This window comes from Dipodomys spectabilis, unplaced genomic scaffold, assembly GCF_019054845.1.
Source record: "Dipodomys spectabilis isolate Male_0828 unplaced genomic scaffold, ASM1905484v1 ptg000003l, whole genome shotgun sequence".
NCBI classification, from domain to species: domain Eukaryota; kingdom Metazoa; phylum Chordata; class Mammalia; order Rodentia; family Heteromyidae; genus Dipodomys; species Dipodomys spectabilis.
The window spans coordinates 14,467,284-14,539,131 of NW_024870680.1; the positions used below are offsets into that span (position 1 = coordinate 14,467,284).

Sequence of the window (71,848 nt, forward strand, 5' to 3'; positions counted from 1 at the left end):
TCACCTGATTAATGAAGCAGGTGCTTGCTTTGGGCAATTGGACTGGGACAGAAATTTTCCAAGGACATTTGAAAAACATGTCTCGAGTTCATACAAAAAGATGCCTAGGGCATCCCCTTGGGTTCAGATATAATGTCTGAGAATACTGTAGTCTTTTGCTGCAATAAGGACAAAAGTGACACCAACTTGCGAGCTATTGAATAAATCAGTTTTGGAGTGGCCTCAATGCAGAACTTCATGTTATTGGAAACAATGTTTTCCCATGGTGGCAATCAATTGAGTTAGGGTCTGCTATTATTTGCAAGCTAACTATCTTCATAAATTTTCTTACAAGTTTCTTACAGACAGATAAGGAGTGAAAACAAATGATTCTATCTGTTTTGTAACTGGTAGGAAAAATATCATAGTAAAACTAACAATGACTAAAATTGTACATGGTAAAATTTGTCGTTTTTGTAAAATGATATTTTTACTCTTTATTTATGTATCTTTTTTTTTTGGTTGTGGGGCTTTAACTCAGGGCCTGGTGATGTCCCTGAGCTTTTTCACAAAGCTAGCACCCTACCACTTTTAGCCACAGCTTCCCTTTGGGTTTTCTGGTGGTTTATTGGAGATAAGAGTCTCACTGACTTTCTTGCCCAGGCTGGCTTCAATCTGTGATCCTCAGCTCTTAGCCTCCTGAGTAGCTGGGATTATAGGCATGAGCCACCAGCGCTATGTATATATCATTTTACTTTGGAAAAGCTCAAAATAATCAAAAGTAGCAAAACATCTATATGATGCAGCCATGTAGCCTGTCCTGTATGGCTCAGCTTGCTGAGTTCCCTGAAAAGCAGCTGTGTGCAGCCATTAACCATTTTCCTGTAGCAGCTAGCAGCTAACCAGCTAGACAGTCCATTCTCAGAAATTCAGCCTGCAGAGACCCTACAAAGCAGACAGATGATTCCACCTACCCACTCACCCTTCCCCCAGTAAATAGTGGGGCAACCTTCTCTGACGTAAGGGGCCCCATGCCTATGCAACCTCACCAACACAAACACACCATTAGTCACTTACACTCATTATGCCCAGAGCTGCAAGCAAACTCATCCCACCAAAAAGAACTACATCCCAGATGGTAGCCAAATCACACAACCCCTGCAGCTTAGGCCAGGGGACAGACACTTCTTATGCTGACTACAGATGAAGAAGAGGCAGACCATCTGGGTGTTAGGAGTGTGGGGGAGGAGGTGCCTGCTCACCTCCTGGCAGCCAGTAGGAAGGGAGAGAGAGAGAGAGAGAGAGAGAGAGAGAGAGAGAGAGAGAGAGAGAGAGAGAAAGAGAGAGAGAGAGAGAGAAAAAGACAGAGCCAGACAGAGAGACAGAGAGACAGAGACAGAGAGAAGAGAGAGAGAGAGAAAAGAAAGAGAAAGAGAGAGAGAGGCAGGCAGACAAACAGATGGGGGGTGCAAGAGAGAGACACACAGGGACTGGGAAGGTGGCTCAGTGGTAGAGTGCTTGCCTTTCATTTATGAGGCCCTGGGTTCTATTCCTCAGCACCACATAAGCAGAAAAAGCCAGAAGAGGCACTGTGGCTCAAGTGATAGAGCACTAGCCTTGAGCTGAAGAGCTGAGGGACAGCGCCCTGGCCCAGAGTTCAGGCCCCATAATGGACAAATAAGAGAGACAGACAAAGACAACAGCACAGAAATAATGTCTGTCCATGCTGGGCCCTTGGCCTATTGGATCTTCCCATATTAAGGGAAGCTCTTTACCCCCTTATTTACTTGTCCCATGAAATACCTTCACAGATACCCCTGTGCTTTATTTAAAAAAAAAATCTCCACTGGGCACCAGTGGCTCATGCTTATAATCCTAGCTACTCAGGAGGCTGAGATCTGAGGATCGTAGCTCAAAGCCAGCTGGGGCAGGAAAGTCCGTGAGACGTCTATCTCCAATTAACCACCAGAATACCAGAAGTGGTGCTGTGGCTCAAGTGGTAGAGTGCTGGCCTTGAGCTGAAGAGCTGAGGGACAGGGGCCAAGCCCAGAGTTCAAGCCCCACTACCGACAAAAAGAAAAAAATCTCCTAGATGTCTCTATACCCAATCAAATTCACAATCAAGATTAACCACTACATATATGGAAACAAAAAGCTGATCTCACAGAAATTGAGAGTAGATTAGTGGTTACCAAAGCCGGAAAAGAATGTAAGGGAGGAGGTGGAGAAAGGATGCCTAATAGATACAGGGTGCAGTTGGACAGGAAGAATGACTTCTGATGTCCTATAACACTGTAAAATAACAGTGGCTGCCCTGGGTAAGGTGCTATATATCTGTAATTTCAGCATATTAGAGGCCAAAAAAAAGTTTGAGACCAGCCTGGACTACACAGAAAGCCTTGTTCCCCCCAAAAAATCAAGAGGGGCTGGGAAGGTGGCTTAGTAGTAGAGTGCTTGCCTTGCATGCATGAGGCCCTGAGTTCATTTCTCAGCACCACATAAGCAGAAAAAGATGGAAGTGGTGCTGTGGCTCAAGTGGTAGAGCGCTAGCCTTGAGCTGAAGAGCTGAGGGACAGCGCCAGGCCTAGAGCTCAGGCCTCACAACTGACGAGAAAAAAAAAAAATCAAAAAGAACAGTGGTTAACAATTGGTAATTTCAAAATAGCTAGTAGGGATATTTAATTATTTTAAATAAATAATTGATGTCTGGTGTGCTACATATATGCCAATTACCTTGATTTGACCAATATATATTGTATATACATACTGGCATGTCATGGTGTACCCCATAAATATGTACAACTACCACATTTCTATTAAAATAAAATACATTTTAAAAAAGAAAAATTGTTTGGAGTTGGGAATATGGCTTAGTAGCAGAGTGCTTGCCTAGCATGCATGAAGCCCTGAATTCAATTCCTCAGTGCCAGGAGTGGTGCTGTGGTTCAAGTGGTAGAGTACTACCTTGAGCTAAAGAAGCTCAGGAACAGTGCCCAGGCCCTGAGTTCAAGACCCAGTACTGGCACACACAAAAAAAAGAAAAAGAAAAAGAAAAGGAAAAATTGTGATAGCAGCTAAAATATATACAGGATAGTTGCTAAGTGTTAGGAAAAGAATATGCCTGTGTCAATGCACTTTATAATATATACTATTAGTAACCCATTTTATAGATGACAAAACCATAATATAGAAAGGCAATGCTCTCTCAAAGCTACGGAGTTAGAAAGTAGCAAAACAAGCCAGACACAGTGGTGGATACTTATAAACCCAGCTATCCAGGAGGGAGGGATCAGGACAGTAATTTGAGGCCAGCTTAGGCAAAAGGTTAGTGAGATCCCAGGTGGGAGTAGGGACTCATGTCTATAAGCCCAGCTGTGTAGGAGGCTATGTAGAGGTGAGGATTTTGATCCAAGCCAGCTCCAGGCAAAAATGTAAGACCCTACCTGAAAAATAACCTAAAGCAAAAAGGGAATGTGAAAGCACAAGGCCCTGAGTTCAAAGTGCAATAGCCCCCCCCCCCCCCCCCCCCCCCGCCAAAAAGGTAGTAGAACCAGAATTTGAACTCAAAGCCCAATTTTCTAACTCAAATGAGGAAGAATGTTTGGGGGACAAGACTTATAAAAGGAGTGTAGGCTCCACTCTGCTCTAGGCTGGACATGGCTTACCTTGGGGGAAAAAAAAGAGTACCAAACAAAGGTACTACAAATAAGAGCTCACATACACCCCAAAAGACACTATAAGACACTATAAATAATTGATGGATTAGAAGGAAAAGGCCCAAGTTATTTTTGGCCAGCTTTATAATAGTAAATCCTCAAGGGGAAATATATCAGCTTGTGGCTTTCAAAGGCCTGGCCCTCTTCTGGTTTGTTTCTTCTGAAGATTGCTCATACATGGGTCATATGTTTGGGGGTTTTTTGTTGTTTGTTTTTTTGTTTTGTCTGTTTTTGTTGGTCGTGGGGCTTGAACTCTGGGCTTGTATGCTGTCCCTGAGCTCTTCAGCTCAAAGCAAGCACTGCCACTTGAGCCACAGTGCCATGTGTTTTGTCCTCAGGTCATTAAGTTGAATTCTACATTCCCTATCATTTCATTTTCACTTTTATACCTCTGTTTCCAGATGTGAGAAGACCAAATTACTTGTACAGAATTGAAGTTTTACTCAACAGGTTTTTACTAGGAAGAAACCTTCTCTTCTCAGGGCCTTGAACTTGTTTGAATTCAGGGCCTTGTGCTTGTTTGCTAGGTAGGAGCTCTACCCCTTGAGCTATACGTCTAGCCCTCGTTTTTCTTTTCTAATGGATATTTAATTGCTTCAATAGAAAGAATAAACTGTAAATAACATAAAAACTTACACAATGAAGTTTCATGTTCCTGTCACTTACCTTTGCTTCATCTACACTACTCACTTTTCCTATCTCTAGTTCCTATCTTAAATGCTTTGGGGGAAAATCCAAGTTTTCATATTATTGTACTAGAAAATACTTTAGGAATTTTGCTTAGAGGTTTCCCTCCCATCCCTGCTCTTTCTTGGGTGCTTGAGGTCAAAGCTAGGATTTCCTAAATGCTGGACAAGAACTTTTAAGAGCTCTTATTTAAAAAAAATCTATAATGAACTGGGCACCAGTGGCTCACACCTATAATCCTAACTACTGAGGAGGTTGAGATCTGAGGATTGTGGTTTGAAGCTAGTCCTGGCATAAAAGTCTATGACACTTTTATCTCCAATTAAGCACCAAAAAAGCCGGAAGTGAAAGCTCAGGTGGTAGAGTGCTGAATGGAGCATGAAAACTCAGGGATAGTGCCCAGAACCAAATTCAAACCCCAGGACTGGTACAACAACAATAACAAATCTATAATGCTGTGGAACGTGCCTGTAATAATGGCTACTCAAGAGGTAGAGAAAAGCTAAACATACATACATACACACACATACACACATACATACACATATACATACATAGAGGCCAATTTGGGCAAAAGTTAGCAAGACCTTCTCTCTTAAACAAGGTAGACATAGTGGCACATGTCTGTGAACCCTAGCTACTCAGGAGGCAGAGGTATATGAATCTAGGTCTGCCAGTATAAAGTTGGTATGACTCTATATGAAAAACAAACTAAATTAAAAGGACTAGGGGCATGGTTTAAATAATAGAGTGTTTGACTATCAAGTGTGAAGCCTTGAATACTGATGCCCAGTCCTAAAAAAAACACAGAATGAAATACCATTATAACATTTAATAGTAATTCATTTATATCATTAAATATTCTGTCATTGTTCAAATTTTCCCAAATGCCTATTTCTTCACATGAGATCCTGATTGCATATGATTCACCTGTGCCAGTCCTGGGGCTTGAACTCAGGACTTGGGCTCTGTCCCTGAGCTTCTTTGGCTCAAAGCTAGTGCTCTACCACTTGAGCCATAGCTCCACTTCCCACCTTTTCTGAGTAGTTTATTGGAGATAAGAGTCTCCCGGACTTTCCTGCCTGGGCTAGCTTTAAACCATAATCCTCAGATCTCAATCTCCTGAGTAGCTATGATTACAGGTGTGAGCCATCAGTGCCCAGCTCTTAATTCTCTTTTTTTTTTGGTCCAGCCGTGGGGCCTGAACTCTGGGCCTGGGCGCTGTCCCTCAGCTCTTCAGCTCAAGGCTAGCGCTCTACCACTTGAGCCACAGCGCCACTTCCGGCTTTTTTTCTTTTTGTTTATGTGGTGCTGAGGAATTGAACCTAGGGCCTCATGCATGCAAGGCAAGCGCTCTACCACTGAGCCACCTTCCCAGCCCCTTAATTCTCTTTTAATCCATAGTTTTCTCTGTCCTTATTTCTTCCTGGTAATTTGATTCAAAAGACACTAAGATAAAAGAGGAGAAGAAAGGAAGGGAAGGGAAGGGACAGGACAGGAAGAGAAGGGAAAGGAAGGGAAGAGAAGGGAAGGGAAAGGAAGGGAAGGGAAGGGGAGAGGAGGAAAAGAAATTTAAAAACTTACATCAGAAAAAATTAGATTCTCAGAAATAATGGGCAACAAAGAAAATGAAAATAGTAGAAGCCATGGAAACTTTTGTTTATTTAGTATGAATAAAAACTGATCCATTGGGGCTGGGAAGGTGGCTCAGTGGTAGAGTGTTAGCCTAGCAGGCAGAGGCCCTGGGTTCGATTCCTCAGCACCACACAAACAAAAAAATAAAAGTAAAAACTGATCCATAAACTAAATCATTTTGTAAAACATAAGGACACTGAAACTTATTTCAGTAATAAATCAAGACAAATAAAAATAAGAAGGGAAATGGGCAGAAAGTAAAGTACAAAATTAATTATGACTCTAAATCAATTTGACAAAATTTACTCCATATTTTCCTTATGAAAATTCAGCATTGACTTAATTCTGGTGAAATTGTTTTCACTCAGCATGTCCTCGGGATTGAAAGAAACGTGTCAAAAATGTCAGCATTGAAATAATAGTCACAATTCCCAACATTTGTTTGTTAGATACCTAAGTGAACATATCCCCACAGGACTAGAGAATCTGAAGAGAAAGACTGGAGACATTTATTTGAAAAATCAAAATCAATTCAGCCATAATGGAAGCCACAGTAGTATATTAGATTACATTTGTTTTTTAGATACCTAAGTGAACATACCCCCACAGGATTAGAGAATCTGAAGACAAAGACTGGTGTCATTTATTTGAAAAATCAAAATCAATTCTGCCATAATGGAAGCCACAGTAGTATATTAGATCACTAGGACAAAAGTGAAGTTTAATAAAGGGGTTTCATGGTTAGAGGCATGGCTCACATAGTAGAGCATCAGCCATTGAGCAAAAGTAAGTGTCAGATAGTGAGTTCAAGTCCTGCTCTTGGAAAGGAAAGAAAGAAAGAGAGAAAGAGAGAGAGGAAGGAAGGAAGGAAAGGAACGAAGGATGGAAGGAAGGAACGAAGGAAGGAAGGAAGGAAGGAACAAAGGAAGGGGCTTCAAAGCTGAATATAATTCCAGCATATAATCCATCTATAATTCCAGCACTTTAAAGGCTGAGGCAGGAAGATTATGAGTTGAAGGATAACCAGGGCTACTGAGTTCCTGTATGAAAATGTAAAACTTTCAAAACATTCAAAATAAAGAAAAAAGAAAGGGCTTCAAAATGAATTAAAAATATGATTTAAATAATGTACAAATGAAAGAAATTCTAGCAATGAAGACGGAAAAGAGTGGCCCTAAGTGTAGGAAGCAATTTAGAGGATGCAGTATGTCCTATCAGCTTGAAAATACATCTTACAGGCTTTCAACTCAGGAAGGAAGACAACCAGGGCTCCCCTGTGAGACTGAAAGCCACTGCTGTGTGTGCCACTTAACCAGGCTAGGCCTTGATCTAGCTGATAGGATCATAAACTTTATAGGATCTATCTTATAGCTTCTAAGGCAGTTATTTTGCTAAACTCTTAATTACATGATATAGTTTGTAGACCATCCAGCACTGGAGCCATACCCTCTTTCTCCTATGACAGCTCTACTAATTATCTGCCAAATATCCCTTCTTCTTGCTCAAGGCAATAGCAGATCCTGCCAAAAATTTGATTTCTTAAGAGTAGCCACATGACCCAGAGTTGGTCAATGAGCTATATTAGACAATATACTGAGGACTTTATGGGAAAATAGTTAAAAGGAGGTTGGCAGGACAAATCTTTTGCCCTTCAACCTGTTCTTTACTAGAATACAGACATAATACTGTGGACATCCTGGTCATTTATTGACCATGAGAGTGGAGAGTAACATCAGGCAGAGCAGAGGATTAAGGCATTGATGACTTTTTTTTTTTTGTCTTTTCTTTTTTGGTACTGGGGATCGAACCCAGGACGTTGCACTTGCTAGGCAAGGGCTTTGCCACTGAGCTACATCCCAGCCCTGATGACTTTTTTTTTAACACTTGTATATGTGCCACTTTCCATAGCACTTCTTATTCAGAGAAGAAAAATGCAACTCTATTGGTTGAACCACTTGAGTTAGGTTTTAGTTACATGCAACTGAATGCAACCATAACTGATACATTTCAGTCCTCACTGGAAATTCTAACTAAAGGGTAAGTGGAAAAAGTGAAAATAAAGCTCATGTGTATACAACTATTATATTATATATACATAACTTACATGTGTATTATGTATATTATATGTGTATGATCACATATTCAAACTTATAATTATGTATCTATGTATAAAATAACTTATTCAACATGTTAAGTATATAATAATAAGTTGCTGGTTTATTATAATATATAGTAACTAATACAATAATTTATGGTTTACATATAAGTTTTGGGAAATAAAGTCTACAGAAAATAATACCTTTTAGTTCCCTCCCCCTTACCAATTAATGTGTAGTTATTTTTCCTCTGTTGCTTCTTCAGAATGAGTCATCTTCTTCTAATCTTAGGAAATTTCCAGGATATATCAGAGTTGAGAATATGTCATCATAAAATCATAGTCTCTCACCAAGAGCTGGCTCCAACAAATTCAATTTCCCTTGGATTATATTATTTGCATATGACATTAGAAAGGGCATCTTCAATTTCATCAGGAAATAAAACACTGTTGGGGATATGAAACTGACTACAGGCTACTGTTCTTTCACTGAATAAATAGAACAACATATATACAAAAGGATTATATAAAAACCAAGTACTGTATAAAATTACTATTTCCACTAACATCTAGCATCCACAAGCACACATATTTTCAAAAATAAATGCATCAAAATTAGCATCAGGCATACAATGCTGGGGAAATATAATATGAACTGGGGAAATGTAAGTTACTTCAGCTATGTGTTTTGTTTCATGCCTTTAATCCAAGCTACTTGGGAGGCAAAGACAAAAAGGTCAAGTTTGAAGACTAGCCTAGACAAAAAGTTAGCAAAATACTATCTCAAAACAAGCCAGAGGTGGCTGTTCACATCTGTAATACCAGCTACTCAGGAAACAGAGGTAAGAGGAAATTAGCAGGAGACCTTATTTAATAAACAAACTAAAGGCCAAGGAGCTGGGTCATGGCTCTAGTTATTTGTAAATACAAGGCCCAGAGTTCAATTTCCACTTCTAAGAATAATAGTATATATGTGCTATATGATATATAGTATATTACATGCATACACATGTATATGTAACTTCATGATTGGGGGAGGGTTGGTCATGGGGCTTGAACTCAGGGCCTGGACACTGTCCCTGAGCTTTTTCGCTCAAAACTAACACTCTACCACTTTGAGCTACAACGCCACTTACAACTTCATCATTTTTGAAATTGTAAATGACACATATATATTAAAGTGCTCAAGGAAAAGAATACTAGTTTACAGTTTAATACTAAACATTAGTTTAATACTAATTTAAAAATGCATGACGTAACAGTAAGTACACAATATAAAGTTGTTGGATAAATACATGAGAATGAGAATTAGGACTCTCTCTCTCTCTCTCTCTCTCTCTCTCTCTCTCTCTCTCTCTCTCCCCTCTCCCTTTCCTAACCCCCTTTCTCTTCTCCCCCCCCCCCCACTGCAATACTAGGTTTTGAACTCAGATCCTCTGGAGTAGCTAGGATTACAGGCATGAGCAACTGATGCCTGGCAGGAGGGTTCTTTAGAAAGAATTAATTGGTAGATAGTAAAGAATTTGTTTAAAGTTAAGGAAGAGAATGTTGAATTGACAACTTTTTGTACAACTATTTAGAGATTATTTTAAAAAGTAAAAATAAAAAGCAAAGTTAAGAGAAAAAAAAACCCAAATCAATATTGAAGGCATCTGTTTCTTGTTGGTTTAGCTTCCCCTTCTTCCAATAACAGAATCCCGTACTTCCTTTGGAAAACTGTTCCTCTTTCACTTTCCATGTTAAGTAACACTTTGTGGCATGATTCATCACATTATATCCTCCTCTCCATGGCCATAAGTACTGAGTTCAAGACCCAAGTTTGGTCAAGCCTGCTCTGAAATTTATGCCTTCCGAATAGACATAAATACAATCTTTTCTTTGGGGCTTGCTGGGTAGGATGATGTTTGCCTGGAGTTGTGTGTGTAGTCAAGACTGTCTTATTCCTAAATTAATTAGGAGAGATTGGAGAGAAATAGAAGTTGATCTGAAAGATGGAGACAGAGTCCTGTAAGGATCCAGCCATACTTGAAGCTAGATCTATCCTTGCCTTTCTCTAGTACTGAAGCAATTAAATTCAATTAAAAATTATTTTATTGTATGTGAGAATAGATATCTGAAAACATATTAGCATAAAATCAACCCTTTAACCATTTTAAGTGTATAGTTCAGTAACATTCAGTACATTTGTACTAATGCATTTTTCTACTTAAGCTAGGATAAGTTTGTTTTTTGTCATTTATAATCAGAAGATGTGGCAGGTTTGTTTTAGTCTTTTATTAGAAATTCTCATCAGGTACACATTTTGAAAATATTTTCTCATAATTTGTAGTTTACCAAATAATATTCTTTAGGCTGTTTTTTGATAAACAGAAGATTCTAATTTTAATGCCATACTTTGTTAATTTTATGTTTCCATGACTAATGGTTTCCTTATGCAAACAAACATTAACTTATTTCTACAAAATATTTTATTTTGTTTTCTTCTAGAAGCTTTACAGTGTTAGTTTTTGTTTAGTTCAATGATCAATCTAAAATTAATTTTATGTTTGTTGTGAGGTAGGGGTTGAGGTTGATTATTTTTCACCAGATGGGATATTCACTAGCACATGTTGAAGAAAATCTCCATTTGTCATTGACTTAGTTTGATGCTTTTGTTGAAAAATCAAGGGATATCCAGGTACCAGTGGCTCACACCTGTAATCCTATAGCTACTCAGGAGGCCTGAGATCTGAGGATGGTGGTTCGAAGCCAGCCCAGGCAGAAAGTCCCCTTGAGGCTCTTATCTCTAATTAAGCACTCCTAAACAAGAAGTAGTACTGTGGCTCAAGTAGTAGAGTAGCAGCCTTGAATACAAAGATGCTCAGGGACAGCACCCAGTCCCTGAGCTCAAGCCCTACAACTAACAGAAAAAGAAAAAGAAAAATCAAAGGACTGAGTTCCCATTCCTGGGTTCCTTAATCTGTTCCATTCATCTGTATCTGTCTCTTCTAATGCTGGTACCATTCACTCTTAACCATTGCAACTTTTGTTCTGTTTTGTTTTGCTGGTCCTCAGGCCTGTGTGCTGTCTCTGAGGTTTCTTGTGCAAGGCTTGCACTCTAGCACTTGAGCAATGGCTGCACTTCAGGCTTTTTTGAGTGCTTAATTGAAGATAAGAGCCTCACAGACTTTGCAGACCTGGCTGACTTCAAATCATGATCCTTAGACCTCAGCCTCTGTAGTAGCTAGATTACAGGTGTGAGCTGCTCACAGCAACTTTATCTTAAGTTTTACGATCAGGTAACATAAGTTCTCCAAAGTCATTCTTGTCTAAAAGAGTGGAAACTAACTCAGCATTTTTTAAAACTCAGCTATTATTGTTCTATTATTAGATAAGAATGTCTTCCTGATAGATATCATTAAAGTTTTCTGTATTATTAGGTATTTAGTTGTAGATTCTGGAATTCCAAAAGGAGAATGTGTATTCTTTGTTACTTTTACACACTCAGCAACATTTTTTCCATGTCAGCATGATAAAAGGGATTTGTGGGGCTGGAAGGTGGCTCAGTGGTAGAGTGCTTGCCTTGCATGCATGAGGCCCTGGGTTCAATTCCTCAGCACCACATAAGCAGAAAAAGCCGGAAGTGGTGCTGTGGCTCAAGCGGTAGAGTGCTAGCTTGAGCTGAAGAGCTGAGGGACAGCACCCAGGCCCAGAGTTTAGGCCCCACAACCAACAAAAACAAAAAACAAAAAAAAAAAACCCAAAACGGGATTTGTGTGGTATGTGTTTGCCATTTTGAGCTCTCAGCATCCAAATGTCCTTCTTATTTTGTTCTCATTGTCCAATGGCATATCCTCTTCTGTGAACTCCTATTTATCCTTCAGTTCCACTCTAGGCTACTAAACAAAACCACTTACATGTACATAAAAAGCATCAAAACTTTAGGAATACATTTAAGATCTTTATGACCTCTACCCTGAGATCTATATAACATTTCTGAGAGAAGGCAGGAAGAATATTTTTACATAGAAAGATAAAATATTTTTATGAATTGGGAAACTCAATATTTTTTAAAATGTTAATTATCTCTAAATAGATCTTGAGGATTTAACATAATACTAATAACAATCCCAACAATTTTACCCAGCTGATTCTAAAATTCACATGGAAATTTAAAAGACCCTGAAAACCCAAATATCCTTGAAAAAGAATGATAAAGTTGGAGAACTTAGGCTACCTGACTGCAAGACTTACCAGTTTAGCAATGCCCTTCTCTTGGACACCTTCCATGACCCTTACAGTTCCCATTAAGTGTTCCTCCTCTGTTTTCCCACAGGATGATTACAGTTGTCAAAGCACTTTATCACAGTGTACTTCAATAATATGTTGTCTGCTAAAAAGCTTCATGAAGGCAGAGACCAGGCTTTTCTAGTTCATTACTCTGAAATCCAAAACACCTAGCAAAGTGCTTATACTCTTTAGATCATGAAAGTACTCGCTGGATGGAAATAAATTTTTTGTAAAATAATATTTAAATGCAAATTCAGGAAGGCCCATCCTCTGCCTGGGAACTATTTATTCAGGCAACCAGTATTGATTTATTGTATTTATTTTTATTTATTTATTTTTGACAAGTCCTGGGGCTTGAACTTAGGCCTAGGAATTGTCCCTGAGCTTCTTTTGCTCAAGGCTAGTACTCTTGATCCACAGAGCCACTTCTGACCTTTTCTGTTTATGTGGTACTAAGGAATTGAATCTAGGACTTCACACATGCTAGGCAAGCACTCTACTGCTCAGCCACATTCCCAGCCCTGTATTTTTTTTTTCTTTTTGTCGGTCGTGGGGTTTGAACTCTTGGGCCTGAGCGCTGTCCCTCAGCTCTTCAGCTGAAGGCTAGCGCTCTACCACTTGAGCCACAGCGGCATCCAGTTTTCTGGTGGTTTATCGGAGATGAGAGTTTCATGGATTTTCCTGCCCAGGGTGGCTTTGAACTGCAATCCTCAGATCTCATCCTCTTGAGTAGGTAGGATTACAGGAGTGAGCCACCGGCATCCGGCTTTTTTTTTTTTTTTTTTTTTTTTAAGTAGTTGTACAAAGGAGTTTCAAATCAAAAGCCAGACTATGAGTACAATGCATCTCAATCAATATTATTCTCACCAATTCTTTTCCCACTTTCTCAAATCCATCTACACTTGATTTTAGAAGAAAAATAGTAACACTTTGAGAGTACTAAAAAGATTGTGTAATTTGATTCACAATGAATCAGTTCAATCTTTTGAAATCAAATCTCCTAAACAATTGCAGTATATTGCCTTGTAATTGTATTCTCAGAAATTGAAATGTATGGAATAATATAGAAGCAAAAACAGCTTTATGAGAACTATAGGCATGGCTCAAGTGGGAGAGCACCAACCCTGAGTGAAAATGTCAATTGAGTTCAAGCCCTAGTACTGGCACAAAAATAGCTTTATAAACAAAGGTATTCATTGTTGTCATTTGTTACAAAAGAAAATATAGACAAATTAGGAGTCTTACCAAATGAGGTTCATACAAAATACTACAGTAGATCTACTTTAATGTATTTCACAACCTATATTAGATGATTATCAGAATGTAGTAGTTCCTGAAATAAGTCTAGATTATTTGCAATAGCCATCTTGCTAAAAGTAAATAACAAAGCTCAATAAATTTTACACTTCTTTTAAGTTATATAAGATCAACAAAAAGCCAGTAAAAAATTTCCAGACTAAAGTGAAAAAGTTATCACAGAAAGGTAAAAAATTACAAATTGTGGCTTTTGCTCTGAAAGTATTTGTCAACCTCATCAAGTATGACAGAAAACAAAGCTCAGAGTTCTTGCAGTTTATCAGGAATATTTTCTCTTAGAATTCTTGGACCCCATGGAGTTGCACAGAACTTATCAGTGTGATCTAAAAGAGACTCCAGGGACTTCCAAGACTTAAATTAGTTGAAGTCCCAGGCATATGACAAATCTCCAGAGAAAATAACTTTCATTGCAGTTCTAAATTTATTCCCATAAATGATTTTTTCAAATATAATGTTCTACATATACATGAACACACTCATACACCAAATACAAGGCCAATAAGGAAATGAGATTTTCGTGAATAAGATCTAACAAAAGGCTGGGAATATGACTTAGTGGTAGAGTGCTTGCCTAGCATGCATGAAGCCCTGGGTTTGATTCCTCAGTACCACAAAAGCAGAAAAAGCCAGAGGTGATGCTGTGGCTCAAGTGGTAGAGGGCTAGCCCTGAACACAGAGAGGCTCAGGGACAGAGCCCAGGCCCTGAGTTCAAACCCAAGGACCAGCAAAAAAAAAAAACTAACAAAAAACAATAGATAAAATCAACCCAAACTGGTCTCAATGCCTCACACCTATAATCCTAGCAACGTGGGAGGCAGAAATCAGGAGGATCAAAGCTTGAGGCCAGCCCTAGCAAGAAGTAGTCAAGACCTCATCTTAGTCAATAAAAAACTTGGTACACTAGCATACATCTGTCTTCCAAGTGATATGGGATGGATAAATAAGAGGATCATGGTCCAAGCCAGTCTGGGCAAAAACTAAGACCTTATTTAAAAAACAAGAAAGCAAAATGAGCAGAGAGGCATCCATCAAATCTCTATTACCTACTAGGATGCACAAGGCCTTGAGTTCAAATCCCAGTAATACCAGAAAAGAAAAGTGAACCCATATTTTCTTCATAGAAACTGACAAGATAATTGCAAATTTCTATAGAATAGTAGAGCTGTAGGTATGGCTCAAGTCATGAGTAAGAAAGGTGAGCAAGAAAGTTGAGAACACAAAAGGTCCCTAGTTCAAGCCTTGATCCTTGCATGCTCACACACACATACAGTAAACCATGTGGGATATAAGACCGATTTAGCTTCCAAAATTAATTAATATTAATTGGAATATAATGAAAAACAAAATTCACATGATACTTCTCCACATACACAGAAAAGCACTAGTTAAATACAACACATGTTAATGATTAAGAAAAAAATCAACACTAAACAGACTAAGAACATCAAGACACTTCATCATTCTGATAAAGGGAATTTATTTTTTAAAAACCTACAGTTAACATTATAAAATCAAAACCACAATAAAGCCAGGAGATGGTGGCTCATGCTGTAATACTAGCTATTCAGGAGGCTGAGACCTGAGGATTGAGGGCCAAAGACAGCATGAGCAGGAGAAGTCTGTGAGCCTCTTATCTCCAATTAAACATCTCAAAAAAAAAAAGGAAGTGAAGTTGTGGCTAAAGTGGTAGGGTGCTAACTTTGAGCAAAGAGCTCAAGGATAGTGCCCAGGCCCCTGAGTTCAAGCTCTTGTACATACAACACACACACACACACACACACAATTAAATGCTACTTTATACTTGTTAAAATAGCTAGATGCAAAAAGTCAGAAATAATAGTGTTAGCCAATCTGTGGAAAAACTGGAACCTTTGTAAACTGCTGGTAGGATTGAAAATTGGTGCAGCTGCTTTGGGAAACAATCTGGCACCTCAAATGATTAAATATAGAATTACCATATGATACAGAAAAAAATCTCTGAATTATGTATTAAAGAGAAATAACATTCCACACAAAACTTTTATATGAGTATTTATAGGAACACTATTGATAACAGCGTAAGTCACAAATGTCCATTAACACAAACGAACCAACAAATATTGTATACTCATACATGAAAATGTTTTCCACCTGTAAAAGGAACTACCAATCCATGCTATGAAATGGATGAACCTTGAAACATTATGCTAATTAAAAGAAGCCACTCAAATCAGACATGGTGGCTCATGCCTATAATCCCAGGATCGCTGTTCAAGGCCAGCCCAAGCAAAGATAGCACAAGACCCTATCTGAAAACAACAACAACAACAACAAAAACCCAAAAAACTGGAAGCAAAAGGACTAGAGGCAAATAGAGCATTTTCTAAGCAAATCTGAGTTAAATCCTAAGGACCACAAAAAGAAAAATAAGAAAGACAAGAAGGAGGAAGAAAAGGAGGAGAAAAGAGGAAGAGGAAGACATTCACAAGAGACCATATATTGAATGATTCCATTTAGATGAAATGGTCTGAACAGGGCAATCTCTATTAATAGAGAAGAGGTAATCACTTAGCCCTGTGAGATGGTAGACTGAATAACAGACAGCTGATAGCTAAAGGGAATATGGTTTCTTTTGAAGTGATATATTCTAAAAGTTAACTCTGATAATTTTTTAAATTTTATTTTATTGTAAAGATGCTGTATAGAGGGCTTACAGTTACATGAGTAAGGTAAATGAGCACATTTCTTGTCTAGCATCTGATAATTTTATACATACATGAATATAAATTTTAAAGCCACTGCACTGTATACTTTAAATGGGTAAAAATATGATATGTGAATCATATCTAAATAAAACTATTGAAAATGCAATGATGTGCTCACTCTCAGGCACTGCCAACTGTCCACTTCCAGACCCGAAAGCATGTATTTCCTTACATTTAGCATTCTTCACCTTTCTTCACTGTAATCCCGATATGTTTTATATCCATTCCTCCTTATGCAAAGATAACCATCTTTTCCTTTGTCATTCCTTGTATGAGAGAAAGTTTTGTGTAATAAGGATAAAAGTAGTTATTTCCTTTCCTGATACTTCCTCTTTTTTTTAATACAGAGCTCACCAGAGTGTATGAGAAGATTCTTTGTGGCTAATAAGAAAATACTTCTCTGTTCAGAGAAATAACAGAACAGACCCACAGCATTTCTTCAAGATGTAAAGTCTTAAAATAAGAAGGCAATAGAGAAGAGTTTCTGAGCTCTACTTGGTGACAATACTTTTAAGAACTGGCACTATTTTAGAGAGGATGGCTATGTGGTAACCCCAGACAGAAGCTTTGTTTCTCTCCATGTACAAGCCATAAACAATCACCAAGTCCTAGACAATGCAGATGTTAGCAGAAATCTTGAACTACAGCTATAGACTCTGTTCTCTCCAGTACCACACAAAGTTGGAGGAAGATATTGATTAAAATTTTTTTTCTCTCTTTTTTTTTTTGCATTGGTGGGGATTGTGTCAAGGGTTTTACATGTGCTAAGCAAGTGTTCTACCATTGACCTACAACACACCTAGTCCCCAAATTTAATTTCTTGCTACCCTAACAGAATGAGGTTGTGTGTGTGTGTGTGTGTGTGTGTGTGTGTGTGTGTGTGTGTGTGTGTGTGTGTGTGTGTGTGTCCGTTGTGGGCTTGGACTCATGGCCTGGGCACTGTCATTGAGCTTTTTTGCTTTACCACTTTGAGCCACAGAGCTACTTCCAATTTTCTGGTGGTTAATTGGAGATAAGAGTCTCACAAATTTTCCTACCTGGGATGGCTTCTACCTGCAGTCCTCAAATCTCAGACTCCTGAGTGGCTGGTATTATAGGTATGAGCCACTGGCAACTAGCACTTCGAATGTTTTAATTACATATTTAAAAAAAAAACTAAAGAAACAGATCCACTCCCTACCTTTATGAGGTGGGGTTTAGTGTAAGGAAGTTAGGTGACATAGATGTACCCCTGCAAGGAATATTGAGATCCTGGCCCCTTCCTGTCTTTTGTTTTTTAGCTACCATAAAATGAGTAGGTTTGTTCTACCATGTGCTTCCAGACACGATGTACTGCTTTGTCACAGGCCCAAAGGCAATGAAGCAACTGACCATGAACTAAAACTCCTGAAACCTTTCTTCTAATCTCAGGTATTTTGTCATAGAAATGACAAAAAAGTTAACATAACACACTGCATCATAATTACATAATATATATTACATGCATATTAATTTTAATTACATTAAATATTTTTGTACAACATAATATTTGGGTTGAAGGCAGATTGCATATACAACAGTGGTCCCATAAGATTTTATCACGGCGGGTGGGGGGGGGGAGGCGGGGGAGGCTGGGAAGGGATGAGAAGTGTAAACAAAGGAGGAGGCTGCAATGCTTGATAAGAAATGTACTCATTATATTGCCCATGTAATTGTAACCCCTCTGTACAGTATGTTCACAAAAAATTAAAATTAAAATATAAAAAAAAGATTTTGGGCTGGGAAGGTGGCTCAGTGGTAGAGCGCTTGCCTTGCATGCTTGAGGCCCTGGGTTCGATTCCTCAGCACCACATAAGCAAAAAGAAAAACAAGCCGGAAGTGATGCTGTGGCTCAAGTGAAGAGCTGAGAGAGCTGAGGGACAGCGCCCCAGCCCAGAGTTCAGGCCCCACGACCGGACCCCCCCCCCCAAAAAAAAGATTTTATCACAGTGTTGTGGTAGCCACTCTTCAATATTCACAAAATGACAACATTGCTTAACAATACATGTCTCAGAATACATTTCTATTCTGAGCAGCAAATAAAAATACTGGAGTCTGTGGCAAGTTCTAATAGAGATGAAAGCTTCTGAGGTTTTCCTGACTAGGGAAATTACTACATTCCCCCAAATGGACACAAATAAGACACAATCCTTAGGTTTAATGAATTCTGGGTCTCCTTGGTTACTTTTCAATGCTTAAACAGTAAAATTAATCTGCTCTGCAAGATATCTGGTAACAGTTATCTGTCATGATCTTGCTCATAAAAGGAAGGGATGTGGGCTGGGAAGATGGCTCAGTGGTAGAGTGCTTGCCTTGCATGCATGAGGCCCTGGGTTCAATTCCTCAGCACCACATAAGCAGAAAAAGCTGGAAGTGGGGCCGAGGCTCAAGTAGTAGAGCGCTAGCCTTGAGCTGAAGGGACAGAGCGCAGGCCCAGAGTTCAGGCCCCATGACTGACCAAAAAAAAGGAAGGGATGGGTAGCTAAGGTTTGCATTCTCCCTGTCTTCTGTCCTTGCCTTATCCATTGCCCATCCATTGGAAGTGGGTAATCTGTCAAGATTAAATGAGAACTATCTTATGAAAGCCACTACTAATAAAATTCAAATTATTAGTGGATTTTGTTTGAATGTATGTTCTTACCCAGTAGAGCTGATTTTAGGGGTCTGAAATTTTTTATTTCTTAATAGGTTTTCACAGATACCAACACATTGGTCTTGCTAACGCACTCTGAGTCGCAGGATTATAGTCAATTTGGTTACAACCAGTAGGTTCAGGGCCCTATATCAATGTATTGATTCAGAATCTCTGGTGAAATACAGTATAGTAAAAAAAAAAAGTTTTTGGGGAAGTTTGAAAACTTGTCTATGGGGTTTAAAATGTTGTCTATATTTTCCTCTTCTTGATACTTTTTTGACCACCTTAGACTTAAATTCATTAACATTGTTTGCAGCAAGCATTCACTATTTGTCATGGGTTGTATTTTTATGTACTGTTTCTCCTTAACAGACTTCATTTCTTGAACATGCAATTATATTGTATGCTCTTGTAGCTTACACATAATATTTAGCATCCAGTAAATAACTAATATTTGTCATGGATAATAACCATGATGATAATAGAAGACAATTTCTCTTCTGGACACATAGCTGTTTGGTAGGCTTTCTGGGAACCTGCTGACTCCATAAAAGAAACATTAAATTTCTCAGCAAAAACTGAAACACCCAATTACACATGACACATTTTTATTTTTAGGAATCAGCACTACAATCCTTTTGAACCTTAGTAGCTTGGATTTTATTGTAGTAAGTTACACTTTGTTTTTTATTGGCTTATGTTAGCTGTATTGGGGAGGGATTTCACTGTTACATCTTCACACATGATTATATTGTATTACAATCAATGTAAATGATGCTTTAAAGAAAAGAAATGCTTTGACTTTATTATAGCTTTTGTCTGTGAACTTCATAACACTCAGACCATTTAAGTTATTCTACAGCCATGCTATCAATATTATTATGCTCTTACACACACACACAAAAAGCTGACTTAGGAGAGTTGTAAGATACTTGGCCAAAATTCTTGCCAAGATGGCCACAGTAAGAAAACTCAGAGGAGTAGCTGGATGGTAGACAGGTAGGCAACTAAGTTATTTCCCTGACTTCAAGTTGTGTGACTTGACATTCCATAGAAGAGAAAGGCTATGGTGAAGGGAAAATGAAGAGTATTTCTATGGAGAAGGAGGAGGAAGAGAAAGAATCTGGCTGTCTAAAATGAAAATAATCCTCGTTTTCCTCCCCCTCTCTTCTTCCTCCTCCCCCTCCTCTTCCTCTTTTTCCTCTTTTTCTTCCTCTTCCTCTTTTTCTTCCTCTTCTCCTTCGTCTTCTTCTACACTGTTTTATCTTAGGACGCTTGCATATTTTTCCATTAAACACTTTCCATTTTCAGCATCCTTATCTATTTTCCAGCAGTCTTGCTCCCCCTACTTTCTACTCCCCTGGCAACAGAGCAAAAGGAACTGCCAGCTGATTCCTGAAGGTGGACTAAAACACTAGGTCCGGGATTCATGAACTCGGCCTGCCTCCCAGAAAATTCGGTGCACATCTCGGTGGTCTCTTTGTATGCAAAATAGGAATGGAACACGCCCACCTACCTGACTGCAAGACTCGTTTACCACAGAGCCCTGGAAGGAATACCAGTTGTTTCCTCACTGTGTCAGACCTCGTCTATCTTAACCAACACCACAGAACGTAGCAGAACTGACACCAGGCGAGGAGGCAGGGAGCCGCCTCGGGGTAGAATTTCCCATCTGTGGCTAGGAAGCGCGAGGGGCTGCTGGGAGTAGTCCAGGCGGTCTCCGCTGGCCTTGCGGAACGGAAAGAACTACAACTCCCATGAGACAACGCGGCCCTCTCCCAGCCCGACACCAAACGCGAGGAGGTGGGGGCAGAGGATGCGCCCGCGGAGGACCCTCAAAGCGCGCCCGAGGCGCGCCACTTCGGGGTGGCCGTCATAGCAGCAGACCAAGGAAAAAGACCTATGAGAGTGTGAGGGACAGTAACAAAGGAAAGATGTCCGATGAAAGGCAAGTTAGGAAATAAAAAGAGCCTTGTACCATTCCCTCAGCACCCCGCCGGCTCGTAAGCTCGCGCAGCTGCAGAGCCGCGGGCGCGCGCCTGGTGCCGCGGGGACCGGAGCCGGCTGGGCGGGAAGGGGCGGGGCCGGAGCGCCGGGGGCGGGGTCTGAGCGGCGAGGGCGGCGGCGGCGGCGGCCGCGACCCAGACATCTGGGACTGTTGTTATTCTCCAGCCACACGCCCGCCCCAGGCAGTTGGCCGGGAGACCCGGACCTGGTCGGTTGGGGTGCGGCCGGCCTCATCAGCTTCTGGCTCCCGGTTCCCTGAAGTTGTCGCGGGAGCTGGCACTGCTACGCAGCCGCTGGACTCTGATGCCCTTCAGTGAGGAGGGGGCGCCCGGACCTAGGTGAACGCACCCAGGCCCCCCCTCCTCTCCCCGAACTCGATATCTTCGCCGGCCTCTCAGGTTCACGAACCCCCACTCTGACTGCCATGGCTGAAAACGCAGAGGGAGACCTGAACTCCAACCTGCTCCACGCCCCTTACCGCACCGGGGACCCTCAGCTGGACACGGCCGTCGGGCAGTGGCTCCGCTGGGACAAGGTGGGTACCTGGCCAACCCGCCACTGGCCCGGGCTTCCCGCACGCAGCCCACCCTTTCCGGTGCCCACCCGGGGCTGTGCAGGCTCCCGGGGGGAGACGGCTGGGATGGGGGGGGTGGCCTGCGGAGCCGGGCGTTGCCACCCACCTGAGCCTGGGCTGGGCAGGGCAGGGTCTAATGTAGTCGTTTCCTTTTGTATTTCGCCGAATTGCAACTCGTGTTCTTCCCCCTTCGTCTTATTCCCTTCTGGTGCGTGTCGTCTCATTCTCAAAAACAATTAATCGTCATCGCAAGTTATACATATGCTTTGCAGAGATATTTCCTTTCCCCTTTCTCCCTTGACTTCCTTCTCTGCAAACCCAAGCGTGGTTTTGGCACCCTTGGGACGTTTCTAACCGCTATGTGCTTTGGTGCTATTGCTGGTGTTTCCACCTTCGGTCGCTAGGTAGTCACCAGGCTTTATTTTCTAGTATTACCTTTTGCTCTTGAGAAAGGCAACGGTTTCCTTAACTCTTTATTTCGTTCCCTTGCTAATAGTTATCCTCTTTCTGCATGTATCCTGTTAAATAGTGTTTTCCACCTTTTATAGGATACCCTTAATTCAGAATTGTTTTTGCCTTGCCTCTTCCTCTTCTAGCATCCCTAGCCCTAGCACAGGCATATGGATGGATCTATGAACGCCAAAATTAACATGCAGCTTCTTCACTTGTAATAGAGACCCTTCCAGGCACCAACAGAAAACAAGACAGTAATCCAAGCTTGGGCTTTGTCGAGTGCATGAAATACATTTAAGTTCAAAAGGCAACACGTTTTAAAGGTGAATAGAGAATTGAAGGGTTAGTATTACAATCAGGTGAAATCGTGTGGTGCCAAAGAAGCTCCTAAATGATTAGATTTCTCAAGCAGTTCCATTTTTATTTTGTTCAGTCATCCATGCATGTAAAAGCTGAGTACTGGATAATGCTCTAGGCCCCTAGTTGGGATCAGGAAATACTAGTGTTGAGGAAGATAGAGGGTTCCTGTCCTTCACAAGCCTTCACATAAGCAGATAAGGAAAAACAAATAAGCAGTTACAATGAAGTATTTGGTGTGACTGAGTCATATGCATCTTGAATATTCTCAATTATGATTCTAGAGTTTAAATGAGCACTTCTCAAGCGTTAAAGTGCTTACAAGTTATCTGGGGATACTAAAATGCAAATTCTCTTGCAGGGGCCTGGGTGGAGCCTGGGAGTTTGTCTAAGAGTGAGCTTTCAGGTGATGCCAATATTGCTGGGTGTGGACCACACTCAGAGTAGTGTGGTTCTTTTTGTTCTCTTTTGGTGCCAAAAGCCAGTTTTGACTATATTTTTTCTAAGGAATGTCCTAATTTATTTTATTTTATTTTTTTGGTCCGTTGTGGATGCTGTCTCTCAGCTCTTCAGCTCAGCCACAGCGCCACTTCCGGCTTTTTCTGCTTATGTGGTGCTGAGGAATCGAACCCAGGGCCTCATGCATGCCAGGCAAGCACTCAACCACTAAGCCAACTTCCAGCCCCTTAATTTATTTTTTTAAAGGTTGGTAGAATGAATTGTCATTTAATAATTTTCCATGTTATGTGTAGGTAATAGTTGAGATACATTAAAAATATTTTGAAAAGTAAAATACACATAAAAAGATAAGTTGGAATAATTTTGTGGCAATAATAGCTTTTACAGGTAGTCAGTTGTTAGAGGAGTTAAAAAGTGAGAGTGAGCTGCAGACTGAGTTGGTTGAAGAAGACTTTATAAGAAGATGGACTATATGTAACAATCACATGGAGCACCTTCATTGAATATGGAAGAGAAATTCTTAGTATTTAAAGTGCCTTATAAGGCACTGCCTAAAATCCTGTGGGAGATTGAAAGATGAGACCTTCACAGAATATAGAAAGATAAAAGAAAGGCTCACAAATATTATATAGAGAACAAATATCCTTAACAGAGAAAAGATTTAATAATTGTAGTAATTATTTAATAAAAATGATTTTTTTCACTGATTCCTTTCTCAATAAGAGAATATTTTTAATTGGGAAACAAATGTGTAGCTAGTGTAAATTGATACTGTCCTTAAGCTAAGTCCCAAAGCCCTGAAATTTAGAGTGCAGAAATACAAAATAATAAATTAGACTACTAGCATTTATTCCATTATACACTGACAGCACAGTGTGTTTTAATAAAAAGAAACTGAATTTGACACCTGATTAATTCCTATTAAGAAATTTATGCTGATTCTGTGTGCATATGCTGGTCCTAGGTCTTGGACTCAGGGCCTGGACACTGTCTCTTAGCTTTTTTTGCTCAAAGCTAGCACTCTGTCACTTAAGCCACAGTTCTACTTCTGGCTTTCTGTTGGTTAACTGGAGATAAGAATCTCATGAATTTTTCTGCCAAGGCTGGCTTTGAACTGAGATTCTCAGACCTCAGCCTCCTGAGTAGTAAGGACTGCAGGCATAAGCAACTGGTGCCCAGCTGCTGGTAATTCTTAGTGACCTGTGAGGCATATAATAAGTTGTAACTTGATCTCATAGTAATCTGCTATTTGTTGTAGTCAGCAAAATTACTAACTTGAACCTTGGTGGCTTGTGTACAAATCTTCATAAACAAAAGTGTTCATTGAAGCTGGGTACTTGTGGCTCAGGCCTGTAATCCTTGCTACTCAGGAGGCTGATGTCTGAGGTTTGAAGCCAGCCTAGGCAGACAAATCCAAGAGAGCTGGAGGCCCTGAGTTCAAGTCCCTATTCCAAAAAAAAAAAAAGGTGTTGAACTTTCAGAATTTATTAAAATTTAGGTTTGTTATTGTTGAGAGGAGGATAGTGGCAAGCAGAAAGATTAAAACTTGCTTAAGTAGTTAACATGTCTGACCCTGCTGTAGTTTAGGGTACATAGAGAAGAATTTTTGGGCCTGGCCCCCGTGGCTCACACCTGTAATCCTAGCTACTCAGGAGGCTGGGATCTGAGGATCAGTTCAAAGCCAGCCCAGACAGGAAAGTCCCTGAGACTCTTTATCTCCAATAAACCACTAGAAAACTGGAAGTGGCGCTGTGGCTCAAGCAGTAGAGCGCTTCCCTTGAGCTGAAGAGCGCAGGGACAGAGCCCAAGCCCAGAGTTCAAGCCCCATGACCGACCAAAAAAAAAAAAAAAAGAATTTTTGGAAAGATAAGTGAAAATCACATCATGGAAAGGCTACAGTATGTCTTTAGTGGCTTTGAACAAGTAATAACGTAGGCAAGTGTTAATGCAAGATAATGAGGTTTACTGGGCAATCAGTATTACTCCACGTAGTGTCCATGAGATGGATTTCTGTTGGTAAATTTACCAGTCCAGGATCTGAGCTCCAAATTCTAGGTTTTTAGTCTAATATGTCTCAGAATGGACTTATTTACTCAAGGTCACAAAAATCACTGCCTCATTTAAAATGCTATTTTATTAATTTATGCTTTACATATAATAGATAAGTAGATTTGATTCTGGTCAAGACATTTTAGGTATGTATAATAAAAAGAAGTGAAAGGATTAGAAGATTTTTGATTATTGTAAAATCAAATCACAGAGGGTCACAAATATATAATATAAGCATTTAATAGCATTGGCCTGTTAACTAGGTGCCGGTGGCTCACACTTGAAATCTTAGGCTGAGGATCACAATTCAAAGCAAGCCTGGGCAGGAAAGCCCAACAGACTCCTATCTCCAATTAGCTGCCAAAAAAGAAAAAAGAAAGAAAGCCTGTAACTAGCAAATGAATCCATCTCTGTGAGGGTCTGTCCTACCAGTAGAACCTAGTAAGTCTATGGATCAAGGTATCCGTCATCATCCCCCCCACCCAGATTGTACACCATTGTACCCTAGGACTAAGACTCTTACCTCCTTTGCATTGTCAAATTAAAGGCAAATTTTGCTGGCCTAGAAGCAGGTTCTCTTAAACATTGACAGTTGTGTTCTGTTTCTGATACATTCTGATTTTTAATTTTGTGTAAGCACTTGTATATCGAAGATATTAAGCAGTGGCAAAGCTTGTATGGGTCAATGGGTGGGAAGTGGGACGTATACAGGACATAGCTGCTTAGCCAGCTAAAGCAACAATGAGGAGGCAGGAATTGATCCTGGCATTTTAAGAAATAATAGTAAAGCACACTCATCTCAAAATATAGGTCTGTTTTAGGAAAGAGTAGAATATGAAGTTGAAGACAGATTAGTTTTATGAGAAGCCTAAAAATTAAAAACAAAGCCTTTAATCTAAGCCAGTGGTTTTCAAACACCTAACAATAGAAGATTTTTTTTCAAACAAAATATAGTTCTGAACAAAAAGGTGATGAATGTTTTAAATTATAATATGATGGAAAATATACCCTTGAAATACCTCCACAAAGCTGATCTAGGGCTGGGAAGGTGGCTCAGTGGTAGAGCGCTTGCCTTGCATGCGTGAGGCCCTGGGTTCGATTCCTCAGCACCACATAAGCAGAAAAGAAAGCCGGAAGTGGTGCTGTGGCTCAAGTGGTAGAGTGCTAGCTTTGAGGTGAAGAGCTGAGGGACAGCGCCCAGGCCCAGAGTTTAGGCCCATGACCGGACCCCAAAAAAAAAAGCTGATCTAGTCCATCTTATTGTAGATACCCATAGAAGTTAGGCAAGTTACCCATTTGTAGAGCATTGGATCTTGGATCTGCCACCTAATTTTGTTTCTATAATATTAATTTGTGTAACATTATTTATTGACACTTTTCTAATACTTCATTAGAATACACAGTTCATATGGCTTTATTAATTTGGGAGGAAATGTTAGTTCTTATTCCTTGAACTTTTGTGGTATTTTAGTTTCTACTGAGATTAAATCTTGTAGGTAGACTAGTAGGAAGTAGTTATTCCCATTCTTACAAGTAAAGAAACTCAGGCTTAGGCAAGGAAAAGGGCAGGTGTTTTTTTTTTCAGTAAAAGATTCAAGACTAGAACATAGATCATATGACTCTTACTCCAGTCTTATCATTATAGTAGATTCTATAACAATATTTAGTAAATGTTAGTGATGTTACAAACCAACTTTCAAGGACCTCATTAAAGTCATTTTAGTGGCTTTTTTGAAGCTGGAGTAGGGTAAAATAGCCAGCAAAATAAATGGTCATGGATTTTTTTTTTTTTTTTTTACAGGAACTGAATTTGCTGGTGAATAGTTGCTTTGGTTTCCCTGGCAACCATATTATCTTTCTGTCCAAGAACTTTAGTACACATACATAAGTACCTAAATTTTATCCCTTTTTAAAATTAAATTTCTTTTCAAATTTCTTACATTTTCTTTTTGGTTTCTACCTATTTTGAATTTATCTTTATTTATTTTTAATAAATACAAGCTATGACTTTAAAGAGGTATAGCAGAAGGGATTATAATGGAAAACAATGATCCTAATTTCATCTTCTCTTCCTTGGTTTGCTCCTTATTGTGATTAAGTGATTACATAAATTTCACAGATTTCACAGTATTGTGAGATAGTGATACTTAGTTAAAGTCACAAACACATGGGGCAAATTGTCTTTATCGTGGTGTATAAAGTTTGTGAATTCTATGAGCTTTGACAAAAGTTATTTCTTCCAATCAGGTGATATATACATTTCTTTCCTTTTGCTTAGTGTGAGCTGTTCCCTCTTTCCCTCTCATTCCCTTCCTCCCATGGCTACCATGAGTTGCTTAGTTCGTTTTGATCAGTGTCCAGTGCAGCTGATGGGTCCCACTGTTGTATGTTTTCCCGTTTCCCTCTATTTCTGTGTTCTCCTCCTAGTTTCCCTCTGATGTTCACATATATACCATATATGTGGTCAGCAGCATGGGGTCATTTGGTAATGATAGGACCAGAAGAGTGGAGGTCCTTTGTTTCACGAGTCTTGTTTACTTCATCGTATCTCCTTATGTTTTGGATTTAACATCCACATATCAGGGAGACAATGTGCTGTTTGTCTCTTTGCTCTTGAGAAGCCATTTTTAATACTGTTTATTCATTTTTTTATAGTTACCATGAAAAGGTCAAGTAATATGCTAGTATCACTATTTTAAATTTATGACTTAGGTATTATCTGTCAAGTATAGATCTGTGCTATGAAAAGTGGGTGCTCATTTCCTCTGTGTCCCCTTTATTAGTCTGTTTTATGTTGCCTTAGTAAATATCTTGGAAAGAAAAAGAGTTTACTTAACTACAGTTTTGTAGGCTGCAAGTACAAGATCAGGTAGCCCCATTTATTTGGCCTTTACTAAGGGCCTCAAGGCTGTTGCTGACATGGAGGATAGCATCCAAGAAGCATCATGTAGTGTGACAGGGAGCCAGAGATCAGAGAGGGCAATGCTTTGCTTCTAAATATTTATTTATTTTAGTAATAACTCACTGTATGGGAACGCACTCCACAAAACCAACATTCCCTTCCCAGAGTAGTACCTCCACCAAGCCTATCTCTTTTTTTTGTTTGTTTGTTTGTTTGTTTCCTTGGTCAGTCATGGGGCTTGAACTCTGGGTCTGGGTGAGCTCTTCAGCTCAATGCTAGTGCTCTCTCACTTGAGCTACAGCACCGCTTTCAGTTTTCTAGTGGTTTATTGGAGATAAGAGTCTCAGGGTCTTTTCTGCCCAGGCTGGCTTTGAACTGGGATCCTCAGATCTCAGCCTCCTGAGTAGTTAGGATTACAGGTGTGAGCCACTGGTACCTAGTAAACCTACCTCTTAAAGGTCTTATCACTTCCACACCCCCACACCTCCACACCAAGGACCAGCCCTTCAGCATGAGCCCTTAGGGCATAAACCACATCTACTTTTAAAATTTCATAGTTAGATTACTAGTCTTTTAGTTAATTCTTTTGAAAGTTCAAATAATTGGTGATAGCAAAGTCTGCTGAACAATAACTCATAGGCACAGAACTACTCTCAGTTGGCATTCAGTTTAACAGACTGGCAGAAAAAAACCTATATGAAGCCAGAAAAAAAACCTAGTCTCCAGAAAAAGCTACAGATGTCAGTAATCAAGGATTGAATTATGTGAGGAAAACAATGTGCATAAAAAATAAAGATACAGGGCTGGGAATGTGGCTAAGTGGTAGAGGGCTTGCCTAGCATACAAAAAGCCCTAGGTTCTATTCCTCAGTACCACATAAACAGAAAAAAGCCAGAAGCGGCGCTGTGGCCCAAGTGGTAGAGTGCTAGCCTTGAGCAAAAAGAAGCTCAGGGATGGTGCTCAGGCCCTGAGTTCAAGCCCCAGACCTAGCAAAAAAAAAAAAAAAAAGAAGAAGAAGAAAAAGTAGTGGACACATGAGATAAATTAGGGAGCTTAAGACCTTGCAATTTTTATTTTTATTTTTTTTATTTTTTTTTTATTTTTTTTTGTTGGTCGTGGGGCTTGAACTCTGAGCCTGGGCGCTGTCCCTCAGCTCTTCAGCTTAAGGCGAGCGCTCTACCACTTAAGCTACAGCGCCACTCAAGACCTTGCAATTTTTAAATTAAAATGGAGAATTATTCTGTTGAGTAAGGAAAGATTCTGTGAAAAAGCAACAAAAAACAAGAATGAATTACCTCTAAGAAATTAAGGAACAAGAAATTAAGGAACAAAGTAATTACTCACCCCCTTTCCACTGGATTCAAGTTAAAGTTGAGCTGGGTGCTGGTGCCTCATGCCTGTAATCCTAGCTACTCAGGAGGCTGAGATCTGAGGATCTTGGTTTGAACCCAGCCCAGGCAGGAAAGTCCATGAGATTTTTTTTTTATTGTGAAAATACTGTATAGAGGGGTTACAATTACATGGGCAAAGTCCATGGACTTAATTCTGTGAACAACATGCCCAAGAAAGAGAGAGAAAGGAAAAGAGGAAGAAAGGAAAGAAGCAAGGAAGGGATGGGAGGGAGGAGAGGAGGGGAGGTATTTTTCCATGGTAGAAATCAGGGAAGGAATGAAAAGAGCCAGGGTAAGTGGGCTTAAATAAGCAAGAAGGAAAGAAAGGGGGCTGGGATACATGTCAGTGGTATATCACTTTTCTAGCATGGATGAGGCCCTGGGTTTGATCCCTAGTGCTAAAAGAGAAAAGGAAAGAAAAGGAAGGGAGAAGGAAAAGAAAGGAAAGGAAGAGGAGGAAGAGAAAAAGGAAAAGGACAGGCCTATAAGTAAGTCATGGTCCAGTAATGTAGCAAATTAAAACCAGGCATGATTTTAAGTAATTGATGAAGCTTAAGAAAATGTCTATTTGACTGGGCACCAGTGCTCACAGCTGTAATCCTAGATACTCAGGAGGCTGAGATCTGGAGATTGAGCTTCAAAGCCAGCTCAGGTAGGAAAGTCCAGGAGAGTCTCATCTTCAGTTAACCACCAAAAAAGTCTTTCCTTTACTGCCTGATAATTTTCAAAATAGGTAGAGTAGCTATTTTGGCTTATCATTTGGAGACCCTTGTTGCCTTTTTTGTTTTTCCTTTCAGAAGGGTTTTTTTTTCTTACTAGAGAGCCAGTTTGGAGGCATCTTTGATCTAGAGTTCTCTTCTGGTTTTTTTTTTTTAAATATTCAAAGGAATATGGATAGCCTAATAAAAAGAAATTTGTCATCAGTTTACTCTTCCAGACATTACTTGTATGATACACTGGACTAACAAAGCCAGGAGCCAGTGGCTTACGCCTATAATCCTAGCTACTCAGGAGGCTGATATCTGAGGATGACAGTTCAAAGCCAGCCCTGGCAGGAAAGACTGTGAGACTCTTATCTCCAATAAACCACTAGAAAACCAGAAGTGGTGCTGTGGCTCGAGCAGTAGAGCTCTCTCCTTGAGCTGAAGAGCTGAGGGATAGCGCCCAAGCCCAGAGTTCAAGTCCCACACTGACCAAAGAAAAAGATACACTGGACTAACAAAAGATTAATATAAATACTATAAGCCATTAGGTCAGATTTTCATGGTCCCTCCCTGGAATCAGTCCTTTTGGAGATATATTCTGATTGACTTCTTCATTGATCTTAATTTTATATCTATTTTTTTAAGCTACTTCTCCACAGTAGAAGGTTGATTAGTAATTGAGTGTTGATTTTACTAAAGCTGTATGTTTTCATTAGTCTGTTGCTCTTCAGGTTAGTGCTAATTACTACTGAGACTGCTGCCCTCTGGTGTTGAGAGTTAAATGATATGCTGATGAGAAACGCAGGGAAACAAGGAGCAGGAGTACTTCTAGGCCTACATAGGATATTTTACACTAAATAATTGAAAGTGAATTATATCTTATCAAAATTTGGAAATGGTCGTGTTTAGTGCCAAAAAGAGTATGATTATCTAATATTGTAAGTGAAAGATCCAGTCCCAGGTACAAAGACTTTTCAGTTTTCAGCTAACTAGAATTTAACCTTGTTAAAACAAAACAAAGCATCACAAAACAAAACTCTGGGGCTGGGAATGTGGCTTAGTGGTAGAATGCTTGCCTAGCATACATGAAACCCTAGGTTCCATTCCTCAGTACCACAGACACAGAAAAGGCCAAAAGTAGTGCTATGGATCAAATGGTAGAGAGCTAGCCTTGAGCAAAAAAATACTCAGGGCCAGTGTGCACGCCCTTAGTTCAAGCCTCAGGACTGGCCAAAAAAAAAAAAAATCTCTTTGATGTTAGTAGTTATTTTGTGTTTCTGCTTCAGAATTTTCTTGTGTTATTTTTGAGCTAAAATATTTCATTGTTTATGCAAGTGAAAATGAGAAAAAAATTCTGAATGTCCATAGTGGTAGTCAGCTTTCCATCACTATAATAAAATACCTGAGATACTATCCTACAAAGAAAAGAGATTAATTTGAGTTCACAGTGTTGGAAGTTCTGGTCTATGACTGGTTGTTTCTATTACTTTGGGCCTGCATGGCCCACACTCTTTAAAACTCTTTACCTCATGACTAAGAAGCAAAAGAAAATAAAGCTGTCTAGTTCCCACAGTCTCCTTCAAGGGCATCCTTTCAGTGATCTCAAAACCTATAAGAAGAAACAAAGGACTTCCACTCATCTGGTCGAATCACTACTAAATAACCCCATGCTGCTGATCACATATATAGTATATATGTGCACACTTGAGGGAAACCAGGAGGATGACACAGAACTAGAGGGAATCAGGGGAAAACATACAACAGTGGGACCCATCAGCTGCACTGGACATTGATCAAAATGAACTAAGCAACTCAATGGCAGCGATGGGAGGGAGGGAACAAGTGGGAAAGAGGGAACATCTGATGCTATGCAAACCAAAAGAAATGTACATATCACCCAATGTGGAAGAAATAACTGTATCCCAAAGCTCATAGAACTCATAAGTGTTATCGAACATGGCAGTCAATTTGCTCCATGAAAGTTAGAATGTGTTTGTGACGTTAACTAAGCATCACTATCCCACAATACTGTGAAATTTGAGAAATTATGTAACTACTTAATCACAATAAAAAAAATTGGAAACAAAAACAAAAAAAAACCCTACTAAGCCCTGCCTCTTAAAGTTTTCATAACCCTCACTCTCCAGTAGTGCCACCCTGGGAGCTGAGTTTTTTTGGGCATTTGAGGAGGCACTCAAGAAACAAACAGTATCACCCATCAGTAAGAGAACAGTTAAATTCTGAACTCCCAATAAAAAGGATTATATAAATCCGTACGTATTAAAAGGACTTCCAAATACAAAAACATAGGCACATGGAACTCTCTGTTTTTCTCATTTTACTTTGCTGTGGTAAGAATATTTAGCATGAGATCTTCTCTATTGATGTATTTTTTGAAATATTCAATCCTGGATTGCTAACTACAGGTGTCTTACAGTGTTGGTTATACAGCTTTACACATTTGTGAAAAAGTCAAATACTTAAAAAGGTAAAATTTACTGTTAATTATGTAAATATAAACTATATATCAATAAGCCTAAAGTTACAAAAAAGCATATACATATTATCTCTGTGTAAAACTGATTTTGGGCTGGGAAGTTGGCTCAGTGGTAGAGCGCTTGCCTTGCATGCCTGAGGTCCTGGGTTCGATTCCTCAGCACCACATAAGCAAAAAAAGAAAACTGATTTTGATATTTGGGGTGGGAGTTGTCGAAAAGTTTAAACAGTTAGGGCTGTACTGATGATAACTCAAGGGACAAGGAAAGGAACAGTGCTTCAAATAATTACTATTTGAACCATGCTTTTTAAATTGGCTATTTTTGACATAGGGTCTTGCTTTGTGCGTGGGCCAACCTCAAATCTTGATCCTCCTTCATTTCTCAAGTCGCTTTTATTACAAGCTCATTTAGTCACTGTGCATGGCCTATTTTAGCTTCTATTTAGACATAAATTTTAATTTCTTTTTCTCCAGTTATATTAAACTGATATATTTATTGCTTAAATGCAAGTATTTGACAGTATCATTTTACAATATTACTTGTATTTATGTTACTGAACAATTACTTTTGATGAATAGCAACAATATGTATTGTATTTTTTAGATATGTTCTGATTTTCTAAATAATGAAATTTATAGCTTGGATTGTTTTAAAGCTGTTAGGTTGTAGGAGTTGTTAAAAATATTAGGTTTATAAAATATGCAGGAAGAAATACTGGTAAAATCTTCATTAGCAAACTTGATTATTTTTATATATTTTTATATACATTTATATTTATTACACATAAATGATACAGAAGCCCTTATGAGCACAATATAGAAAAGCTTGCAAAAGTAAAAAAAAAAAAAAGTTCCTTCATAAGTAAATGCTGATACTTGTATTTGATGACAAGTAGTATTGATGTGATTTGAATCTGCAGTATCATTTTTTTTTCCACATGGACTAAAGTTTATAAGAAATTAACTTTGTTAAGAGAAACACTTGTATATATTTTTAAAGTGTCTTTTTTTTTTTTTTGACAGTAATTGGAATTGAACTAAGGGCTTTGAACTTGCTAAGCAAGCACTCAGCCAAGCCAAGTCTCCAACCACTTTTTTGCCGTGGTTATTTTTGACGTAGGGGCTTGCTTTATGCTGGGGCCAGTCTCAGTTGTGCTTTCCTCTGTCACTGAGGATGACAGGTGCGTGCTAACACATCCAATGAATGGTTGATATGGAATCTCACAATTTGAACCTCACAATTTTTATTTATTTATTTTTTGTCGGTAGTGGGGCCTGAACTCTGGGCCTGGGCACTGCCCCTCAGCTCTTCAGCTCAAGGCTAGTGCTCTACCACTTGAACCACAGTGCCACTTCCAGCCTTTTCTACTTATGTGGTACTAAGGAATCGAACCCAGGGCCTCATCCATGCAAGGCAAGCACTCTACCACTGAGCCACCTTCCCAGCCCAAACCTCACCTATTTTTTTTTTTTTTTTTTGCCTAGGCTGGTCTCAAACTGTGTATCTCTCCCCTCTCTCCCTCTTTCCTTCTCTTTCTCTCCCTCTCTCCCTCTCCCCCCCCCCCCTCTTTTGTGTCCTGGTGCTTGAACTCAGGGCCTGCACACTATCCATGAGCTTCATTTTTCTCTAAGGCTAGTGCTCTACCACTTGGAGCCACAGTGCCACTTCCAGCCTTTTCTGTTTATGTGGTACTGAGGAATCGAATTCAGGACTTCATGCATGCTAGGCAAGCACACTATCCCTAAGACACATTCCTGGCCCCCACTAAGCACATTCCCGGACCTCTCCCTCTCTTTTTCTCAAGTAGCTAGGATTACAAGCTTGAGCCACCATGTCCTGCACTTAAAGTATCTTTAAAAAAAAAAAATATTTTATAATCTCTTTGAATATTGACTTCATGGTTCTTCATATGGGAAAAAAAACTCCACGTGTATTATTTAAGAAGATACTTTCTTTTCTTCATTTCAGCCATATAAAGTTGCAGCACTCCGTAGGATTAGAACATAAGGGAAAATTTTTGTTATACAAGTAACATTTGAAAATGATGCATGGTTTTAGTTCTGTATTATTTAACTTACTGATTTCATACTAAAAATTAGGTTTATTACTGATCAAGTACAGAAAATGCTAGTAGTCACTAAGATCTCTTTAGATATTCTGTAGAATTTCTTTTGGGGGATACTAAAATTATTAAGATTCTAATAAATGCTAGTTAGAAGCAAACTTCAGATTGAAACTGTTTACAATTAATTTCATTTTGTGCAATAGGTCAGTAAGTATATTCCAAAAGTATGTAAATCAAATAGCTTTCCTACTAACCTTCATAATAATTTTAGAGGTGTTTTTTATTTCTCTATTGATATTACAAAGGTGAGGTACAGAGAGGTTACGATTATATCAGTCATGTAGAGAGTACATTTCTTTGTGGACAGTATCACCCTCTCCCTTGCTTTCTCTCAGTTTTTCCCTCCCATCCCACCCAAAAATTGTATAGTTCATTTTCAACAGATAGAAATACTTTTTAAAAGAATTGACATCTATTGAACAATTTTCTTCTATTTTTGTGCTGTTAATCTCCTTAAGTAATGAGTGAATTACAAATGAGAGCATGTTTAGAGAGTAAACAAGCATTTTTATGTAAGAAAGCTTCAATCTATTTTTTTTTAACTGTATTTTTTTTTGTCTTTTCTTTTTTGGTACTGGGGATCGAACCCAGGAAGTTGCACTTGCTAGGCAAGTGCTTTGCCACTGAGCTACATCCCAGCCCCTCAATCTATGTTTTTATAGCTTCAGGTCTTACTAATAGCTCTCTATGGGTATGAAAAGGGGGGCAATTTGTGAGATGTAAAGTACATATAGGCCCATGATACCATAGCTAACATAACAAATATAAAAAGCTACTTTAGGACCTCAGATCCTGTCCCTGATATCTCCTTTAGAGGTAATTGCTATTTTTAGTTTCTCTTTCCTTTTTTTAATATAGAATGTGTCTGGATGCTAAATAAATATACACATGCATCTTTTTATAGAAGTTAAAATATTCTGTATACTCTTTTGTTTTCCCTTTTATTTATTATCTTGGAGATTTGGCATAGAAATTGCAGTTTAAAATGATTTGCTTAGGGCTGGGAAGGTGGCTCAGTGGTAAAGTGCTTGCCTTGCATGCCTGAGGCCCTGGGTTCATCCCTCAGCACCACATAAGCAAAAAGAAAAAAGCCAGAAGTAGCGGTGTGGCTCAAGTGGTAGAGCGGTAGCCTTGAGCTGAAGAGCTGAGGGACAGCGCCCAGGCCCAAAGTTCAGGCCCCACGACTGGACTCAAAAAATAAATAAATAAAATAAAATAAAATGATTTGCTTATAGTTTCTTAGATCTTTACATCAATGTATTTAAATTATAGTGATCTCAAGATTTTAGCAATAAAATACAAATGTAATTTCATTTATTTGAATGGAAAATACAAAATATTTATGGCTATAGATAGCTTTGTTTGTTTTTGCAAGTACTGGGGATTAACACAGGGCCTTGTGTTGTGTTTGGTACTCCACCACTTGAACCACTCCTCCAGTCCTTTTTATCAGGCTGGGTGCTAGTGGCTTACATTTGTAATTCTAACTACGCAGGAGTCTGAGATCATACTTAGGATCTTGGTTCAAAGCCAGCCCAGGCAGGAAAGTCCATGAGATTCTTTGATTTTTTTTTTTTTTTTTTTTTGTCGGTCGTGGGGCTTGAACTCTGGGCCTGGGCACTGTCCCTCAGCTCTTCAGCTCAAGGCGAGCGCTCTACCACTTGAGCTACAGCACCACTTTGGTTTTCTGGTGGTTTATTGGAGATAGGAGTCTCACGGTCTCTCCTGTCTGGGCTGGCTTTGAACCGCGATCCTCAGATCTCAGCCTCCTGAGTAGCTAGGATTACAGGCGTGAGCTACCAGCGCCCGGCTTAAAATGACTAGTTATTAGATTCTTTTTTTTGCCCGTTGTGGACCTGAACTCTGGGCCTAGGCGCTGTCCCTCAGCTCTTCAGCTCAAGGCAAGCGCTCTAACGCTTGAGCCACAGAGCCACTTCCTTGAGCCACAGAGCCACTTCCGGCTTTTTCTGTTTATGTGGTGCTGAGGAATCAAACCCAGGGCCTCAGGCATGCAAGACAAGCACTCTACCACTGAGCCACCTTCCCAGCCCTCCATGAGATTCTTATCTCCAGTTAACTACCAAAAAACTGGAAGTGGTACTGTGGCTTAAAGTGGTAGAGCGCTAGCCTTGAGCAAAAAAGCTCAGGAACAGTGTCCAGGTCCCCCAAATTCAAGTGACCAACAACAACAGTAAAATATTTTTGTCAGATAGGGCCTCATGCTCTTTTTTTTTTTTTTTTAATTTTATTTTATTGTAAAGCTACTATACAGAGGGTTACAGTTACATGAGTGAGGTAATGAGTACACTTCCTCTTGAACATTGTTACCCCCTCCATTGTTTTCCCCTCATGCTCTTTTATGGGATAGCCTTGGGCCATTATCCTCCTACCTTAGCCACTGAGAAGCTGGTATTATGGTGTATGTCACCATACCCAGCTTGTTCTTGAGATAGACTCTTGCTAACTTTTGTCCTGGCTTGCCTTGAATGATGATTCTTCTGACTCTGCCTTCTGAGTAGCTAGGATTACAAGTATGTATTACCACACCCAATCACATATTTAAGTTATATTTTTAAGGTTTGTGAAAAACATGTAATTTAATACCTATCCGTTAAGTTCTGGGGAAGTCTGAATTTAAAATTGATTTTGAATGATTTTTATTATAGTTGTTTAGCTCTTTTTTTTTTTTTTTTTTTTTTTTGTCGGTCATGGGGCTTGAACTTTGGGCCTGGGCGCTGTCCCTCAGCTCTTCAGCTCAAGGCGAGCGCTCTACCACTTGAGCTACAGCGCCACTTCTGGTTTTCTGGTGGTTTATTGGAGGTAGGAGTCTCAGGGTCTCTCCTGCCCGGGCTGGCTTTGAACCGCGATCCTCAGATCTCAGCCTCCTGAGTAGCTAGGATTACAGGCGTGAGCCACCAGTGCCCGGCGTATAGTTGTTTAGCTCTTTTTATCATACAAGTTTACTTTTTGTGTAATGAGTCATGATTTTTCTATACATTTTTATTTCTCTCTCACCAGCTTTTAAGATAAGCAAAAATTAGGTTAGTATTGGCTGCTTAGATTCGTAATAGGGAATGGAATTCTTAGGCCCTGTTCTAGTATCTGCAATTATACATTAGGAAGTATATTCAATAAACTAATTGAATTTATGTCTGGCAGATCAATTTTCTGTTTACATAGCTCTAGTACAAACAAATATTGTTTTGCTTTAGTACAATTTGTTTTAAATTATTATTTGAAGCATTATTTAGGTGCTTGATAAAATTATTTTGTTAAGATGGTTTAGGCTATAGAGCCAGACTATCCTGGGTTTCAATCCTGTCTAAATCTCCAGTACTAGCTTCGTGCTACTAGGCTTTCTCTGTAAATCTTGGTTTCTTGATGCTCACATATGGACAAATGTTTGTTCATGTGAAGTGAAGTCATTGCTGTGGACAGAATAATCTGTGAGCCAAAAGCCATGTGCAGTTCAATACTTTGATGAAAAATCACTGACAGACCACCCCAGTTAAAGTGTCTCTAATTATATGACCAGATGATATATAATACCAGATGAACTGTCTACCTAACAAAACCCCATTCAGTTTTTGCTGTCCTGCCTATTTTTAAATAGCTTTCCTCAAATTTCTTTAATGTATCAATTCTGGTCATATAATAGACATGGGAATATGTTTGTAGCTCAGATAATTGTCATTGGTTAGAATTTTCTCTTAATGGCTGTTCATATTTTTATGTATGCTATAGTTGTTAGTGTGTGTGACATGTTTAAAATGTAAACTCTTTATCTGTAGATACCTATATGTAGATAGGTTTTTATCTATAGATTCTATATCTCTGTCTATATAGATATGTAAATATTCATCAATTTTGAGCAGATTAAAATTATAGTTAGTAGATTATCTGTGTGTCTTCTCATTAGTTTGATTGTGTACTCCAGTTATTTTAATTTCTACTATAACCAGAAAACTTCCATTTAGCTTATATATTAATACATTTTATGTCTTTACAAGTACAAACATACTCTAATATCTAGCACCTTTTAGGTACCTTGTTTTATAATTCTGAATATTCCCTTATCTTATTGAATATACAACATTGAGTCTACATTGGGTTCTCAGAGGGTTTGATATTAAAACCCTTGATCCTGATTATCTTTTTGTTTTGTTTTTTAATAGAATCCCAAAACAAAAGAGCAGATTGAGACTCTGTTACGGAATGGGATGAACAAGGAACTACGAGATCGTCTTTGTTGCCGGATGACTTTTGGAACTGCGGGGCTTCGATCTGCCATGGGGGCAGGCTTTTGTTATATTAATGACCTTACAGTAATACAATCAACACAGGTATGGTTTATAGCTATTATATATGTCCTTTTCTCACTTCATTATCTTGCTTTATAAATTATTATTTTTTTAAGTCCATAAAACTCTTCAATTAACTGCAAGAAAACTGGAAGTGGCGCTGTGGCTCAAAGTGGTAGAGTGCTAGCTCAGTAATAGCACCCAAGCCCTGAGTTCAAGCCACATAACTGGCAAACAAAAAACAAAAAACACCTGAGAACTGATAAGAAAGGTTTATTTTGGCTCATGGTTTCAAATATTTTAGCCCATAGTTTCTTAGGCTTGTTGCCTTTGGGCAAGAGTATGAAATGGAGGAAGCTATTCATCTCATGGCAGCTAAGAAGGCAAGAAGAAAGTTATGAAAGGTCTAATGTCCCATTCCTCTATTCAAGTGCATGCCTCCAATGATCAACTTCCTCAAATAGACACACCTCTTAAAGTTCCCTCCACCTTCCAGTAGAACCATAGGCTGGGACAAAGCCTGTATAAATTAGTGCTTTTCTTTGATAAAATTATAATTTGTGGAGGGGAAGGGAAAAAACAGGGATACAGGGATAAATAGGGATACAGGTGGACCCATTGCAACAATGAGATGTACAAGTCGTTATGTCGAAAACGAACTTTACAACTTTGGTGAGGGGAGAGGGGGATTGGGGGGGCGGGGGGGAGGATGGGGGAGGGGAAACAAAGGAGGAAGCTACAATGCTTGATAAGAAATGTACTCATTATCTTGCCCATGTAATTGTAACCCCTCTGTACAGTATTTTCACAATAAAAAAAGAAATAATTTTCAGTGGAGATAGAATCAGAAATAAAAATACTATTCATAACCACCCCCCCCCCCCAAAATAAATAAGAAATCATTTTGGGCTGGGAAGATGGCTCAGTGGTAGAGCGCTTGCCTTGCACGCATGAGGCCCTGGGTTCAATTCCTCAGCACCACATTAGCAAAAAAAAAAGAAAAAAGCTGGAAGTGGCACTGTGGCTCAAGTGGTAGAGTGCTACCTTTGAGCTGAAGAGCTGAGTGACAGCGCCCAGGCCCAGAGTTCAGGCCCACGACTGGACCAAAATAAATAAATAAATAGAAGAAATCATTTTGTCCAAAAAGGTATTCTCATGTAAGTAAAAAGTGTAGACCAAATTGTGACCTTTGGTCTTACTCAAGGCCTGTCTTAGAAGTAAATTATCTATCTTCAAGGCCATAAACTAACTTTATAATTGTTATTTCTGACAATGTCAACTTCTTGACAGTGTTACTTTGCATTTTAAACCAAGAAATGAATACTGACATATCTAATTAATCTAAAGAAACAGACCTAGGAAGATTATTACTTTTTTGGCATATGCTATTCGGGAAAGTTAACCAGAATATTTAGAAAATTGAGTTTAAAATATTCACTTAAACATGGTTTTTCACATCCATTTGAGAGTTCTTTTAAGACAGTTGTAATTTTTCTCCATCTTTATGCCTAGCATTTTGGAAACACATTTTTTTCTCTTCCCAGCAAATCATCTTTACCACTTTAAGAGTTATACTTTTGAGGCCAATAATACATTTAGTATACACTAAAAATAGTTCTGGGGGCTAGGAAGGTGGCTCAGTGGTAGAGCACTTGCCTTGCATGCATGAGGCCCTGGGTTCGATTCCTCAGCACTACATAAGCAAAAAGAAAAAAGCGGGAAGTGGCACTGTGGCTCAAGTGGTAGAGTGCTAGTCTTGAGCTGAAGAGCTGAGGGACAGCGCCCAGGCCCAGAGTTCAGGCCCCATGATCAGGCCCCCCCCCCAAAAAAAAATAGTTCTGGGTTATAAAGTATCTCAGTAGACACAATTGTAATCAGTATTACCAAGTGGTAAATCATATTTAGCCTTCCTCTGAAGAGAATTGAAGGTAAGTATAATGGATGGAGAAGAGATAATAAACAATAGGTAGGATATGTGCCTCTGTCTCTGCCCCATCCCTATCTCTTTTCTAGTCCTTGGTCAGAAATGCTTTTCATTCAGTTTATATATATATTGAATTTTCTCGTACTCAAAACCACATGGAATCTGTCTTAAGGCCTAACCCTTTTCAGACTCTAGATAGAAGAGGATAAAATAAAATTAATTATTACAGCAGAGAATAAGGCCCTTTACAGTTTTAAACAGTACTCTCATCAGAAATAAATTGGCAAAACTAACCCAATTGGCCTATTTAAAAAATCTATCTCTATTGGGAAAAATTATCATACTTGACTACTAAAAAGGCTGGAAATGGAGTTCTGACTCAGTAGTGTAGCACTAGCCTTGAGTAAAAGAAGCTCAAGGATAACACCCAGGCCCTGAGTTCAATCCCCAGGAATGGCTAAAAAAAAAAAAAGAAAGAAAAAAAAAAGAAAGAAATATTGGAGAACTATGGTGATGATGTAACATATTTGTCATAAATAGGTCAAATCTTTGAGTTAGTTTTGGTCTTATGATTTAGAAAGGATCTCTGATGGTCAAAATTTTGGACTCTTCTAATGTTTGTTGGGGTTTTTGGTTGTTGTTGATTTTTTTTTTTTTTTTTTGTGGTTTGAACTCTGCTATCCCTCAGCTCTTCAGCTCAAGGCTAGTGCTCTGCCACTTGAGCCACAGTGCCACTTCTGGTTTTCTAGTGGTTTATTGGAGATCAGAGTCTCACAGCCTTTCCTGCCCAGGCTGGCTTTGAACCGTGATCCTCAGATCTCAGCCTTCTGAGTAGCTAGGATTACAGGCTTGAGCCACCACACCCGGCAATTTTTTTTTTAACTTATTGATTTCATGTCCCATTTTTCCCCTCATGTTTTATGTTTAGGATTGGATTTAGTGAGTACTAAATTGATATTTCTTTAGTATTAAGTATGTCTGAAAATCCAAGAAATGTTTGTCATCTCCTCATTGTAGATGAAGCAAAAATGTTCCCACATTAGAGAGCCTGAGCATACAGGCAGAAGGCAGTTCCCTGGAGCCAATAAACAGTACAACAGCAAAAGCTATGAGATTTTAAAATCTTACGCAATGCCATCATTGGAGCTGGGATATAGCAATAGTAGAGTATTTGTCTAACATGCTTGAGGCCCTGGGTTTATCCCTAGTACTGGTAAAAAGATGGGGTAGGTAGGTAGGGATTATTAAAATGCAAGCATTTACCAGTAGCTAATCTTTTGCATATATTTGCTTCAGGGAATGTACAAATATCTAGAAAGATGTTTTTCAGACTTCAAGCAGAGAGGCTTTGTTGTTGGATATGACACTCGAGGTCAAGTAACTAGCAGCTGCAGCAGCCAAAGGTATGATGTTATTATTGTTTCAAAGATGAAGGAGGAGTGGAATAAAGCATTTGATTTTTCTTTCATTTGCTAATAGTAGTATTTCTGAAACAGGAGAATTTCAAATGGAAATATGATTACATGCTGTTTATTTAGAGCAAAAGAGTTTCAAAGATAAGCTTTAGATTTTACAAAAAGAAGACAGGTGAGGTGAGGACATAGCTCAAGTGGTACCTGCCTAGCAAGCATGAAGCCTCACTTCAAACCTCAGTACTGCAAAAAAAAAAAATTAAAGATTAGAAAAAAAGAAATATGAGAGTTCACATTTAAAATGATATCTTAGTGTATAGTATAATGTTAATTTTTAGTAAACTTATGAGTAGTTATGTAGCTTGTATTCATATAATCTTTTTTGCTTCATTTTAGAGCATTTTCATAACTTGATAATCTTGATACATTAATAATAAGGGAGTAATTGTTTTTCAGAGAGTAATTGTATATTTAGAATTTATTTTATTTCACTTGCTCCATTCTTATTACCTGTTAGGTTTTATTTTATAGTTCAAAAGCCATCAAAAATGAACAAGAGGAAAAGTATTATAGTGTCAGTTGTATTTTTCTTTTTCCTTTTTCCTGGTACCAGGCTTGAACTGAGGGCTTCATGTTCTCTCTCACTTGCTCACATTGGCACTCTGCCACTTGAGCCACACCTCCAGCCCTACTTTTTGATAATTAATTAAAGATGGAGTCTTTCAGACTTTTCTGCTCCAGTCCTCTTTCACCCTCTTGAGGAGTTAGGATTACAGAACTGGAGCCTGAGTTATAATGTTAATCCAGTTCATTGTTAAGCTCTTTTAAGTTTTTAAAGTTTTTTTTTGTTTTTATTTTGATATACATAGAGCTGGGGATAGATGGAAAACCCTGCATATATTAAGCAGGTGATCTATCATTGAGCTACATCCCTTTCATTAAAATCTTAATTAACATTTTCAAATGATGCGTACAGCATAAATAATCAGTGATTTTAAGAAGGATTGTCTAGATGTGGTGGTACATGCTTTTAATCCCAGCACAAAGGAGATTCAGCAGGAGAGTTGTAAGTTAGAAGCCAGCTTATCCTATTGCAAGATGTAAAGCTACCATATATTCAGATAACTTACATGAAACAATTACCATGTTTAAGATTATTTTTAAAAATTAAGCTAAAAACTAAGTGAAGTCTTCTCTTTTTTTCCCCTTAGGCTTGCTAAACTCACTGCTGCAGTCTTGCTGGCTAGAGATGTTCCTGTTTACCTTTTTTCAAGATATGTTCCTACACCTTTTGTAGTAAGTATTTTGTGCTAGTTTGCTGCCCTGAAAAAGATTTCTCAAATCAACTAAGATTCCAATTTTTGTCATGTGCATAGCTCTGTATTGAGTGACATGAGGAGCTAAAGGAAGGAAAACACATTCTGTTCTGAATTTATTTTCATTTCAACCATCTATGAATTGGATCTGGCTGGGTGCCAGTGGCTCACACCTATAATCCTAGCTACTCAGGAGGCTGAGATCTGAGGATTGCTATTCAAAGACGGCCTGGGCAGGAAAGTCCATAAGACTCTTATCTCTAATTAACTACAAAAAAAATGCCAAAAATGGCCCTGTGGTTCAAAGTGGTAGAACATTACCCTTGAGCACAAAAGCTAAGGGATAGCACCCAGGCCTTGAGTTCAAGCCCCAGACTAGCACCAAAAAAAATAAAATAACTGGATCTATAAAAGGTGACAAATTCAGACATGAGTGGACTTTCAGAAATTGATTTTGGGGGCTGACACAAACAATTATAGATAGATTTGTACATACCAAGAGCCAGTTTGAGCTGGGTTATATGTGTAAAAATCCTATTTTCAATGATGATAGCACGCACATCATTACTAGCCAAATCACAAAGGAAGTCTCAGCAAATATAAAAGACTTCTTTTCAAGCCATATACCTAGGCACTGATACAGTAAAATTAGAGGTAAAAAGTCCATAAAACCTCTTCTGTTTGGAATTTTTAAAATATACTTCATTAATAATTCATTATTGAAGGAAAATATAACAAAGATGAAGAACTGTAGACAATCCTTGTTTTAATACAGGTTCATTGTCATAAAGACAGCCATTATCAGTGTTTGTGAAAATCTTTGTGGTCCCTTTTGGGAATGAGGGATGATCCTTGGCCATTATTAATCCTTGGCCCTGGGTTTGATTCCTCAGCACCTCATAAACAGAAAAAGCTGGAAGTGGTGCTCTGGCTCAAGTGGTAGAGTGCTAGCCTTGAGCTGAAGAGCTGAAGGACATTGTCCAGGCCCAGAATTCAGGCCCCGCTACTGACAAAAAAAAAAAAAAGACTGATGATTAGTCATTGGCCATGATGGATATGTTCTATTCATAGTGTCAGCTGAAGTTTGAACATGTTAGGAGACTGGTATTATTTAACAAAAATGTGGTATTCAAAATTTGGACTATGCAAAGCATAGTCAACAAACAGAAAAAATTATGCAACAGAGTTAATCTCTCCTAAAATGTAAATTTATACTTTGGACACATTTATTAGGTAAAACAGAGTTTAAAATGAGCTAAACCTTTAATATGATTGTGTTAAAAACAGTAAATTTAAGTTAAGTAAAAGGAATAACATAGTGTAAGACATAAGAAGAAAATAAGTAAATAGAAAATAAAAAGCAAGAGATGTGGCTCAAATACTAAATTGCCTACCAAGCAAGTTTGAGGTCCTGAATTCAAACCCCAATATAAAAAAGAAAGGCAAGAGAGAAAGAAGGGATGGAGGAAGAAGGGACGAGAATAGAAAAGAAGTAAGGAGAAGATGGAATGGAGAAGGAAAGGAAGGGAAGATACTAATAGAGGCAAAATTTAGCTCTCTAGAGAAATAAAAAAAAAAAAAAAACAACTCATGCCTGTAATCCTAGCTACTCTGGAGGCTGAGATCTGAGGATCATGGTTCAAAGCCAGCTGGAGCAGGAAAGTCTGTTGAGACTCTTATCTCCAATAAAGCACACTCAAAAAACCAGAAGTGGTACTGTGGCTCAGAGGTAGAGCATTTGCCTTGAGCTAAAGAGCTCAAAACAGTGCCCAAGCCCAGAGTTTAACCCCCACAACTGACAAAAAAAAAGGCACAAATAAATTAAAAGGTATGCATAATAAATACAGTATAGGTTAAAAAAATTATAACTGTTAAGTGGATAAAAAGATAACAAATGTTTAAACTAAACCAAAGGAGATGGAGGAGAAAGGCCAGTCTAATAATTGAATGGTTCTTGAGTCACATTTTAGAACTGGACCCCACTCACAAATCTGGAGTTGATGAGGTGTTGTCATTTATACCATAATGCTTTCTTCAGTTAGTCAAAGGTACTCTCCTATCAAATGTGTGAATGGTTAGGAAGCATAGTGAATTGGTAATATTATTTTTCAGCCATATGCAGTCCAGGAGCTCAAAGCAGTTGCAGGCGTGATGATTACTGCATCTCACAATCGCAAGGAAGACAATGGATACAAGGTAAACCTGGGTAAAACCTTTTTTAAAGCTCTTATTTGATTGTTAAGTGTCTTTTCTACACTAGGGAGTAAAGACAGATATATGATAGAAAGATAAAAACAGTGAGGGGTCCATCTTCACACAATGTAGTAGTATTCCTAATGCCCATTTCTGCTTCTCAATATGTGTAATTATGAAGATCTCTTCATTGGTCTTTTTCCTTCTAATTTCCCCAAAATGATCCTCTCTAAAATTATGTTATCTCAAGAATGTGACAAATTAATGGGAGTTCTGAAGAAGAAAGTCAGAAAGCTCACTTTCCCCTCCCTCCGACCTTCTGTCCAGGCCCCCCAATATCCCAGGATTCATTTGCTTTGTCAGCCTCTGTGGCAGAAAGCAGAGTGGTAAGGGATGAAAAGTGGCTCTGGAAGGAAATAGATGTGTAGCACAGTATTGAGTCAGTGGTTCGGGACTTTTGGATAATGAGCTCATATTCTTATATTTGTGTGTGTGTGTGTGTGTAGGAGATTCCATATTCGTGTGTGTGTGTGTGTGTGTGTGTGTAGTGTGTGTGTGTGTGTGTGTGTGTGTGTGTGTGTGTGTGTGTGTGTGTGTGTGTAGGAGATTCCAGACATACTGAGCTCTATTTTAACTGGGAAAATTTTTTTAATACTAATCTAAGATGTAGGGCCTGTCCAGCTAAGTGCTAGTGTGACCATTCACAGACACAGGAAAGAAGTTTGGAGTATATTAAGTTTGAGATATTTGTGGCTCAACCAGACAGCAATGTCATGAAGAGTTAGATATGAGATCTGTAACTGAAAGAAGAAGTCTAGGCTGAAGTTACAGATTTTGGGGTAGCACACATATTACAGCATATAAAAGTATTTGGAAGCCAAGAAATAGGATAGGGTAGAAAGAAAATAAGTCAAAAATAGATCCCTGGGAATATTAACTTTAACAAAAAAGGGGGAAAAAAAGGGATCTGGAGATGAAATACTAGAATATCTTGGTGGTGTAAAAACCAATGAATAATAAATACGTTAATTGGCTGTTTTGTATATATTTTGTTTAATTTTAAATAAATCATAATAATGGAAAATTATTTCATTTTGTAACGTTTAGTATAATACTGCAAAGCTTTATAGGATATTTCATAACTTCTTACATTATACCTTAACATGTAGGAATAAATCCACTAAATCCACTATTGGTATTTGTCTATTCTAATATGATCAAATTATACCTGCTTATATTTACTTGTATTATTAGTAGAGTAAATTCTAAAAACAGAAATAATACATAATAATTTTTAGTGATTTCCTGTGTAATCATTACCATCAGTATCTTTTGGTGTATTACTAAATTAGTCCATGCTGATTTTTTTTAATTATTAAGAAATTGTTCCATGGGGTTATAATTCCATAAGTCAGAAAATAAGTACAATGCTTCTTGGACAGTGTCACCCATTTCCCCCTTCCTATACCTTCCCACAAGTTGCATAGTTTATTTTTTACATAGTATATATTAAATATGGTTTTTTACTTGATTAATATTATACTCTTCTTTATAAAGCAAAGATGACAAGCATTTTAAATAATTATAGCTATATTTACCTAATCATCTAGGTTTACTGGGAAAATGGTGCTCAAATAACATCACCTCATGATAAAGAAATTTTGAAGTGTATAGAAGAATGTGTGGAACCCTGGAATGGTTCATGGAATGATAATTTAGTGGACACCAGCCCATTGAAGAAGGACCCACTGCAGGACATTTGCAGGAGATATATGGAAGATCTGAAAAAGATCTGTTTTCACAGGTATACAAGTGAGAATGCAGGGCAGGATTACCTTAGGATAAGAATAACAAGTGAGGGAAGAATAAGTGAGAGAAATGTGTTAGCTGTTCATCATATTAAAATTATAGCTAGGGACTAGGAGGTTGCCTCAGTGGTAGAGTGCTTGCCTTGCATGCATGAGGCCCTGGGTTTGATTCCTCAGTACCACATACGCAGAAAAAAGCCAGAAGTGGCGCTGTGGTTCAAGTGATAGGGTACTAGCCTTGAGCTGAAGAGCTGAAGGATAGCTCCCAGGCCCAGAGTTCAGCCCCCACAACCGACAAATAAAATAAAATTATGGCTAAATAACAGTACTCACAATAACCCAAAGTAGAAGTAAACCAAATTATGGATAAATAATTATGGCCAAATAAAATGCAGTAGCCATACAATTACATAAAACCGAGCAGTAAACAGAAATGGAGTGCTGATAGATACTATAATAAAATAAAACCTTAAAACAAGTAAAAGAGACCAGTACAACCAAGCACTTGTGATTCATGCTTATAAACCTGTAATATCAGGAGATTGAGGATCTGAGGATTGTGGTTCAAAGCCAGCCTAGGCAGGAAAGGCTGTGAAACTTTTTTCTGGAATTAAGCACTCAAAAAAGCCAGGAGTGGAACTGTGGTTCAGGTGATAAAACACTAGCCTTGAGCAAAAAAAGCTCAGGGACAACACCTGGGCCCTAAGTTCAAGCCCCGGGACTAGCACCCAAAAAAAAAAAAAAAAAAAGCTAGTTACAAAGAGCCACATATTCCATTTCTGTGATACACCCAGAATAGACAAATCTGAGGAGCTAGAAATGGGGCTAAAAATAGATCAGCAGTTGCTAATAACTGGGAAAAAGCTACCACTGACCAGAGATTGAATAGTTGATCATCAAGTAGTTGATGCTAATTTTTTTTGTGCTAGTACTGGAACTTGAATTTTGAAAATAGGGTATTAGACAATATTAAGAACTTGTTTTATTTGATGTGGTTAATGGTATGATTATGTTTTTAAATACTAATTTTTTTTATTTTTTATTTTTTGCCAGTCCTGGGGTTTGAATTCAGGCCCTGGGCACTGTCCCTGAGCGTCTTTTGCTCAAGGCTAGTACTCTACTACTTGAGCCACAGCTCCACTTCCAGTTTTTCTGTTGATATAGTACTGAAGAATGGAACCCAGGGCTTCGTTCATGCTAGGCAAGCATTCTACTACTAAGCCACATTCCTACCTCCATTAAATACTAGTTCATTCTTATGTAAAATAACATGGTATCTTAAATAAATGAAACTAACCACAATGTTAAGAATGTTGAAGTAGGTATTAAATATATGGTTGCTGGGTATTCTTGTGACTATTTAAACTATTTTGAAAATTATCCTAACAATTTTTTTATCTATTTTATAATAAGATTTATTATTTTATTATTTGTGCTGTTCCTAGGCTTGAACAGGGCCTGGGTGTGTCCCTGAGAGTTTTCCACTCAAGGCTAGTGTTCTACTACTTGATCCCCAGCTCCACTTCTGGCTTTTTTGAATGCTTAATTGGAGACAAAAGTTTCACAGACTTTCCTCCTGGGTTGGCTTTGAACCATGATCCTCAGATCTCAACTACCTGAGTAGCTGTGATTATAGTTGTGAGCCACCAGCACCCAGATTTTACTTATTTTAATAAATTTTGTTATTATTGGGAGCAGTTAGTAAATAGTAAGTAAGGATAGAGAAAGCTTTGCTGTGGAAGAGACCAAAGAAATTGGACTGGATGCTAAAGGAAATGTAGAGGGTAGGAGAGAGAGAGAAAGAGAGGGGGAGAGTAACTGAAGTACTAATGTTCTTGGGAGGGTGTGGGGACCAGAGGGGACTCATTGTTGTCAGATGGACAAAGAAAGAGATATTGATAGATGGTATTGGTTGTGGATTTGGTGTGAGAAGACTGAGAGCTTCCCATCATTGGGTTTCTGTGTCTCAATGATGCATTACATGAAGAGAGAAGAAAGGAGGAAGAAGAGGAGATATTATATCATTTTGGCAAGCAAAATAGGAAACTTTTGGAGTAACAATTTAGGATTTCCTGATAGAGTTGAATGTCTGAGAGTGAAACTATTCAATCTTCTTTGTGAAGTTTACTGATGCAATAATTAGCTATTTACTGCAAGTCTGGAGAAGTACGCATTGAGATATTAGAGAGTCAAGGTAACCAAAATGACAAAAAATGATTAAAGTTAGGTTCAGTGGGATCTGAGCTGTACATGAAAGAAGACAGAAAGAGTCTTCTAGGGAATGAGAAAGACCGGTTGTAGTGGTTTTGGTAAGAGATACAATGGAGGCTTACTTAGGATAATGCCACTCCATATGGCAGGGAGAAACCCAAGTCAGAAAGTTGAACCACTAAAGGAGAATGCATTTGATTTAAGGTCTTTTGAATAGGACTAGGATGTTAGCCCAGTACCAGGATAGTTGCTTACCATGTATGGAACCCTAGCACACACACACAAATCTATCTTAGACCTCTGCTATAAGCTATAATTACTTTTTCTCAGAATTTAAGTGTTTTTAACTATGTCACAGGAAAAGCAAGTTTTATGATATTGACTCAATGGTAATTTTTTTACAGGGAATTAAATTCAAAGACCACCTTAAAATTTGTGCATACATCCTTTCATGGAGTTGGACATGATTATGTGCAACTGGCTTTTCAAGTGTTTGGTTTTAAGCCTCCAATTCCAGTACCAGAACAAAAAGATCCTGATCCAGACTTTTCTACTGTTAAATGCCCAAATCCTGAAGAAGGAGAATCTGTGCTGGTATTTTTAAAAATATTTAACTTATTTCATTTGTTAGCCAAAAATATAGATGAAGCTTACCAACAATTCGAAGATTACTTACATCCTTTGTATACTATATGCAAACTACTGTAGTTTGTATCTATTGAATTGTATTTGAGCCATAGGTTATGTTTTGTTTGAAATCTTTATGGTGGGTGTCCCTAGTTCTAGGCTTCTTATTCTAAATTTAGCCAAATCATCTGCCTTTTAAAATTTATATCATTAACATAGTGCCTATCTGAGGAATATTAATCTTAAGTTTAGGCTCTTCAGTATAATCTAACTTCTGGGTTCACTGTTTCAGGAACTTTCTCTGAGACTGGCAGAGAAAGAAAATGCCCAGATAGTGCTTGCCACAGATCCTGATGCTGACCGACTGGCAGTGGCAGAACTTCAGGAGAAGTAAGTAGCTTGAGTATAAAACTTGAGCTTGTAAATTTTTTATTTTAAGTCATAGGCTCATTGGAAATAGTGAAAATATTTTTTTTTAAAGGTATAAATTTAGCCAGGCGCCGGTGGCTCATGCCTGTAATCCTAGCTACTCAGGGGGCTGAGATCTGAGGATCACAGTTCAAAGCCAGCCTGGGCAGGAAAGTCCGTGTGACTCTTGTAAGGTATATTAAATAGGTTGTTCAGACCTTACAACTCTAGTAGTAAAAACTACTAGAAAACTGAAAGTGGCACTGTGGCTCAAGCGGTAGAGTGCAGGACAGCACCCAAGCCCAGAGTTCAAGCCCCATGACCGACAAAAAAAAAAAAAAAAAAAAAAGACATAAATGTTTTGTATGCAAAAGTTGATATTTTCACATTTTCTTCTTATCTTTTTTCTCCTTTTTGCCATATTGGGCTTGGACTCAGAGCCTCAGCTCTGAGCAAATTCAGCTCTACTGATAAGCCACACCTCCATCCTTTTAATATACTGATTATTTTTGAGAGGGCTGGTTTCTATGTGGGTGTGCCTGGATCACAATACACTTATTTTAGGCTTCCCTGTCAGAGGGACATGCCACTGCTCCCACCTGAGGGAGTTTATGAGAAGGGTCTCATAAATGTTTCTTCCTAGGATGGCCTCAAACTACAATCCTCTCAGTTGCAGCCTCTTAAGTAATCAGAATTATAGACATGAGCCACTAGCTTCTAACTCCTTCCTCTTTTTTCCTATCCAAATAAAGATGTATTTGTTTTTATAAAATTGTAAAGACATACTTTTATATCACTGCTACTTCAAATATATTGTGAACATTTTCTCTGTCCTTATACATTGTTTGAAAATATTAATTTTAAAAACAGTGCAGCATTACAAAAAGCTTTATAAGTTTAATCAATTCTTAATCTTATTTCTTTTTGTGCTGGTCCTGGGCCTTGAACTCAGGGCCAGGCACTGTCCCAGAGTTCTTTATGTTCAAGGCTAGCACTCTACACTTGAGCTATAACACCACTTCCAGCTTTTTTTGTGATTAATTGGAGATAATAGTATCACCGACTTTCCTGTCCAGACTGCCTTTGAACCACTATCCTTACAACTCAGCCTCCTGAGTAGCTAGGATTAAAGCCAGCAGCACCTGACTTCATTTTTTAATCTTATCCCCTTGGTTGCTATGTATTTTTATCATTATGAGGTGACAGTATCTTCACATAGACTTAAACATTTATCATAATTTTTTTATGAAATAGAATCAAAGTAACAATGTAATAATTTTCCAAAAGTTGTTGCAACCACTTCTCCTATAAAGGTCATGCTGGTCATTTATAAAGTCAGTGGCATTAAATATTTTCCCATATGAAGGATGGTGGTTTTAATAAGAAGCTAGAAAGGTCTTGGTTTTGAATTTTCATTCTCTCTACAGTGGTCATTGGAAAATTTTCACTGGGAATGAGTTGGCTGCTTTGTTTGGGTGGTGGATGTTTGACTGCTGGAAGAAGAATAGATCAACAAATGCTGATGTGAAGAACATTTATATGTTAGCCACCACTGTCTCTTCTAAAATTTTGAAGGCAATTGCCCTTAAGGAAGGATTTCATTTCGAAGTAAGAATGGATCATATGTATGTGCTATCTTACTAAGCCTATTTCTGTAAGGACATCTTTCTACCATAACTTTCATTGATTTATTTATAATTTGTCATTTTTCTAATTCTGTTTATATTATTTAGTACTTTTGATAATTTAAACACCCTGAGACAAGTTAATCGAATATATAACTTTTGACTAAGACAAAAAACATTCTTCAAAAATTATATTAACACTTAGTCGTACAGTAATACTTTATTTTCAGGTTGGGAAAATCTGTTTCCTGGGACCTCATCAGTAGCATATAGAGTTCACTCTGAAAACTTACAGGTATCATTGTCCCTTTGTAGTGTCCCTTTGTAGTACATGTGTTATGAACACTTAAGTAGATTTCTAAGTGACAAATTAAGATACAGTGATTCTACATCCAAAAAAAAAAAAAAAGTAAGTAGTGAGTTTCTCTCAGCCCTGATCATAGTCTTTGTGAAACCTCAGGCAGTTAGTGACCATTTTTTGCAGCTACTTAAGTTGTGTTTCCTCTGCTATCTTGCTAAACATTTGTAAAAAATGTCACCTCGAGCTGGGCACTGGTGGCTTATGCATATGCTACCTACTCAGGATGCTGAGATCTGAGGATCAAGGTTTGAAGCTAGCCCAAGCAGTAAAGTTTGTGAGACACCAAGACCCTGAGTCCAGGCCCCAGGACCAGCATTCAAAATAAAAAAGTGTTACCTCTGGGCATTTTTCTAGAGCCATAGTCAACCTGCAGATCATAATACTGATTACATGAGCAAAAGTACATTGTACTTGTCTTTATGAAATAGAATTTTCAATATTAGACTCTCAGAAACACAAATCGCAAACTGAAAGCTATTAAAATTTTTTCAAGCCTAAGATTCTGAGTTATAATGTTTTTCTTGTTTATAGCAAAAAAATATCATGAGCACAAAACTGAAGAAGAACATGATTCTAAAGACCAATATAACAAATTTGTTTTTATTGGGAGTACAATTGACTTTAATTTTTCCTGTTTGATGAGATGGTAAAAAAGTGAATCAAGAAAGTTAGATGTGTTAGTAAACTCTAGAATTAGTGTGTATCTTGAATTAGTGTTCTTTCTGTGAACTGTAGAATAAGACATGCCTTTGAAAGTAAGCGGTAGCTCATCAGAGGAAAAACCCTCAAATTTAATTATTAAAGAAGAACCCAATAACTGTCTTGGTGGCTTTATTTAGCCCATGATGTTAAGAAAAGGTACACTGGGTCCTATGTAGTGATAATGTTCCATCACTAAAAGCTTAATGGCTTTTGATGATTTTGGAGACTAAAACACAGCCTTCACAGGCACCATCTTAATGCTTAAAATGCAGCATAAAGGACAGTTTCAGAGAATCAGTGTAACTGAACCATCTTGGTCAAATTTACCTGAGCACTGAGGCTGTTGTGGTAACAGTGTTTATAAGCATTAGAAAAGATAATAGTGTAAATTACCTATTAGAGTAGTAAAATAGTAGATAATTCTAACATATATATTTATGTTATTTTGTAATTATATTCATTATCATTTATAAACCTTGGGTTGTATTTAATGTAAATCATTTATTGCTGTGCTGTATAAATGGTAGTCAGCAGGAGGGGCAATATGTGTAGTTATGGTACTATATGACTAGATGTCTACCACTGTATTTGTGAACTAAGGAGCTTAACAGAAGATGACAATATATGTTATGTGCATTTAGTGATGAGAGAAAAGCCATTTATTAATAGAGTGGCTTCCTCTGCATTTCAGGACACTTTACCGGGCTTTAAATGGATTGGAAGTAGGATAAAAAACCTCCTGGAAAATGGGAAAGAAGTCCTTTTTGCATTTGAAGAGTCTATTGGTATGTAGTAAATATTAACGTCTTTTCTGTTGATTGAGAGCATTTTAAAAAACACAATTCTCTAGAGAGGAACTTTTGCATTTGGTTTTAAATTTTGAGTTGTAAAAACTTCAGAGAGGACTGGGAATGTGGCTTGATGGTAGAGTGGTGCCTAGCATGCATGAAGCCCTGAGTTCAAGGCCTTAGTACTACATAAGCAGAAAAAGCTGAAAGTGGCACTGTGGCTCAAGTAGTAGAGTGCTATCCTTGACCAAAAGAAGTGCAGGGACAGTGCATAAACCCTGAGTTCAAGCCCCAAGACTGGCAAAAACAAACAAACAGACAAAAAAAAAAAACCTTCAAAGAATGGGAAAATATTTAGATGCATTTTTCCATAAGAAAACAGAACATACAGGTCTCCTGAGTACATTCAGTATTGAAGGGTTCCCTCTATTACTAAGCTTTTGTGGTATGGTGTGGTATGATACGTGGTTTTGTTTTGTTTTGTGACAAGGTCTTGCTGTATAGTCCATGTAGACCTGGAACCAGGTGCTGAGGATCGTGGTTCAAAGCTAGCCTAGGCAGCAAAGTCTGTGAGACTCTTCAATTACTCACCAATTATGTGCATTCTCATACCTGGCTTATTGCTAAGCTCTTAACTTTACTTGTGCTTCTGGAAAAAGAAAAAAATAAACTTACTGAAATTGTAGGCTTAAATTTTCTCCTTTTCTAAAGATGTTCTTTAATTTGTAGGTTTCCTGTGTGGAACCTCAGTTTTGGATAAAGATGGGGTAAGTGCAGCTGTTGTTGTTGCTGAGATGGCATCTTATCTGGAAACTAGGAATGTAACCTTGAAGGAGCAACTGAGAAAAATTTATGAGATGTAAGTTCTATTATGATTTTTTTACATGTGGGATCTTTCTTCCTTTTTCTTTACTTAAAATTTTTTATTTTTTTGGTCCTACATTTTTTAGTTTTCTAAATTTGTTTAGGAAGAGTAGTTCTTGTTTATTTAAGTATTAAAATTATCTGAAATAGGGTCTGCTGCTTTCTATGTAGTATTATAATAGGCTTACCTTTAATATGCTCATATCTAACAGTTACCTGAAATCTGATTTCAGTACTTTAAATCTTTGTACAGATATGGTTATCACCTGTCAAAAACTTCCTATTTCTTGTGTTATGATCCACCTACTATCAAAAGTATATTTGAAAGGCTTCGCAATTTTGAATCTCCAAAAGAATATCCAAAATTTTGTGGAACATTTGCAATATTGCATGTACGGGATATTACTACTGGATATGACAGCAGCCAGCCAAACAAGAAATCAGTAAGTATTTCTTATTTCAACAAGAAAGGAATTTTTTTTTTTTTGCCAGTCCTGGGGCTTGAACTCAGGGCCTGGTCTCTGTCCCTGGGCTTCTTTTGCACAAAGCTAGCACTCTACCACTTGAGCCATAGCTCCACTTCTGGCTTTTTTGGTAGTTTATTAGAGATAAGGGTCTCGTGGACTTTACTGCCTGAGTGGGCTTTGAACTATGATCCTCATATTTTAGCCTGCTGAGTAGCTAGGATTATAGGTATGAGCCACCAGCTTTTGGAAGCTTCTTTTGACAAGTTATCTAGTTACTTATTTTGCAGTACTGGAGATTGAACCCCAGGGCTTTGTGCTTCTTAGATAACATTCTTCCACTTGAGATATGTTCCTAGCCCTTTTGTTTTTGAGACAGTACTTTCTGGTTGATGGTCTGTGAGTAAAGAAGAAAAGGAAAGCAGGACACTGGTGGCTTATGCCTGTAATCCTACCTATCCTGGGAGGCTGATTTTGGAAAGATCATGTTTGGAGGCCAGCCTAGGCAAAAAAGGTCATGAAATGTCTCAGTGAAGAGCTAGATGTGGTGGTACATGCTTGTTTCCCTAGTTGATTATCTATTTCAAAATAATCAGCCAACCATGAAATCCTTCTGTGTATAACAATTATAAACTAATAAAAAATGCTTTAGAAAAAAACTCAACAGTAAGTTCACCTGTCTGGCAAGTATGAGGCCCTGAGTTCAAACCCTAGTATTGCCTAAAAAGAAAGAGAGAAAGAGGAAAAAGAAGACCTTTTTCAGATGACTAGTGTATAGTAATGGATTTATGGAGAAAGAACTCTCAGGGACAGGACTGTGGCTAGAACATCTGAGGGAAAGTACTATTGTAATTCCTCTATCCTCAAACAGACCCACGGTCTTTTCAAGACACCTCAACAGGTAGACTAGGAAAAGTACCCATGTTTGTCTGTTTATTCCATGCCAGTAAATCTTTATTTGTTTTTCAATTTTTTATTTAAAAATATAGGGTTTTAATCCTCAATAGGAAATATACTCATAATCTTACTCATGTAACTGTAACCCCTTTGTTCAGTATCTTTACAATAGAAATATATATTAATAAAAATTTTAAAATATAGGTTTTTTTCCCCCTGTACACAGTATTATCTTGCATATCTATTAGGATATGTGCACTCCTCTTTGGAGAATCACTTATAAACTGTTTGTGAATGTGCTTTGCAAATCTGGAGATACTTTAGACTGTCAAGCTTGCTTATTTCCTTATTTATTTAATTATATTAGAAATTGAACCTTAAGGTATCATGCTTGGTAAGCAAGCATTATTCTACTACTTGAATCACACACCCAGCCCTTTTGTTTTTGTTTTTTAGTTAGAATCTCACTTAACTTTGCCTGACCTACCCTCAAACTTGAAATCCTCCTGCCTGTGCAAGTTACTATCCAGTTAAACCTCTTTCATATTTTATAATTCTTTTTAATTTTAAGATTTTTTTTTTTTTTTTTTTTTTGGTCGTGGGGCTTGAACTCTGGGCCTGGGCGCTGTCCCTGAGCTCTTCAGCTCAAGGCTAGCATTCTACCATTTTGAGCCACGGCGTCACTTCCAGTTTTCTGGTGGTTAATTGGAGATAAAAATCTTACCAACTTTCCTGCTGGGGCTGGCTTTGAACCTCGATCCTCAGATCTCAGCCTCCTGAGTAGCTAGGATTATAGACGTTAGCCACTAGCACCCAGCTTGAAATTATTTTTTTGATGGTACTTGTGTTTGAACTCAGGGCCTAGCTCTTATTCAGCAGATGCTCTGCTACTTAACTCACACCTCTTTGCTTGAGGTTATTTTTTAGATAGAGCCTCACATTTTTTCCCTGGGGCTAGCCTTGAATTGTAATCCTCCTAGGGGCTGAGTGTAAGTCACTATGTTGATCCCTAAGAAAAAAATTTCTAAAAGTGGGACATGGTGGCACATGCCTGTAATCCCAGCATTCAGGAGGCCAAGTTAGGAGGATCACAAGTTTGAGGGCAACCTGGACTATATAGAAAGACCCTGTATCAAAATTTTTTGAAAAAAAATTCTAATTGTCAAGATATACAGCATACTATTTGCCATCTTAGCCATTTTCCCTCTCCATTTCTGTAGTGTTTCTATTCCTATGTACCAGATCTCTAGAACTTTCTCACCTCACTAAATTGACACTCTGTACAAACAACTGCTTCTCATCCCATGTCAGTCCCTGGCAACCACCATTCATTCTCCCTTTTTCTACTAATTATACTCCTTTAGATGCTTCATATAAGTGAAATGTATTTCATAATTCTTGAAAATGAAAATGACACAAGGTGTAATTAAACTGTTCTTGCATTTTGCATAGATACTGCCAGTGAGTAAAAACAGCCAAATGATTACATTTACTTTTCAAAATGGCTGTGTTGCCACTCTTCGGACAAGTGGGACAGAACCAAAGATAAAGTATTATGCAGAGATGTGTGCATCACCTGACCAGAGGTGAGAATTAATTTTTTAGATGTATTTGTTAAAGCTTTATTTAGATATGATTTATATACAATATAAGCCACCTATTTAGCATTCAGTGGTTTTTAATATATTCATAGCTATGCAAACATCACCAGTGCCCAGGCCCAGAGTTCAGGCCCCACAACCAACCAAAAGAAAAAAAAAATGAAGGAGAATTTTAAAGTATGAATAAATGATTTGTTGTGTGGTTTGTAAAATGACTGTGGGGGCAGTTTAAAGGAGACCATCCTAGGGATTTTTTTGAGTAATAGCAGCCCAGTGATGATTTTGAAGGGTATAAGTAAGTGTATAGTTAATTTTTTTTTTTTGGGGGGGGGGGGGGTCCGGTCGTGGGGCCTGAACTCTGGGCCTGGGCGCTATCTCTCAGCTCTTCAGCTCAAGGCTAGTGCTTTACCACTTGAGCCACAGCGCCACTTCTGGCTTTTTTCTTTTTGCTTATGTGGTGCTGAGGAATCGAACCCAGGGCCTCATGCATGCAAGGCAAGCGCTCTACCACTGAGCCACCTTCCCAGCCCCTATAGTTAATTTTTTAAACTAAGTGCCCTTCAGAGTATTTCTGAAATCCATTTTATTGTAATCCCAGTATTGTTTTTCAAAGTTGTGAAGTTGCCTACTTAGATTTCTTTAGATACATTTTCGATATCATCCTGTATCACATGTAAATGAATGTCTGTTAACACTGTTCAATTTCAGTTTATGACTAATATTTTCTTTATGCATGATTTTTTAGATAATCTTACTTTGTTTTAACTGAGTGAATTTCTCTTTTGGTTACCAATTAATTAATGACCCCACTAGGTGTATAAAAATAATGTTTAAAATGTGAAGACTATGAAGATAAAGAATTTCATAACTCTTAAATCTCTTTCCAGTGACACGGCCTTACTGGAAGAGGAGTTGAAGAAACTCATTGACGCTCTGGTAGAAAATTTTCTGGAGCCCAATAAGAATGGCCTGATCTGGCGCTCCGTGTAGGCGCTGCAGCTTGTCTTGACTTTGCACTGGTGTGTGGAAAGAACCTCCAGGAACTCCATGCATTCAGCCTGTGTTAGCATTCTTGCACTGTCTCATCTGGCCAAGTATCCTGTTTCTTTCCTATGTTTTTTTGTTTTGTTTTGTTCAGGTGGCTAAACAAACTGTATAGCATTGAAATGAAAATGTCTGGAAGGGTATGATTCAAATCTTTTCATGAAGTCCATTACATTAAAAGTGTTACAGTGAGACATTGTTCTTCCTTTAACAAAGACAATACAAAAGTGAGTTTTCATATTGAAGTGTAATTAGGCTTTGTTCTGTATCTTGTAATTGTGAATAGCATGGTTAAAAAAGGTAAATAAATGTTATATAATAATAGAGTTAGTTAAGGACATTAGTTCATGAAAGTTGAAAGAACAAAATGTTCCTACATCATTGCAGAAAAGTTTCATTGTTATTTCATAAATATTAATTTATGTATTAGAAACCAGGCATAGGAAGTGGTGCATGCCCGTAATCCCAGCACTTGGGAAGTTTAAGTTGCAACCAGGCAAGTTCAGAATCAGCCTGGAATACATAGCAAGATACTATCTTAAACAAACAAAAACAGTATTTAGCATTTCTAGTTTAAGATAGGTGTTACAATATGTGGTTTTGCACCTCTGTTTCAGGTGCTTTTGGTGCAGTGTATACTTACTGGATGTATTGAAGACTCCATTGTTTACTGAACATAAAACAATAGTGGCAACACCCTAGTGGGCTTTGTTTTTGTCAAGTTTCTCTGTGCCTTCTCAGGGTCTGGTTTGAAGTGAAACAGTGTTTTTGCATTGAATATAATTTATCAGTGAAGTTTCAGCTAGTTAAGGAAAAATTTTCAAACTACATAGGTGCTTCCTCTAATATCAAACGAATTTATTGACTTTAAAAATCCTGTGATTGTAAGGCCTGAATAAAAGTGGGCTTACTGTAACTGTAGTTAAGTCTTTGTGTTAGAATTATGTCAGCTAAAAGAAAACAATCTGAACTGAGAAATGAGCTCTAACTTTTCAATTACATTTTGTAAGTAAATTCATTGTTTTATCCAGTGAAATAAGCTCATTTTTACTAGGAAAAAGAACATCAAAATATGAAATATTTTCTGCAGCTATGCCATCCAGTAAGTATTTAGTACAATCATAATCTCCTAAGCTAAGCAGCATCAGACCTATTTAACATAGATGGGAGAATTTAAATATTTTTAAACACTGAAACTGCTGTTTAAAACTAATGCCCAAGTCTGGGAAGGTGGCTCAGTGGTAGAGTGCTTGCCTTGCATGCACCCTGGCTTTGATTCCTCAGCACCACATAAGCAGAAAAGCCAGAAGTGGCGCTGTGGCTCAAGTGGTAGAGCACTCACCTTGAGCTGAAAAGCTGAGGGACAGTACCCAGGCCCAGAGTTCAGGCCCCACGACTGACAAAAAATAAATTAATTAAAATAAAACTAATGTCCAATATACTTTAAGATCTTGTTAGTTTCTGTAGAATTTCTGATCCCATGAGTACTACCTTTTTTTAATATAGAAAAAATTTTAAGGGAAGTTCCTGCTGGTTGGTTCTTTAGTCTTCTGAAAAGACTTAGTAGACAAGAGCTGTTTAATCTTATTTTTTCATGTATAGTTTTCAGAATACTTGTGGGTAGTATATAAGGTAACAAAACAATGCCTATAGGAGAAAGCACTGGCAGTAGATAGTCTTATTTCCTAGACATAAAACTATAAAGTCTGAACCAATTAGAATACTAATTGAATTGTGGTTTAGTTTGTTGAGCTATCTAACTTTCATTGAGCTCATATAATTCAAACATAAGTTTTGATTATTGTTTTGCCACTATTGTTACTTGTTCCTTTCTTGTAGCTGGATTTTGTATGACTGTAGGTCATAGTTAGCTAACCTTAGAACACCATTTTTCTATATGAGTTGTTTATTTTCAAAGCTTTTGCACTGAAAAAGAAATATGTAGAATTTTTTGTTTTATTCAAAAATGTGTAAAATGTTTTGGTTGTTATTTTATTGTCTCTTAGGCATCTAGATTGTAATTTAGGAAATGGTTTATATTCTACAAAGTGGTATGAACATATATATATATATATGTATATATATGTATATATATACATATATATATAATTGTGTATTTGGTTTTAGTATCTTTGTTTCAGTGACTGAAGAACAAAATGAAGCTGAATGCTAGGATAGCCCATCATAATCACTAACACCATGTCATCACTGTCATTCTTTTATGAAGACAACAGTTATGTTTGTGGGCTTTAATATAATACAACATGTGAGTTATCTTAATGAAGATTAAAAGTTTCTGAAGTTTGGGTTCTTATCTCAAAAAGTTCAAAATCCAAAGTTAAAGCTACCAAAAATTTTAAAGGTTCCCAAAGTGTATAGCTTTGATTCTTTCCAAACTCACGGGTCTGAGCATATTTAACATGACTTAAGTGCCCACTGCCTAACAGGATAGATTCAATGACCGCCCAAGAGGCAGGGGGTGCTGGCCTATGGCTCTCAGCCTTGGACACTACATTATCTATCTATCTCTTTCAGTAACATGGAACTGAGTGTATCCTTCTTAAACATGTAAATTAAACTGACATTTTCTGGACCTCTGAGGAAAAGAAAAGAATTAGACAAGAGATGTGGTTCAGTGGTAGAGTGGTTGTCTAGCATGTACAAGGACCTGAGTTCAATCTCCAGTACTACAAAAGGAGGGAGAAAAGGAGGGAGGGTGGGAGGGCAGGAAGGAAGGAAAAGAAGGAAGGAAGGAAGGAAGATAGGCAGGCAGGCTGGATTAGTAGAGCAACATCAAAGCTTAAGCAAAGTAAACAATATAAATAAATAAAATCAGCGCTGGGAATGCTTTTTTTGAAGGACAGACCTAATACCATAAAGATAAGGAATAGCTGGATGTCTGTAGTTTATGCATGTAATTCCTAGCTACTCAAGAGGCTGAGATCTAAGATCAAAGTTCAAAGCCAGCCCAGGCAGGAAGGTCCATCAACTCTTACTGCCACTAAACTACAAAAAAGAAAAACTAGAAGTGGGGCTGTGGCTCAAGTAGTAGAGCACTAGTCTTGAGCAAAAAAGGTCAGGGACAGAGCCCTAACCCTGAGTTGAAGCACCAGGACCAGCAAAACTTAAAAAAGTAAATAAATAAAAGGGATATGTGTATAACATTGTTTACCTGAGTTTATTTGTTGTTATGATAAACCTATTGCTTTTTTTCTTTAGTGATTCCTAAGAAGAAGCCAGGTTTTAGGAGGTAAGGAAAAATATTTCTGCTATCAATTCAATTCTTGTTGGGTTAACAGAATTGTGCAAGAACCTGAGAGGAGATAAGAGCAGAAAAAAAAACAAACTATGAAAAAGTTCAAGGAAGTAAGGCCATTTAACTCTGAAAGAGGAGGAAGCTATTGAGATGGATTACTAAGTCATATTAATGCAGACTTCTATGGAAGGGTTCAGAATAAGAAGTATTGATGCTATGCTGTTCCCAGTCTCCACTGAGGACTGACCAGAGGGAAGATATATTTAAAAAATAATAATAGTAAGACAGGCCTAAGCCTGTAATCCTAGCACTGGACCCTGAGGCAGGAGGATCATGAATTCAAAGCCAACCTGGGCTACATAGTGAGACCCTGTCTCAAAAAAATAGAATAAATTTTTTTTAAAGCAGGGTGAAGAATTTCTTGGGAAGAAATTGTCATAAAAATCTCCTGTTTGAAAGCTTCTTTTCTTTTAACTGTTGAGGGAAATTTTTAGATATTAAAGGATATACTAAAAGGCCTTTCAAAGGTTCCTTCCTTCTAAATTCAGGCTGGATCAAGAATGATGTTATGAAGAGCGCTCTTTGTGACTTTGGGGTTTCACTCCACATCCCGAAGAATTTATTTAGCTCACAAAATAATTTTTGTATATTTTGAACAGTAGATACATGAGTGCAATGAATAAAGATCTGCTTGGAGAGAGAGAGAGAGAGAGAGAGAGAGAGGGAGAGAGTGTGTGTGTGTGTGTGTAAGAGATATATGAGTACAATGAATAAAGCTGCTTGGTGTGTGTGTGTGTGTGTGTGTATATATATGTGTGTGTGCGTACCACGTTGTGTGCTTGTGTGCTTGTTACAGTACTGGAGCTTGAACTCAAGGCCTTAAGCTCTTGCTCAGCTTTTTCGTTTATGGCTGGTACTCTTGAGCCACACCCACACTTCCTTGTATGTTATTTATAATTTGACTGTACAGATTGAGACTTGAACACAATTGTGTTCATTTTGAAGAATGTATAACATTACAATGTAGTTGGGATTTTACTTTAAATATAAAACATTGTTATGTAGATACAATAACTTCAGAAGAGAGATCTGGGGAGACTAGGTAGTTTAGAATGTCTGCGTATAGGACATAGACCTCCTATTTCTTAAGCAAGATGCTTCTGGAACTGATAGATTGATGGTAGTTGGAATCTAATGGAGAAATTGTTCTATGAACTGCTGCTATTGATACTTTCCACTGATGTTTGTAATGCTTGAAAAATCCAAATTCTGCTTGGATACATTTAATCCTAAGCCTTCTTATCTCTACCTCCTTCTTCCCTCCACCCTCTTCCATGTTTTGTTACTGTGAAACTACTGCCCTGTTACCTCACTGATAAGAAATCTTAACTGTATTCATTAAGAATGCTTTACTTGTAAACTGTTTATGGACTTTTTGTTGTTTTTGTTATTGTCAGAATATTTAAGACATTGTAAAAAGTTATCTTAAAGCTATTTCATAATGGCTTATTTGGGGGTGTGTCTGGATACTACTGTGTTTGAATTTATTACAGCCTTTGAAAATTGACCTATTTTCTGAGCTCGCTCTAGAAACTGTTGAGGAAACAGTCATACTAGCCAAAATGATCAATTAATCTAAAATTTTATTTGGGGTTCCTTGTACTTTAGGAAATCAAAGCAGAAGATTTGAAGAAATGTTTTTCATATGTGTCCCTTTGAACATTATACCATAAGTCATAAAGAGCAAGATTCCCTGCCTGACTTTACAATTATGACTTTAGTTCCACTTGGAAATAAAATTATTTGTTTATTTGCAAATATACATCATACTGTTACACTCACCACTCCATCTTTCCTCTTTGCTAACCCAAGACTATGGACTTTAAAAAGAGAAAGCATACAAGAATGAGTTAAGTGACCAAGATAGGGGGAAAGTGACGTACTGATGTTTGCTTCTCAGATTTTTCTACCAACATAACCCTAAGGCAGAGAAGCATAAGAGGAAAGGAGCCTTACTGATGAGGAATATTCTGTTGTAGCTTTATTTGCAAATGAATTTTGCATTCATCTTAGTAAACCTTTTAATAGAAAAATGGCATTTAAATTTTCAGTAAAACAAGTCTGCCATAAAGGAGCATCGTGTTTATCACGTGTTCTCTCAGTTTCTCCCCTAACCCCCTCACCAGTGGCTGCATATTCCTGGAGCTACACACACTGACTCTAGTGTGAGAAATAGAACAGGTCTAGGGTGTTCCTCCCCTGTTACATTTACTGACCTGAAACAGTTATGTCACCGTTGGATTATAATACAGTCTTTCTACACTGGCTGTTGTTCAATTCAGTGAAGTTCCTTAACAAAGAAGGAGCCCTCTCCTGGGGACTCCCTGAAAGCTGGAATCATGGCGTATTTTCACATCACCACCTAGCAACACCTGGCTTACAGTGTTCATCTACTAACAATAGGGGTTAAAGAAGTTTAAAGAAGTAAGCAGGGCTGGGAAGGTGGCTCAGTGGTAGAGTGCTTGCCTTGCATGCATGAAGCCCTGGGTTCAATTCCTCAGCATCCCATAAGCAGGAAAAGCTGGAAGTGGCACAGTGGCTCAAGTGGTAGAGCGCTAGCCTTGAGCTGAAGAGCTGAGGGACAGTGCCAGGCCCAGAGTTCAGGCCCCATGACCAACCAAAAAGAAAAGTAGTTTTTTTTTTTTAATTCTCAAATTCAATTTTTTAAAAACTCCCATTACTGGAATTTACAAGTGATATTAAATTAGTATGCACACTTGAATATTGTTTTCTAGAGAGAGCTGAGATTGTATGCAATGCCAAGGATTTTACACCCAAAGCAAAATGTTGCCAGGAAGACTAAGAATGTGTCTATGTGGACTTAATATCACAGGTCTAAATGCCATTTTGAACCTACTAGTGCTTCCTTCCAAACGAGTCACTAATTTGATACTAGTTGGAATATTTTTATGTGGTGTTATGATTCATCTTTGTCTTCCAGGAGCTATCCTGGCAAGAGTCTGCATCTGTATCTAGTAGGACCTTGTTATAAGCTACAATAAATTCTTGGTATACATTATTGAATATGCTAGCTAAAATATATACAGTTGATAGTGAGTTATTTTTCTGATTCAGTGTGTAATAGAAGCTCAACTTTGTGCCCTTGTGTTAACGGTTTCTGTTAATATTTCATTTTTCTCTACAAAATACCAGGTTGTATTTATTATATGTACCGCCTGTGAGAATTTGCACCTTATGTACTTGTGTGTGGATTTCTTGTGGTTTCAGCCAAATGAAGTGTTATCAGTAATAAACAGGTCTTCATAGTCATGAGTTTCCATGTAATTTTTATTATCTTAAATACTGTGCAGTTCATAAAATTAACTATCCAAACTGAAATGTTCTTGAAATTTACACATGACATATCCTAGAATTTACTTTAAAAGAAACATTTTGACTCAAAACTCAGTAAATTACTACTTTTTAAATTTTATTTTATTTTTTTAATCATTAGGTAGTTGTACAAAAAAGTTTCCCTTCTGTGAATCAGGTTATGAATACAATGCATCTTGATTAGTGTCACCCATTCCATTGTTCTCCCCCACTTTTCCCCTCTCATCCTTACCCTCAAGTTATGTAGTTCAACTTTTACGTAATATGCATTGAATATAATGACTGTATTTGCTCATGGTAATTTATTTCCTGATTGGTTCATCAAAAGTCCCAGAAGTAAAGTTCTGTTTAACCTAAATTACCCATATTCATACTAGCTGAAACTCTAGGTGTGGAGTTCTATAGTGGTGATAGAGTGCTGTTAAGCCTACAGCTCTGCCCTTCATCACCTGCCTTGCCCCTGCTCAGGCTCAAAGGACAGATGAGTGACAGAAATGTTCTGCTCTCATCTAAACAATGTTCTGAAAGCCATTCTGACCCAACCCTTATCCCTGTTCCCTTCCTTATTCTTTAAAGCACATAAACAAGTGAACAAAAAAAGTATAGTCCTGGAGGGATCTGTTTTTATGACTATAGCTTTTTCATTACTTTATAATTGCCTAGATCATTGTTTGGCATGTAATACCAGGAGGTGATTATAACAGAATGTCTGGAAAATATTCCCAGGTTCTTTTATTCTGGAAAATGAAGACTAATTTCTGCTTCCCTGGGAGTGGCTCCCTAGTTTGTGGATTTCTGGGTCTTGTTCCCCTTCTGGAGCAACTTTCCTTGACTGTCAGTTTCCTTTGATACTTCTGAAGAAGTGGCCTATGCTAATAGCAGAGTGGCAATTTGAAGAATTTTCTTTCCCTTTGGTCAAGGCTAGTAGTACTCTTCCATATATCATCATTTTAAAAGGTGTGGGCTGGGCACCAGTGGCTCACATCTATAATCCTAGCTACTCAGGAGGCTGAGATATGAGGATGGTGGTTCAGAACCATCCCAGGCAGAAATGTCTGAGAGAGCCGGGCGCTGGTGGCTCACGCCTGTAATCCTAGCTACTCAGGAGGCTGAGATCTGAGGATCGTGGTTCAAAGCCAGCCCGGGCAGCAGAGACTGTGAGACTCCTATCTCCAATAAACCACCAGAAAACCGGAAGTAGCACTGTAGCTCAAGTGGTAGAGCACTCGCCTTGAGCTGAAGAGCTGAGGGACAGCGCCCAGGCCCAGAGTTCAAGCCCCACGACCGACCAAAAAAAAAAAAAGAAATGTCTGAGAGACTGTAATCTCCATGTAACCACCAAAATCTGGGAAGTGGAGCTGTGGCTTAAATGGTAGAGTGCTAGCCTTAGGTAAAAAAGCTCAGGAACAGTGCCCTAGGCCCTGAATTCAAGCACATACACACAAAAAAAGTATGGGCTTTATAATCCAAGTATCGTCTATTTCATACTCTAAGCTATTATCAGTCAGCTGAAAGTTCTTTTGCTCTTTGCAGATAGGAAATCATGAATAGACAGTACAGATCCCTTAGTGTCAGCAACTCTGAGCTTAGGGTTTTAGGACCCTCAGCACTTAAGTGTTACAGCTCTGGGATTTTAATACCAGTGGCCTAGCACCTAGTGTTGACAGCTCTGAGCTAAGGGTCTTACAGTTCCTTAGGGTCAGAGCTGGGAAACCACATCTCTCTGCAACTCCTGTAACAGCCAGGCCTTGCAGATCTCCAGTAGCCTGGACCCTTCACAGGCCTTAGCCTTCCTCATTCTTGGCTATCTGCTGTCTCTTGCCATCTTGGCACTTTCACAATCCTTCTTAGTCTCTGCCGCTCCCAGAGTCTCTCTGGAACCCCTTACCTGCTTTCTTGCTGTTGCTCCTGCTGCTGTTCCTCGGTGGACCTGGGGCTGGTAGCCCTTGGAGTTGTCTGCTCTTTTATGTTACCACCTCAGCCTGTTAAAGACCACAAGTAGACAACAAAAATATTTGGATGTTTTATCAGGACCTAGAGTTGCAGCACAGCAGAGTATGCACACTAAAGAAGTCCTCCCTGACTGACACGAGAGTGGAGGAGGGCTGCTGATACAGGTAGTCACACATACCTGCGTGAATACACACAATCACAATTGCTTAATAACCCAATCCACTCAGACCTAGTAGGCCTGTTGATCCAACTATTACAGGCAGAGGAGATACTCCTTACCAACCTGATTCAGGATCTCTGCAGGGACCTCCAGAATGGTTGTGAGGCAGGGAATGGTCATCTGAGAGCCATTTGAAGCTGCTGTGGCCCCACTGAAGCCTCTTGGAATTATTTCATGGTATCTGGAGCAGCCATGATGACTAAAAGTCTCCGGAAGCCAAAGAGCCCAGGTTAAAGCTGCAGCTACCACTATTGATTGTGGCAATTGCCATGCTGGAATGAAGACTCCTCCAGGAGCTGGGTACCAGTGGTTTACACCTGTAATCCTAGCTACTCAAGAGGCTCGGATCTGAGGACTGTGGTTCAAAGCCAGTCAGGCCAGACCCAGCTTTCCCAGCTATAGTTTTAGTGTAGTAAATCCAGCCTCCTCTGCTGCTCTAAGTTCTTTTGCAAAAAGTTATTTTCAGGGGAGAGGGAAAGTAGGAAAAAACAAGGGAGGGGGTAATAATATTTGGCAAGAAATGTACTCATTACCTTACTTATGTAACTGTAACTCCTCTGACTTCACCCTCAAAATAAAATAAAATAATTTTAAAGACTTTTCAATCTAGCTTGAACTAATATGCCTCTTTTATTATTTACAGGTAGAGGCACACAGCTGACATTTTCAACATTCCATCTAGAGATCTCCTTAAACCATTTTGAAATGCTCATGTTATAACAGGCCCTAGTTTTTCCTTTTGTTTTGCCACTATCCAAGACAGATTACAGTTTTTCTGTCCTCTTGTAATTACATCATCATTCTTCCAAATGTCATTCATTCTTGATATTCTCTACCTATTCCTGTTTCCAAAACCAGTGACATGAATTTTAGGGTTTTAGCAAAGGCAGCATCTCAAAGACATTGATGTAGCTGAAAAAAAAAAACTTTGATGGTTTTAAACAGCAACTGTTTGTATATCTCACAGTTGTATGGGTTGGCAGTTTTTGACTACGCCAGCTACAGGATTCTGGTATTGGCTTATAGTCCCCTTATTTGTCAGAGATCAACATGGAAGTGTAATTGAGGTCACTTTAGAATGGCTTCCACTGGGTTGGCTGAGTTCTATTCCATGTGTTTTCTTGCATTGCAGCAGGGTAGTTCTGGCCTGTTCACAAGAGTGCCCAAAGGAAGAGTCTCAACCCACATACATCCTCCCATATACTTGAAACCATCTCTAGATTAATTGCAATACAATGTAAATGCCATGTTCAGGAGATAATGATAAGAACACATCTGTACATGTTCAGTATAAATACAATTGTTTTTTTTTTTTTTTTGGGTGGGGGGTCCGATCGTGGGGCTTGAACTCTGGACCTGGGCGCTGTCCCTCAGCTCTTCAGCTCAAGGCTAGCGCTCTACCACTTGAGCCACGGCGCCACTTCCGGCTTTTTTTCTTTTTGCTTATGTGGTGCTGAGGAATCGAACCCAGAGCCTCATGCATGCAAGGCAAGTGCTCTACCACTGAGCCACCTTCCCAGCCCCAATACAATTGCTTTATGAATACGTTCAGCATAAAGTTGGTTAAAACCATGGATATGAACCTGTGAATATGGAGGCTGACTGTACATAAATAAATTAACCCATTTTTCTAAGCCATCAGCAAATGTTTAACAAGGAAGGTGGATATGAGTCAGCATCTGAGTCCCACCAGAGGGCACTGTGGGATTGCCTCAGATTCTCCTAGAATGAAAATACGGTTTTAGAAGTGTGTGTGTGTTGTTTGTATTTTGTTTTAGTAAGTTTTCTATTCAGTTGCTTGCAGGAGCAGTAACTGAGCAGCTCTGTCTTTCTGCACACAAGCCTAGGAAGTAAATAGCAGAGTAGGGTAATTAAGTCTTAAGTTTTTGCCTAGATGGTAAAACAAAACAAAACAACAACAAAAACAAATGGAGCCTCAAGGGACTAGAAAGAGATCACCACAGAGAGGGAAGGCCTCAAGAGAGTAACCTCATAATTACTGGGCTCAGCTCTGAGCTGTGCATGCATGGACTTGATGCCTAATAGCACAAGCATGGGGTAGACCACTAGCTACATCCAAAACTGTCCATAGACCTGAGCTAGACAGACCCGAACAACATCCAGAAGCTCAGAACTGAACTGACACTGAAACAGCCATAAAGGTTGGTCAGGACTTGTGGCCTGAATCCAAACTGGGTTAATAGCATACATACAAAGGTGTTATTATTTTCCTAGAGATGTAAAAAGACATCCAATACATTCAGAATATCTAATATTCCATCCAAAATTACACAGCAAAAGGCCAGGAAACTCAATTAGCATGAAAAAGGCAATCAAGAACCCAAATGTTGAAGACCTTAAGCTATGTGTTTGTTATATATGTTCTAAGATGCAGGGGTGAACATTCTTTTTTTTTTTTTTTGGGTCCGGTCGTGGGGCCTGAACTCTGGGCCTGGGCGCTGTCCCTCAGCTCTTTAGCTCAAGGCTAGCGCTCTACCACTTGAGCCATAGTGCCACTTCCAGCTTTTTTCTTTTTGCTTATGTGGTGCTGAGGAATCGAACCCAGGGCCTCATGCATGCAAGGCAAGCGCTCTACCACTGAGCCACCTTCCCAGCCCCAGTGAACATTCTTATAGTGTATGGAAAGGTAGAAATTAACAACAAAAGATAGAAGTAGGAGGAGCCAATTGAAAATGTTAGAACTGAACGTACAATAAAGTAAAAATTTCACTAATGGACTCTTAGCAGGATTGAGATGACAAAGGAAAGAGGGAATTTGGAAATAGAGCTGTTGAAATTATCTAATCTGATAAATTATCTAATCTGATGTTTTTTTTAATGATCTGAGCCTCAGGGAAGCAGTTTCAAAGTCAGGCCAGCAAAATTCCAGGAGGAAAAAAGTGTATTTGAAGAAATAATTATGCTCGATATTATTACTATTATTATTACTGTTACCAGCAGGCTGGCAGGACCCTTACAGCTTTTTTGGGTCAGAAGCTGGCAATGTCTGCTGGTGCAATTCAAACCTGGTCACTGTTGGTTTCCTCTTGGCTCCTTGTCTCTCAAACTTGAGGAATAAAATTCACAGATAATGAAGAGTGAGCACAGAAGTATGAAATTTATTCAAGTGAGAAATTTATTCACTAGGTGAAGGATACCAAGAGAGGGTTGCCAATCAGTTTTCTGGATCTTAGAGGCTTTTTTGTTATTTTATAATTGGTATAGTTTTGGATATTGGCTAACTTTTATGATAATTAAATGCTCACAAAGTGATTTACTCATTGATCAGGCCTAGGACATTTTTATGGGTTGCACCCTTTTAGCCACTGGGGTTTGAAATGTACCAATAGTTCCTGTTCTGTTCTATCTTCTCTTCCTCCACCTGAGGCAGAGAAAAAGAGTGTTGGAAATGATTTTTACAGGGCAGCTAATACTTTTCTATCTACCTAGGGGAGTTTTTTACAAATTCTTTAGAAGGAAGATTGAAAGTTTTCCTCCAAAGATCTTGAATAATATGAAGATTTAACATTATATTAGAGGTTCTAGCTAAGTCAATTAGACTGAATGAATAAATAAATAATGGAAAACAAAAAGCATCCAGATTGGAATAGAAAGCAAATTATCTGTATTTCCAGGACCTATGATCATCTGTAACTTAAATTGTAAGAAATATACAAAACTACTATTTGAACTAATGAACAGATCAAACAAGATTTCAGGATACAAGACCAAAATACAAAAATCAATTGTATGTCTATATACCTGATGTAAACAATTGAAAATAAAGGGTTAAAAAAGCACTATAATATTTTTTAAAAGGAAAACATTTATCTAAGATGCCCAGAATAAGAAAATCTATATAAATG

At 38.4% G+C, this 71,848-nt stretch overlaps 1 protein-coding gene across 1 annotated transcript; it reads left to right on the forward strand.

Moving 5' to 3' along the window:
• Positions 1-21,243: 21,243 nt before the first annotated feature.
• On the forward strand, positions 21,244-59,352 carry Pgm2l1 (phosphoglucomutase 2 like 1). The gene is made up of 14 exons (XM_042690021.1): positions 21,244-21,637; positions 38,790-38,957; positions 42,136-42,242; positions 43,463-43,547; positions 45,680-45,763; positions 47,371-47,564; positions 50,184-50,373; positions 50,699-50,796; positions 52,242-52,422; positions 54,194-54,287; positions 55,020-55,149; positions 55,408-55,597; positions 57,968-58,101; positions 59,004-59,352. Exons 1-14 carry the CDS (start codon positions 21,527-21,529, stop codon positions 59,104-59,106), a joined length of 1,869 nt encoding a protein of 622 aa, XP_042545955.1. The 5' UTR covers positions 21,244-21,526; the 3' UTR covers positions 59,107-59,352.
• Positions 59,353-71,848: the final 12,496 nt, after the last annotated feature.

What these genes read in the sequence shown, in the direction of transcription:
- Pgm2l1 (XM_042690021.1), top strand. Translation starts at nt 21,527, where the DNA reads ATGGCTGAAAACGCAGAGGGAGACCTGAACTCCAACCTGCTCCACGCC. An exon ending in AGGAAGACAATGGATACAAG is followed by an intron (nt 45,764 to 47,370) that starts GTAAACCTGGGT and finishes CTAATCATCTAG; the next exon opens with GTTTACTGGGAAAATGGTGC. An exon ending in AGGAAGGATTTCATTTCGAA is followed by an intron (nt 52,423 to 54,193) that starts GTAAGAATGGAT and finishes TCTGCATTTCAG; the next exon opens with GACACTTTACCGGGCTTTAA.